The sequence below is a fragment of the Daucus carota genome, chromosome 5 (assembly GCF_001625215.2).
Source record: "Daucus carota subsp. sativus chromosome 5, DH1 v3.0, whole genome shotgun sequence".
Classification (NCBI taxonomy): Eukaryota; Viridiplantae; Streptophyta; class Magnoliopsida; order Apiales; family Apiaceae; genus Daucus; species Daucus carota.
Genome location: NC_030385.2, coordinates 19,365,202 through 19,437,290, shown reverse-complemented (window position 1 = coordinate 19,437,290; position 72,089 = coordinate 19,365,202). Strand labels below are relative to the sequence as shown.

General features: G+C 36.5%; 2 protein-coding genes and 1 long non-coding RNA gene across 3 annotated transcripts; 1 reads left to right on the top strand and 2 right to left on the bottom strand.

Moving 5' to 3' along the window:
- Positions 1–28,443: 28,443 nt before the first annotated feature.
- Positions 28,444–34,383, bottom strand: LOC108192582 (uncharacterized). Its single transcript, XM_017373407.2, has 3 exons — positions 34,027–34,383; positions 30,438–30,710; positions 28,444–30,348 (listed from the first exon to the last, which is right to left on the bottom strand). The coding sequence occupies exons 1-3, from the start codon at positions 34,381–34,383 to the stop codon at positions 28,444–28,446; spliced, it is 2,535 nt and encodes an 844-aa protein (XP_017228896.2).
- A 6,634-nt stretch (positions 34,384–41,017) lies between these two features.
- On the top strand, positions 41,018–44,020 carry LOC135152958 (uncharacterized). Its single transcript, XR_010292325.1, has 2 exons — positions 41,018–41,238; positions 42,803–44,020. It is a non-coding gene; the product is annotated as an uncharacterized LOC135152958 (long non-coding RNA).
- An 18,847-nt stretch (positions 44,021–62,867) lies between these two features.
- LOC135152789 (protein FAR1-RELATED SEQUENCE 5-like) lies at positions 62,868–64,010 on the bottom strand. Its single transcript, XM_064093893.1, has 2 exons — positions 63,299–64,010; positions 62,868–63,199 (listed from the first exon to the last, which is right to left on the bottom strand). The coding sequence occupies exons 1-2, from the start codon at positions 64,008–64,010 to the stop codon at positions 62,868–62,870; spliced, it is 1,044 nt and encodes a 347-aa protein (XP_063949963.1).
- Between the last annotated feature and the right edge of the window lie 8,079 nt (positions 64,011–72,089).

Genomic DNA, 72,089 nt, shown 5'->3' with positions numbered 1-72,089 from the left:
GTTGCTTCACTTAGTGGTTTGGTGAATATGTCTGCTAGCTGCTGTTCTGTGGGAACAAAGTGAAGTTCAATGGTTCCTTCCTCCACATGCTCCCTTATAAAATGATATCTTATACTGATGTGCTTTGTCAGAGAATGTTGAACTGGGTTTCCTGTCATAGCAATAGCACTTTGGTTATCACAATAAATAGGAATTTTAGAAAAGGATAATCCATAGTCCAACAGTTGATTCTTCATCCAAAGAATTTGAGCACAGCAGCTGCCTGCAGCTATATACTCTGACTCTGCTGTTGATGTTGAAATGGACTTCTGCTTCTTGCTGTACCAAGAAACAAGTCTTCCACCCAGAAATTGACAACTCCCACTTGTGCTTTTCCTGTCAATTTTGCAACCTGCAAAATCTGCATCAGAGTATCCAATTAGACTAAAATCTGATTCTCTAGGATACCATAATCCCAATGACGTGGTTCCCTTGAGATATCTGAATATCCTCTTCACTGCAATCAGATGAGGCTCTCTTGGATCTGCCTGAAATCTTGCACATAGACATGTGGCATACATGATGTCTGGTCTACTTGCAGTCAGATAAAGCAAAGATCCAATCATTCCTCTATAGTTTGTGATATCCACTGATGCACCAGTGTCTTTGTCTAGTTTGGTTGCTGTTGCCATAGGAGTGGTTGCGGCTGAACTGTCTTGCATACCAAATTTCTTCAAAAGATTTCTGGTATACTTGGCTTGATTTATAAAAATCCCATCTTCAGTCTGTTTAACTTGTAAACCCAGAAAATAACTGAGTTCCCCCATCATGCTCATTTGGTACCTAGACTGCATGAGCTTGGCAAATCTTTGACAGAGTTTAGCATTAGTGGAGCCAAAAATAATGTCATCAACATAGATTTGAACTAAAAGCAGATCATTACCATGATTCAAATAAAACAGGGTTTTATCTATGGTACCTCTAGTAAATCCACTTTCAAGAAGAAATTGAGCCAGAGTTTCATACCATGCCCTTGGAGCCTGCTTTAGTCCATAAAGTGCTTTGTCCAACCTGTAGACATAGTCTGGATGTTTTGGATCCACAAATCCTGGAGGTTGTTCAACATATACCTCTTCATCCAGTTTTCCATTTAGAAAAGCACTCTTGACATCCATCTGAAATACCTTGAATTTCTTGTGAGCAGCATAGGCCAGAAAGATTCTGATTGCCTCCAATCTTGCAACTGGGGCAAATGTCTCATCATAGTCAATACCTTCCTGTTGTGAGTACCCTTTTGCCACAAGCCTTGCTTTATTCCTTGTAATGACACCCTCACTGTCAGTTTTGTTTCTGAACACCCATTTTGTACCAACTATGGATCTGTCTTTAGGTCTTGGTACTAGGGTCCATACTTTGTTTCTCTCAAACTCATTTAGCTCCTCTTGCATTGCTTGAATCCAGTCAGCATCTTGAAGAGCTTCCTCCACCTTTTTAGGTTCTGTTTGTGACAGAAAGCAATGATGTAAACACTCATTTGCTGTAGCTGTCCTTGTTTGCACACCTGCTTCTGGATCTCCAATTATTAAATCAGGTGTGTGAGATTTTGTCCACTTCCTAGCATGTGGAAGTTGACTATTTTCATCATTGGATCCTCCCCCTTGATCCATGCTCTCCTGATTCTGTTGATTATTCTCTGTAGCTCCCCCTGCATTTGTGCTATCAGAGATTGAATCAGTATTCTCTGATGAGTTTGAGTTAGCATTCTCTGATGAGTCTTGGGTAGAGTCTGAAACATTCTGATGCTCCCCCTCAGCAAGTGCTTCATCATCATGAACTTGTAAATTTTCATCAGAGTTTGCTGTATTTTGTTCACAGTCAGAGTTTGACTGTTCATCAGAGTTTGTCGAATCAGAGAATATTTCTTCATTTTCAAAATGCAGTTTTTCATGATCATCCATATCTGTTAAGCCCATAATTTTCTTGTCATCAAATGACACATGTATGGATTCCATGATCACCTTGGTTCTTAGATTGTAGACTCTGAAGGCCTTTGTTATCAGAGGATAACCTACAAAAATGCCTTCATCAGCTTTTAAATCAAACTTGGTAAGCTGTTCTGGATGAGTCTTCAATACAAAGCATTTGCACCCAAATATATGAAAGTACTTCAGATTTGGCTTCTTTTTCCTCACCATTTCATATGGGGTCTTGCCATGCTTATTAATCAGTGTTGCATTTTGAGCGAAACAAGCTGTTTGAACAGCTTCTGCCCAGAAATAAGTAGGTAGTTTAGCCTCATCAAGCATAGTTCTGGCAGCTTCTATAAGAGTCCTGTTTTTCCTCTCAACTACACCATTTTGCTGTGGTGTACCAGGTGCAGAAAATTGTTGCACTACACCTCTTTCTTTGCAGAACTCTTCCATTGTTGAATTTCTGAACTCAGTTCCATTATCACTTCTAATGATCTTCACTTTATCTTCAGATCCATGATCCAGTTGTTTCACATGATCCATCAGATGCAAGGCTGTTTCATCTTTAGAGTGAAGAAAATATACCCAAGTGTATCTGGTATACTCATCAACAATGACAAGAGCATATTTCTTCCTTGCAATGGATGGTACATTAACTGGTCCAAATAGATCAACATGTAGAAGATGATATGGTTTCTTTATTGAGAATTCAGTCTTACTCTTGAAGGATGTCTTTCTCTGCTTGGCCTTTTGACATGAATCACATAATCCATCAGATGTGAGTAGTGATTCAGGGAGTCCTCTCACAAGCTTTTTCTTTATAAGCTCATTTATAGAGTTGAAATTCAGATGTGAGAGCTTCTTGTGCCACTTCCAACTTTCTTCTGCAGAGATTCTTGTAGATAAGCAAATTGCTTTTCCTTCAGAGTTTGTAGGCAGGTGGATTTCATAAATATTTCCATGTCTGTGAGCAATCACTGCCACCTTGCCTGTTGACTTGCTTACTATCTCACTGTGTTCTCCATAGAAATCAACATGATATCCTCTGTCACAGATTTGACTGATAGAGAGTAAATTGTGTTTTAGCCCTTGAACAAGAGCTACATTTGATATGATGACATTTCCAAGATTGATGTTGCCATATCCCAGAGTCCTTCCTATGTTGCCATCTCCATAAGAAACACTTGGGCCAGCTTTCTACACAAACTCTGACAGCAGGGACTTATTTCCAGTCATCTGTCCTGAACATCCACTGTCCAAGACTAGAATATTCTTCCTGTTGCCCTGCAATCACAAAGACCACTAATTGTTAGTTTTAAGGACCCAGACTTGCTTGGATCCCTTGGCCTTATTAAGTTTGTTAGCTTTTGCAGCGGAATATTTATTATTATCAGAGTTTGAGCTAACAGACTTTGCAACAGAGTTTGTACTAGAAACAGAGTTTGTACTTGCAGAGCTTTTATTAACCTTTAAAGAAGGTTTCAATTGATAATAATCATAATACAAACTATGATATTCTTTGCAAGTATAGATAGAATGCCATAAACTACCACAATGAAAACATGGATCTCGTGGTTTATATCTAATACTACTTTTTCTAACTCCAGACTTTGTAGGTAAAGAGTTAATGTCCTTGTTCTTCCTGCAAAAATCAGCAAGATGATTAGTATTCCCACAGTTATGGCATGTCTTCCTAGGTGCATTTGGAATAGGCATATAGTTATTACTCTTGTCTATTCCAACCTTGCCATTTCTATTTTTCCTAGGCTCCTTGTCTTTGCTATCAGACTTTACCTCTTTAAGCTTATGTTTAAGCTGTTTCTGAGTCATCAGTCCTATGTTAACCTGTTTGGGTTTATCAGATTTTAAATTGTTGTTAATCTCTGATTTTGGTCTATTCTGTTTAGACTTAGAGGATTCAGCAACAAATTTAACAGGTTTAATCTTAGGTTTTTGAGTTTTAACAAACTCTGTTTTTGATGACTCAGCTTCTGAGTTATCAGTGTAACCTAGTCCCTTCTTCCAGTTTCCACTACCTAAGATATCCTGAGTAGTTTTGCCTGAATTAGTCCATGTCTTAATGATCTCCCTTTCCTTAGCAAGTCCTGATTGAAGAGATGCATACCTCTTTAACAATTCATCTTTGACAATGACAGCATCATCTCTTTCTTTCTGAACTTCCAACATCTGAACTAATTCTTTTTCTAGATAATCATTCCTTTTCTTTACACTTAGAGTTTCAGATTTTAATCTTTCATTTTCTAAAGTCTGATCTCTAAAGCTGATATGCAAAGTTTTAAGAAACAATCTTAACTCAGTTATATCTTCAGTATCAAAGGCAAGAGTAGAATGAGGTACCTTTGCAGTAGATTCAGAGTTGTTGTCAGTGTTTGCCATCAGAGCATAATTGACTTCTTCTTCTGAATCAGATGTATCTGTCCAGTTTCCTTTCTTGGTGATAAAGGCTTTTTCTTTTTCCTTTTTGGCTTTCTTGCATTCAGATGCAAAGTGACCCTTTTCACCACAGTTGAAACAGGTATACTTGTCAGCTTTTCCAGCTTTCCCTTCCTTGCCCTCATTCTTCTTGAAGTTCTTCTTATCATAAACTCTGTCAGAGTTTCTGTCTTTCCTTGAAAAACTTTTGCCTTTGTTGAACTTTTTGTAGGCCAATTTCTTGAAGCTTTTCACCATCAATGCTGCTAACTGCATCATTTCACCATCACTGTCATCAGAGTCTGAGACATCAGAGTTTGAGTCATCAGAGTTTGATGACTCAATGTCAGACTTTGTGACATGAGCTTTTCCTTTGTTCTTAGCAGCTTCCTCTTGAACTTTCAGAGCAACAGACTTTGATTTGCCTCCATGACGTTTGCTTCTTTGCTCCATCTCAAGTTCATGGGTCTTCAGTCTTCCAAAAACATCATCAAGAGACATTTATATTGTATCACTAAGAGCTGCTAGGGTTCTTAACAATTTACTCGATAACTCAACTCATATAGAGTAACCCTAATCTGTGTTTATATAGACACAGTTACAAAATCAATCTCTGATTTGATATCCTATAAATCAGCTATAAATTCTATCAATCAAAGATTGCTCCAGTTTTCTGTTTAGTTTCCATAGCCAGTAAATCACTCCTCCGCTTCTATCGTTCCTTGAAGTATATCCGCTTCTGAGCTCTTTCCACGTGTAAACTCTGACGAGTCTTGACTATGTAAACTCTGGTCAGACTTTATCAAACTCTGTCAGACTTTACTAAACTCTGATCAGCTTCCAGATTAAACTCTGATGATTTCTGTTCTAAAACAAACTTTAAGAACATTAGTAATCATCAATTATATCTAACAGTGTCCCTCCTGCAGGCTTTCTCAGTTGTGTGTATGACTTGCATTTAAATGACTTGAAAAAGTCATACCGAAGTAATCAGAATGACTTTTGTGTTAAAAGTCATACCGAATGACTTAGTGGCCAAGTCTGATTAAGTCATACCGAGTTTTTCAGTATGGCTTTCTCTTAAAATGTCATTCCTTCCCCTTGTTTGGCATGGCTTTGTTGTTTTAAGTCATTCCTAAGCTAGAAAGTCATTCCTTTCAATGTCATACCTAGATCTAAGTGGTTTGCCTATAAATATGGCTTCACTTCTTCATTTCTCAAGTGTTCAAGCATTGTAAAAGCTTTCAAGTTGTTTGTAACTTGCAATTGTTATATCCACAGTTTTCTGTGCTTTGATCACTCGATTGTTTTAATCACTAAGTTAGAATACATCCTGTCGAATTTATTCTACGAACTTTAGTGGACATTAAAACGAACCTTATTAATTATATAACGACTTAAAACATTGTTATATTAATTAATTAAAATCTGATTAACAAGTTTAATTCAAATCAGATTATTCCGCCGCGATTTTTAGTGACGATTGTATTCAACCCCCCCTTCTACAATCGTTTCAGGACCTAACAATTGGTATCAGAGCGGTTGATACCATTTTTCCGTATCAGATCCTATACACACTCTGTAACGTCCAAATATTTTATTCGAATTAATTTTATTCCAAAAATTAATTTTGATTTAAAATATTTTTCTTTCAAAAATCCAAATCTCATCCAAACACTATTCACTTAAAATCCTTAAACATGAGTACACAAAAGATCAGTAGCATTAAAATCCCACCGTTCAGCAAAGAACACTTTGGCCTATGGAAGAGGCACATGTTATTATTCCTCCGCACAGCCAACAGAAAATATATCGGGATATTAAACAAGGGTGTTTCTATTCCGGTGAAAGCCATATTAGCACACGAAGAAGAAGGTGTGTTAATACCTCATCAGACCATTCCGAAAGAACTTCATGAGTACACAGATGAAGAGGGTGAACAGATGAACTTAGATGACGCTCTTCAACTAATATTGGTGGAATCTCTAGATCCAGTAATGTACAATGCTGTTGTTAATTGTACAAACGCCAAGCAAATCTGGGATACGTTAGAGATCATCAATGAAGGCTCAGATGAAGTTAGAGAAAACAAGAAAGAGATACTGATGGCTCAGTATGAACAGTTTGGTTCCAATCCCGGAGAAGGGATTTGAGAAGTGTTTATCAGACTTAACAATCTGATTAATAATCTAAATTTAAATGGGAAATACTACGACAAGAAAGAGGTCAACATGAAATTCCTCTTAACACTTCCTGAACATCTGGAACACAGAATCACTGCCATCAGGGAAAGCAGAGATCTGAATGAGATATCTCTGGAGAGACTCTACGGAGTGTTGAAAACTTATGAACTTGAACAAGTTCAAAGTAAATAGAGATATGGCTGGGGTAAAACACTGAACCATTCGAGAGCTCTAGTTGTTGAGTCACCTGTACCGGAAGAGAAGAAGGATGTTGTTGTTCCTTCTAAAACCACTCAGGAATTTGTTGTACCTGAGATGGGTCAGACTGCCTCTTCCAGTGGTGACGAAGAGTTCTATACAATGGAAGAGCTAGAACAATTAGAAGATCAATCTCTATCTCTGTTTGCCAAGAAGTTTGGAAACATGAGATTCAGGAAGAATCCCTCCTACAAGTACAAACCTACTGTGAACAGGTTTCAGAAAGGAGGTTATTCATCTTCTACAAGCAAAGGAGGATACAAGACTGAGATGGTGGATAAAAGCAAGTTCAAATGCTTCAACTGTGGTGAACCAGGACACTTTGCAACTAAATGCAAACAGCCCAAGGTTCAAGGAAAAAGAAAAGATTCCTACGACGAGCTGAAGCAGAAGTATGATGCACTTGTGAGAAAGCATCAGGGTACTTCTGGAAATCAAAACTTCAAAAGAATGTCTTATCTGGCAGAAGGGAAAAGCTGGGATGATACAGATAGTGATGAAGAGGAGCAGCTAGGGAATGTTGCTCTTATGGCTAATGCTGGATCATCTTCACCTCCTCCTGCTGGAAGCTTTCAGGTAGATCCTACATGCCCTAAACTTTTTATGCAATTAGGACTTGAAAGAGATGATGCTATTAAAAAGTTGAAAGCTGCCAATCTTAAAATTGATACACTAGTCTTAGATATTTATGCTTATAAAATGAATGAGATGAACGTATTAAAACCTAAAATAGAACAACTGATCATGGATTTAGGATTACAAAGTGCTAAAGTCAGAGTTCTAGAGAAAGGTGAGATTGCTTTAAGACTTCAGCTAGATGAAGAGAAAGTGAAATGTAAAGCCTTTAAGGATGCCTCCACTATAGTCAAAGAACTTAATGATAAACAAGAGATCAAGAGAACTGTTGGAATAGGTTTTGACTATAACAAATCCGTAGGTAAGGCTAGTAACATTACTCCTTTTAAGAAGAGTGCTGAGGAGAGAGGGATTCCTTTTGTTTTGAAAGATTCCCCTAAACCTTTGTTTAAAACCTCAGAAGCTGAACCTCTTTTAGAGACTCCTGTTGTCATTAGATATGAACTCAAACAGGAAGACCTCAAATTAAAAGAGAGTAATGAGAAGAGAGATGAGATCCTGACATCACTGAAACCAATCAAAGTTAAAGGCAATGTTAGGTTGCCTAAAGCTGGTTTAGGTGTCAACTCTGAGAGAACTAAATTCAACAAGCCTAATAATTTTGTGAATAGTAAGAACAAGAACAATAGATGTCATTCTACTGAGAACTTTAAATCTGGTAACAAGGTTAGAGTAGAATCTATTGATGTTCCTACTGCAGTGACTGATATTCCTGTTGTTCCTGTTTTTGATGCATGTCATAAATGTTGTGGTGTTGATAATTGCATGACTTGTGCTTTCAATATGATGTCTGCTTATTTTAGAAATTTGCATGCTAAAAATGAAAACACATCTCCTAGACAACACACAAACAATAAGCATGCTAGATCAAAGACTGCTAGTCCTCCTCGTGTGAGGAAGGAGACTTATGTTCCAAAGCCTAAAACCAAGGTTTATAAGGCTGTTGTTAAGGAAGTAAGTTCAGTCAAATCAGAACCAAGTATCAGTCCAAGAGGCTCTGTTGTATTACCTGATAGAAATCAATTCTTTAAGTTTGCTGGACCCAATCAAGTGTGGGTCCCAAAGAAGGTTTAATCAGTATGTCTTTTGCAGGGTGCCAGTGGAATTGTTCGTGTTACCTGGGTGCTTGACAGTGGAGCGTCAATGCACATGACTGGCAATAAATCCCTGCTGGAAGACATAAGAGAAGGAGCTGGCCCTACAGTCAGTTTTGCTGATAATAGCAAAGGTCGTACTGTGGGATATGGCAAGTACAAAATTGGAAGGATTATCATAGAAGATATTGCAATAGTTGAAGGACTTCAACATAATCTCCTAAGTGTCAGTCAATTCTGTGACAAAGGATATTATGTTCATTTTGAAAAGGAGATATGTATCATTAAACATATCAAGGATAAGCGTCCTTCACTATGTGGCATAAGGAAAGGCAATATATTCGTAGCTGATTTGTCTTCAGGACCAGGAAACGAAGTTCACTGTTTCTACGCCAAAGCGTCTGCTGAAGATAGTTGGTTATGGCATAAGAAGCTCTCATACCTTAACTTCAAAACCATGAACTCTCTAGTCAAGAGAGATCTAGTGAGAGGATTGCCTTCCCTGGAATTCTCAACTGATGATCTCTGTGAAGCTTGTCAGAAAGGAAAAGCGAAGAGAGCATCTCACAAAGGCAAAACCATCAATACCATTACAGATCCACTTCATTTGTTGCATATGGATTTGTTTGGCCCCGTGAATGTTGCATCTATTGATGGAGGAAGATATGCCTTAGTCATTGTGGATGACTTCTCGAAATTTACTTTGGTTTACTTCCTGGCTTCTAAGGATGAAACCTCGTTGACAGTGATTGATCATATAAAGTTAGTTGAATTGGATAAAGGTGTGCCAGTCAAAGCTGTAAGGTCAGACAATGGCACAGAATTCAAGAATCAAACTCTAATCAACTTTTACTCTGAAAAGGGAATTAGAAGGCAGTATTCAGCACCAAGGACTCCTCAGCAGAATGGAGTCGTCGAAAGAAAGAATCGTACACTGATCGAAGCTGCAAGGACTATGATTGCTGAAGCAAAGCTTCCTCTGTACTTTTGTGCTGAAGCTGTGTCTACTGCCTGCTATACCCAGAATAGAACTTTGATCAACAAGGATCATATGAAAACTCCATTTCATCTGTATAACAACAAGAAACCTTATGTCAAACATCTTCATGTATTTGGAGCCAAGTGTTATGTTCTCAAGGATGGTGAAGAGAACTTGAACAAGTTTGAGCCAAAGGCATCTGAAGCAATTTTTGTTGGTTATACAAATAATGCTTATAGAGTTTTTGTAATTGATACTCTGTCAGTGAAAGTTAGTGTCAATGTAACATTTGATGACACTAAACTACCAAGTTTACAATCTGCTGATCCATCTGAATCCCTGAAGTTTGACAACTATCCAGATTCTGATTCAGATGATGATGTGCCACCTGAGGTTGCAACAGGTGATGACAACAATGATAATGATCCAGGCAATGGTGGAGGAAATGGCAATAATGCTGGAGATTCCACTGATGCTAGTGGTGGATCATCAAGTCATCCTGGCAACAACTCAGGGGGAGCTGGTGGATCAACTAGTCATACACATCAGCCTAATGATAATACTGCTGAATCATCAAGGACACAACTTCCAAGGGAAAGGATTTGGAGCAGAGATCATCCCTTTGATCTGATTATTGGTGATCCTGATGTTGGTGTAAGGACTAAAAGTGCTACGACAAATGAATGTCTATTCTCTGGGTTTCTTTCACAATTAGAACCAAAGAAAATAGATGAAGCACTTGCTGATCCAAAAGGAAGATGGAATATTCATTTGCCAATCCAAGTATGTCAGAGATCTTCTTCGAAAGTTCAATCTAGAAGACTCTTCACCGGCAAAGACACCCATGGCCACTGCCACAAAGCTTGACCAGGATAAATCTGGTAAGAAAGTTGATATCACAAGCTATCGAGGTATGATTGGCTCTTTACTTTATCTTACTGCAAGTAGACCAGATATCATGTTTGCAACATGTTTATGTGCTAGGTTTCAGGCTGATCCTAAAGAATCACATCTTATAGCTGTCAAAAGAATCTTTAGATATCTTAAGGGTACACCTGGTTTAGGTATTTGGTACCCTAAGAATACTGGTTTTGACTTAACCGGCTATACAGATTCTGATTATGCAGGTTGCAGGATTGACAGAAAGAGTACGTCTGGAAGTTGTCAATTTCTAGGACGTCGGTTGGTTTCCTGGTACAGCAAGAAGCAACACTCAGTGTCCACTTCTACTGCTGAAGCTGAGTACATAGCTGCTGGAAGTTGTTGTGCTCAGATTCTCTGGATCAGAAATCAATTAAATGATTATGGTATTTCTGTCGACAAAATTCCAATATTTTGTGACAACACCAGTGCCATAGCCATTTCAAACAATCCAGTGCAACACTCCAGGACCAAGCACATTGATATCAGGTATCATTTCATTCGAGAACATGTCATGAATGGTACTGTGGTGTTACATTTCGTACCCACAGCTGATCAGATTGCAGACATCTTCACTAAACCACTTGATGAATCCACTTTCTCTAAGTTGGTTTGTGAGCTAGGGATGTTAAATATGCCATGATTCTCTGTGTATATATTTTATATGTATTTTATATATTTTTGTGTATTTTCTGTGTAATTATATCTATTTTATTAGATTTTATATAATTGTTTGTAAATTATCTGATAATTTTATGTGTAATTATGCATGTTCATATCTGTTTCTATGATTTTCTAAGTGCTGCATACTCCCCTGTAATATTCTCCATGCATTTAGATAATTATATGTATTTATTTTGTATTTTTCAAAATTAATTAAGCATAAATATTTGTTTTTAAGTTAATTCATTTTAATGAATTAAAGTTAAATTCATAAATATTTATATTTAATTAAAGTTGAATTTTACAAAATATATGTGCAATATATTATATATTATGTGTATTAGATTTTTGATTATATGTGCAAAAGGTTTTAATTGTTTTTAATAATCAAAAAAAAAACCTAATATTCTATTTGTTATTTTATTATTAACTGTTTTTAGCTCGGTATGACATTTTTAGAAAATGTCATACCGGCTGTAGCGTGTTCTGTAAGCCTTGCAAACTCGGCATGACTTTACCTGAGAAAGTCATACCGCTTTTCACCTTCCCCTCGTTCAGAACACGGTATGACATTATTGGTTAATGTCATACCGACGCAAGGTTTGTCTCAGTGAGAATCTCGGTATGACATTCCCTTTCTAAGTCATACCGAATTCACTTAGTCCGTATGACTTATGTTTGAAAAGCCATACCTTTTTCAACTCTTCTCCCTCACGCATACATTCATACACTGCCATTGTTGAGCTCGGATTTTTTCAAGTTTTTGTGATAACCTTGCTGGTTACGATTGATTCAAGCCTAAAAAGCTTGCTGGTTACTTATTTTAATCCCAAAATAAGTCGAATTGCTGCCCGATTTCACCGAGTTTTCGAACCCCCTCTCGACTGAGTTTGAACGATTCCGACCGAGTTAGCACGAGTTTGTACCGGGTCTGTGCTCCTGTGACTTTGCATCGTTTGTTTACATCAGTTTGAGGTGGTTTTGATTCAATTGATTTCAAACCCTTGTTCTTGGACTTCGAAAGTTAGGGTTTGTGGAACCAATTTGGGGATTTTTGAAGTTAGTAGAGATTAAGGCATTGTTTGGAAGTTTGTAATGCCATTTAAATTAAATTAAATTTTAATTCGAATCTAACCCTTTAATTCGAATTATTAATTAATTTAATTAATTGATATTTAATTATTAATTGAAATTTGTGAGAAATTTGAGAATTAATATTTTATTTGAAAAATTCTCACTTAATTCAATTTTTAATTTTAAAAATGGCCGGTCGCTTTGTTATCGAGGAGACGAATTTGAATGGATTCTTTGACATGGAAGCAAGTTTGGCTCGCTTTAGACTGTGGGTCCGTTTTCTGAATAGCCAGTCGCTCGTCAGCACTGCTATTACAGCTCATGCAGAACTCCAGATACAACCACTTCAGGACTTCTACTCGACAGCCCTGAATACTACTCTGTTGGATAATTATCGGGTTTCTGGAGATATACATAGAGGACGTACCATTCATATCAACTCTGACGATGTGAATAGGATACTGGGATTCCCGAGGGAGAATTTTGCTGAACTCCCTACTGAAGCTGAGATCACCCAATTCTTTCAGACTATATTATATCAGGGTGAAATAAATTTGCCTGGGACGTTGAAAAGCAATCTGAAGCCCGAGTGGGACCTTTTCTTCGACACTTTGGCTAAAGTGTTTGCCCCTACCACTCGCAAGAACTTCAACGTTATAACTTCCTTGCTTCAGAAGATTGGATTCTGCATTGCTTTTAATCGTCCGATCAACTTTGGTAAGCTTATACTCCAATCCATTCTTACCAAGTTGGGACCACTGAGAAACAGATCTGTTGAGCAGAATGCCAAAGTCTCTTGCTTTTATCCAAGGTTTATTATGCTGTTTCTGAATGACAAATTGACTGACGCTGAGAAGGAACACTACTCTAATTCTCCTGTGGCACCAGTTCCTCGTGCCTGTTCCAAGTTGATGACTCAGTTGGACAACAAGAATAAATTTGCCAATGTTCCACTAATCACCACTCCTCACATGCTCCAAATGTTCAATACTCCACTGCAACCTTATCAACTTCAAGTGGCTCCTCCACCTCAACCTCAGCATCAACAACAACAGCAACAACAACCTCAAGAACCTCAACCCCTGCAGATTCAACAACCTACACAACACCATCAACAACAACTTCTACAACAACAACAACAGCAGCATTCACCTCAACAATCCCAAGAAGCACAATCTTCACACCATTCATCCAACCAATCATCATATCACTCCCCTATCCATCAACAACAACAATCTGACCCTTCATTTGAAGATCAAAATTTGGATTATGATCTCTTCGAGCATCAACCATCTTCATCTGAACCTCTCCCACACCAAACACAATCCCAAATCATCCCACAAACACAATCTACCTCACAACCCCTTCCCTCTGACTCTCCTATCAACCCGGAGCTGCAGTCCTTTCGTCAGGACCTACAGGTAGCTCAGGTACTTTCTAACTTATCATCTAATTTTAATGTTGATACGTCAGATTATGGTTGTGATCTTGTTTGTGACCTTGATTTTGTTTTCCAGCCTACCAGCAATGAACCTGACAACACACAGGTTCATAACCTAGCTGACGATTCAATTCAACAAACTCTCGTTTCTCCAAACAAATCAACCAACACTTCAATGCAACCTGTTCGTAAAGTTGCGAGGAAACGGAGTTCGAGTAGTTTAATGAGTCAACCCACAGCTCTGTCTCCCTCAAAGAAGCAAAGGGTGGAAGCCTTGGAGACAACTGTAGCCTCATCTGTGCCTTCCCAACAAGGCTCAGATTTTGAAATGGCAGATAAACAGTCTCTGGACCCATTCTCTCTACAGGATGTGGCCATTGAAATTGACCGTCCGGCCGCGGTAACTTGTACAGAGTCAAGCACTGCGCTAGCACTCACGCTAGTGCCAGCCCAAACAGATACACAGGTTCCTATGTTTACTGAGTGCACAGATTTTCAAAATCAATGTATTATATATGAAAACTTTGCTGATCACCCTTTCTTTTCTGATCAGGCGGAACTTGGCAGCGTGCAAGTTAATCTGCCCTCACAGGCGTCCGGAGGACAATTTGTTCCTCCACTACCTTTGAACCCATCTCAGGGGACATTGGTAGTATATACAGGTACAGCGGGAAGAGTGACTGAACAGAGTGATGTAAGGCAAACACCGAGCGATACACATGCACGTGAGGCTAGTGAAACAGCTTTGAGTGTACGTGAGGTGAGTGCACACACTAACCCTGCTCTGTTTGAGGAACAAATGGCAAAGCTAAGAGCTGAGCTTGCCAGAATGATTGTTGAGAACGAGAAGCTGAAGGGTGCACAGTTAGTGACCCTGGAACAGAAAGCTGAGGAGAGGCCATCCAGTTCTTACAGGGATGAGCTTAAAGAGGAAATCCATGAGTTAGCTGTTGAAATGAGGTCTAATCATGAGCTTTACATGTCCAAATTTGAGACCATCGACAGTAAACTAGATCAACTCCTCAGGAACTCCAACAAGTCTGATGATCAACCCTCTGGAGAGGATCCCTCAACTAAGGGGGAGAATAGAGACAAAGGTGACAGGGATGATAGAGGCAATAGCTCAAATCAAAGCAACAAGGATAATACCACTTCTGGATCTGCCCCTGACAAAGAAACTCACAAGTCAAAAGGCAAAGAACCATTACATCAGTCCGACAATGTTTTCAATTCTGATAGTTATGATGACTATCCACAGGATATGGATGATGATGACATCTTCGATGCTACCTATCGTCAAGCAGAAGAAGAAGAAGGTAAATTTGATGAGGGTTATTTGTTTCAGGATGAAGAACCTGTTGACCTAGAACATGAGGAGAATGTCCGGAAGTTCAAAGCTGAAAATGAAGCTAGGAAGCGTAAGCTTCGTGATTTCCAAAAACTTCTAGAGGACAAATTGATCACAGAAGAACAAATCAAGATCGAGAAACAGAAAATCTATGATGCTGCAATCAAGCAGAAGAATCTTGATATAAGGAGGAAAGAAGGAAAAAGCTGGGACATTGCAAGAAGAATCTTTAATGGACCTCAAAGGGAGCCTTTCGACGACAAAAAGTTCTTATCTCTGATCTATGATCTTAGAGAGGTAAACCCTGACGAGGATGTCTTTATGCATGCCTTTGCTTTGGAATTAAATTATGTGACTGTGGGGGTCAACAATTTGCTAGAGCAATGGGAGCTAATTGTCTATACACAGAGGAATGGTTCTTTCAGACTATCTGTCGAATCTCTGAAATCATTCTCTGTATCTGAGCTCTGGGTGCTTCGAAACAAGGTTAGGCGAAGCTCCAACCTGAATGAACTCCTTCGTGACAAACTGCTGGAACAAGCTATATTCAACAGTCCTCAGGTTGTCAGGAATCCTTACTGTGTTAAGTTCGTTCACAAGGAGATCTTCAGCACTGTCTATCTCAACGAAGAAGCCTTGCCAAAGTATCCAGCTAAACAACTTGCTCTTGCCTCCACTCTTTTAAGAACCAAGGGCTTTGCTTCTAAAGCTAAGTCTGATGCTGATGATGTGATTCTTGCTTACTGCACTCGAAAGAATGTTGCTCAGTACTTTCGAAGGATGAAAAATGTTACAAAATCTCAGCCATCAGACTTCTGCGAAGACCCTGTGGATTTGGAAGTACTACATCAACTGGCTCTGGCAAAGGAACGAAAGAAGCGTGGTGAATCCACTACATCTGAAGTGCCAACCAGGGAAGAACCGTCAACTCCTATCCTTCACACTTCTGATATCGAAGAAGGAGAAGTTGATCTTTAGATTCATTAGGGATTTGTAATATATGTTCAGTAAGAACATCCTTTTGTAATCTAATGTAATCTTTTGAATTCTGGTGAATGTTTAATGAAATACCAGAAACTTTTTGCTATTTACAATTCATGTTTAATCCTTTGTCTTATCAGTTAGTTGAGTTATCCTCTCGATAATTTGCATGTTATGTTAACAAACAAATAGGGGGAGATTGAAAGGCATATGTTTAGCCTATTTGTAATTAAAGAGGTACCAACTCAACTCTGATAAGAAAGCAAGGTAAATAGCAAGTACTATTGAAGGAATCCGTACGAAGAACGTCAAGTGATTTATTGAAATTATATGTCTGAAGAATTTCAGGATGATGCTGCACACCACTGGAAGAAGTTCATTAATATGTTCAAGCCTCAGTGTACAAATAATCTTTTGTAGCACGTCCAGAAGTCCAGAAGGTATAAAGTTTTAATACTTTATTTATTCAGAAGATTCCATACTATTGTTACTAATGAAGAAGAACTACGAAGACAAAGAATCGACGAACAAGCCACATCTCAAATGTTTATTTGACAAAGAATATTTAATTCAGCTAGATACAGATGAACCAGACAGTACATTTGTGTGTCAGCTACTCTAATTAAGTATTCTGCATCAACTACAAGTGGCCGTTCAATCAAGACAAAGATCTACAAAGTTTAATCAAGCCGGAAGTCTCTGCTGATGAAGATATACATTTATATAAGTATTTATTTAATTATCTCACTTATCAAAATAATTATATTGGTTGTATAATTTATTAATTAAATTGATTCACCTTCGAATTAATTTAGTTTATGAATGTATATAATTAATATAATTAAGTGGGTGATTATCTAATATTTATATACATTATTTAAACTGATTATTGCATCAAATAGCTCGGTATGACTTTATTTAGTAAAGTCATACCGTGCCCTGCCTTATGACTTACCCTGGGATGTGTTAAAATGTCATACTATGGCTGTTTGTGTGAGTAAATCATTCGGTATGACTTTCTCTTGATAAGTCATACCGTTTGCTCTCAACAGACTTCATCTGGTATGACATTAGAATGTCATACCGTGTCCCTCCTGCAGGCTTTCTCAGTTGTGTGTATGACTTGAAAAAGTCATACCGAAGTAATCAGAATGACTTTTGTGTTAAAAGTCATACCGAATGACTTAGTGGCCAAGTCTGATTAAGTCATACCGAGTTTTTCAGTATGGCTTTCTCTTAAAATGTCATTCCTTCCCCTTGTTTGGCATGGCTTTGTTGTTTTAAGTCATTCCTAAGCTAGAAAGTCATTCCTTTCAATGTCATACCTAGATCTAAGTGGTTTGCCTATAAATATGGCTTCACTTCTTCATTTCTCAAGTGTTCAAGCATTGTAAAAGCTTTCAAGTTGTTTGTAACTTGCAATTGTTATATCCACAGTTTTCTGTGCTTTGATCACTCGATTGTTTTAATCACTAAGTTAGAATACATCCTGTCGAATTTATTCTACGAACTTTAGTGGACATTAAAACGAACCTTATTAATTATATAACAACTTAAAACATTGTTATATTAATTAATTAAAATCTGATTAACAAGTTTAATTCAAATCAGATTATTCCGCCGCGATTTTTAGTGACGATTGTATTCAACCCCCCCTTCTACAATCGTTTCAGGACCTAACAAAAGGACGTATACAGCTCGTATGTTTCCATATTACATCAGCGTATAATTTTTTTTCCCCAGCGTGCCCCTGTATTGGTTTCAAGTATACTGAGGGAAATCAACGGCTGGTGTTGCGTCTCTCTCGTCTCTTGATAAGTTGCGTCTCCACGGAACTTGACCATATATATATATGTATATATATATATATATATATATATATAGGCTCATGATCAAATAGAAACCAATTTTAAAATAAAAACTAGAAACCAATACAAGTTAGTGATATTCTCAGTACAATTTAGTGATTATCTCTTTAGGATTTAGTGATCTGTGCTGCAGAATTTAGTGAAAACTCAATCTCCAGATATTAACCAGCGTAGAATCTCCAGATCTGTTCATGTTTTCGATTCAGATGGTGGTGATAGTGGTGGAGATGGTGGAGGTGAAGGTGGAGATGGAGGAAAGATGATTGTAGCGGAGGTTTGGGCGGCTTGAAGTAGGGGGTTGGAGCGTTGCCGGAATAGTGGCGGCTCCGCCTTTGAAGTTGAGTCGAGGTGGAGAAAGAAGTATGAACGAATCTGAAGGAGGTTGAAGCGGCGATTAAGATGGGCCTGGTGAAGATGGAGGTGTGGAGGTTGTGTTGTTAAAGAAATAATGGAGGTGGAGGTGGAGATGGAGATGGAGGTGGTGGTTATGGAGGGGGTGGGCGGCATAGAGGTGGTAGTGGTTATGAAGGAGGCGACGACGGAGGTGGTGGTAGTGGAGGTGGGGTTGGTGAAGATGGAGGTGGGTTTGATGAAGATGGAGGTGGAGATGGGGTTGTTTAAAAATTTAGTGGTATTTGCTTTAGGATTTAGTGATATTTCAGTTTGGTTTTTAGTTTCTAGGATAAGGAGGTTTCTATTGGAGTAAAACTCTCTCTCTCTCTCTATATATATATATATATATATATATATATCATATTTTTAATCTGATACATTTGTAAGTAAATAGTCATCATTTTATAAAATTTTAGTATCATATTTAAGTTTAAATCTTCATAAAATATGATTTATTCAATGTCATAATGCTAATTATCTTCATACATATTTAATAAATTATATATACCTTTATATAATTGTAAGTTTTAATTTAAAATTATTATATTTTATAATATTATGTTTAGTTAGACTAAATGATAATTATTTGAATACTTGAAATAATAATGATATTTAGTGTTAGTGAATCATATTCGGCTCACATTCGATGGATCATAAACTACTTGATTAGTCCATATTTTTGCATATTTAAGTGCATATCTTTTGTTTATTTTCGTAGTATTAATCGCTTATTTATTTTATTTCAGGAAATTGTAGATAAATAAAGAAAGAAGAGAAAGTGCAAAAAAAGGGGAAGAAAAAGAAAAGAAAAGAAGAAAATCAAAGAGAGTTGGCAAGTAAGGGGACACATGGAGGGCTATGATCTACCCAACACACATCACACATGGATGGATTAGATTTAGCCACCCTACCCCTAAACCCTACAATTCTAGTTATAAATACCCCCACCCCTTTACTTGTAATGACAATCTTTTTCACCTAGTCTTTTCCTAGTTGGTAGGTAGTATAGTGCTAGATCTTCTTTTGTTCTCTCAATTTCATACCATATTTGAAAACACTTTTTATTTTAGTGCAAATCTTCTTTTAGCTTGATCTTGTACTGTCTCTATTTTCTTTTTCTTTTTCCAAGTAGCATGATTCTTCTTAGTACCACCATATATGCTCAAGGGCTTTTGGGAAAAGAAAATGACATTTAAGTTGTGATTAGTATAGATCTCTTACTCTTTAATTTTAATTTTTAAGAAGTAGGTAAAAGCTCTAGCACAAAAAATAATTTGTGTGGGGGTTAGATTACCATATATTTATAAGTTAATTCGGCGGTTTATATTATAAAACAATCAGCAGTGTTTTTGATTTATTTTCTTTCTTTCGATTAGATAGTTATGCTAAACTTTTTTTTTTTTTTTTTATTAAAACAACTACTTTTTCCCTTGCTTTGTTTCCTTCTTAAACATAACCCCAGCCAACCCTTTTTCCTATTTTACTGAATCATATCGCCGAGCTCTGCTTTCTCACCGAGTCACGCACGTCTCCACCGAGTTTTGTACGAGTTAGCTCTGAATCGCTTCGAGTCTGAGTCATCATCTCTATTTAGCTGAATCGTTTGCTTGTATTTGTTTGTTTCCGAGTTTCATCTGAGTTGAGTTCTTTGTTTTTAATGCTGAGTTTTAGTGTGGTTTGCTTTGTCGAGTTCTGCAGATGGTCTTAGTTGAGTCTTTTGTTTTGGGTTGTATTTAATCGAGTGTTTAGATGAGTTGTGAGTTTTGTTCTGTGAATCGACGAGCTGAGTTTGTTGTTTTTGCTGTTTGATTATATGATTTTAGTGAGTCAAGTCCGAGTGTTTACTGAGTCGCTGCGTTTTATGCGTTTGCTTGTTGAGTTTCTTTTAGTCTGGGTTCTGATTTTCATGGTTTTTGTTCGAAGCTGAGTTCTGTTTTGAGTTGTAGAATAGCTGAGTCTTTAGTTTTATTTTGAGTATTCGAGCAAACGCCCGAGTCATTGCTGCGTTTTATCTGATTGCTAGGTTGTTGAATCATAGAGTCGCCTTTGTTCATGATAACTCCTTTTCTCGTCGGGGGTTCCAATGCACTGTTCCGGGAAGCTCAGGTCGCGACCTAACCTGCAAAACAACGCCGCACGGGGGAGTGTCCCGTGAAGCGCCTCCGGCGTGATAATCAGTGATTGGAATGCTTGACAAGTAGGGTAATCAGAGAGCCGAAACTCTAAATGTGCGAGGTGTGATATGTGTTTTGTATGCTTTGAAGAGTGAATATTTGTGATAGTAGAGAGAGTGTATATTTTGCACGTTGTGAAAAAATGGTTGATGCTAGTCAGCCTCCCCCTTTTACCTGTGAGAATGCATGTATTTATAGTACATCCATATGAGCACTATTGAGCAAGGAGTACAGTTACTATAGTTAAAGTCATGGCCTCATGTAGTGCACCTCCATGCTTCCTGTCAAGCTACAGTTAAGTCAATTAAAAGTACAATAGTTAAAGTGTTGTTGTCCTTGTGGCATGGGTGTATCACATGGGTGTGCCGTGTGGTGTTAGTCTTTGCATTTATTGCTCCCTAGCTTTGTATATATTTATTTATCATATTTTGTCAACACTATAGATATTAAATGATAATTATGCATGGTACTATCATTGCCCCCCTACTCATTCCATTTGCTTTAGCGTATGGGAGGAGTAAGTAAGAAAAAAGAAAATTGAGTTGGGACAAGTTTGAAGAAAAGTAGATTGTTTCGGGGCTTCCAAGTGTTGGGCGCAGACAACACGAAAATATAAAATTTTGTGAAAAAATTGTGCTTGGTTGCCCCCCAGTGTTGGTTGCGGACAACACTTGAGAGAAAAAAAAATTTGTGAAAATTGTGCTTGGTTGCCCCCCGGACAACACTTGAGAGATAAAAAAAAATTGTGAAAATTGTGCTTAGTTGCTCCCCGGACAACACTTGAGAGATAAAAAAAATTTTGTGAAAATTGTGCTTGGTTGTCCCCCGGACAACACTTGAGAGATAAAAAATTTTGTGAAAATTGTGCTTGGTTGCCCCCCGGACAACACTTGAGAGATAAAAAATTTTGTGAAAAAATATTGTGCTTGTATGAATTTTGCCTAAATATGTGAAAGATTATTGCACGGATGTACAAGACTAAAACATACGATTAACAAGAGCAAGTGATGTATGGAGCAGAAAATAAATTTAAGTGAAAGGATGACAAATATTTCAATACATGCAAGATAAATTATAAAAACAAGAACGCGTAAATAGTTTATATATATATAAGTCAAAATAGATAAGCTTGTATTGCATGGATCACACGTGTGCATGCTATGTAATGTAATCAGCGCATGCAGTCATTTGATAGCGGTGTCTGAGACTTGGCGGGTCACAAGAATAAAATAGCAGGTAAGGTCTCTTTGAGCTAGTGAGGTAGCAGATTTTATAAGAACATATGCAATACACATAAAAGTGATGGGCTTGAAAGCTAATTAATTAAGGTGAAAGTTAATAAAAGTGATATGCCTTGTAGTGATTAAAAATATGTTACCTAGACACACATATATGTATGCATTGAGTGGCGGCCAACTGTCTTGCTATTCTGAATGGCCGGGATGAAGTTGGTGTTATTGCAACTAGAAAATATGTATAAGCTTCTTTTTTGACGGTCTGCCACCCATAATCTTTTATATATATGTACGACTCTCTTGCGTTTGTCACTGATGGGTGGAATGCATGCAAAAGGGGTGAACGTAACAGCTGATACGAGGTGGCGGCACACATTGATGGCGGTATAAGATACAACATAGGTGAAGGTAGCGGACACATACTAATCTTGTCGTACGCATATACATATACTATTACTGGTTGCGAGTTAGCGGGCTGTACTTTGGTTATTAATGCGGGATAGTAAAAAAGGTCATGGCGGACGGGCCATTTAGCCGAGGAAACTAGTGGTTGATGGAAATAAGAGAAAAGCTTCCAAATATCGCAGAATTAAAGTATAAGTGCAGCAACATAGTCAAATATACGAGCGAGTGTGAAGGTAACATATAAAAATCATATGATGATTTTAGACTGCCAGATTGTTTGAATATTTAGGCTACCTGTTTGTGAGAGATAGTTATTGTCAAAAAGGTTGCGGGAAAAGAGAGAGATATCCAGTGTTATAGAATTATGCTGAGAGTAGAAAGTTGGTGACCATTTTGTGACTTGTGTGGTAGGTTGCGGAGGTCGCGGACTGTTAGTTAGAGGTGAGGTGGGATGTTGTTTTTGGATATGTGAAAATAATATTACAGGGCATGAGTAAAGACGACAGGACGCGACAATCGTGGTGCTGGGTTTGTCCAAGATGAGTTGATGGGTAAAACAACAAATATAGATATCTACACCATTGTCTTGCTCACAGCGGACATATGGAAATAATAATAATAAAAGCCTCAATGAGTAAACAACCGGGAGAAGCATGTTCGCATAGGTTTGCTGGGAGAAAGCATATGGAATTAGTAGAGTTATTGACGGCGGAATGATGTAGCGGGAGAAGTATGTTGATGTGTGGTAGTGGATTTTGCATTTCTATGCTATATCTAGCTAGCTTGGTGTGTGACTGCAAAAGGCTGACGGGCCCGGGCACGAGTGTGCATGTGTGTTCTTACTAGGATTTGAATCCATATAGTGAATGTTGAGTTTACATACGTAGGGATATAGCCATAGGTATATGTGTAAACTACTCCGTGTAAGATCATTCCAAGGTGCTAGATGATAATGTTGAAGTGAGCTGGTCTAGTGGTCTTATATAAGCTACTCTAGTATGTACTGCTCAATGTTCATGAATAAAGGTGGCGGGCCGAAGGGAGGTGAGATGATGCTAGTGAAAGGTGTTGCGGGAGAGAGTTGCAAGCGGCAATCGGTGATGGGTTTGGTAGCGGTACAGGAGACATAACATGCATGTAGCCAGAGATTAAGTTAGGAGATCAACGCGTGTTGCGGGAGAGAGTTGCAAGCGGCAATCGGTGATGGGTTTGGTAGCGGTACAGGAGACATAACATGCATGTAGCCAGAGATTAAGTTAGGAGATCAACGCCCGTATCCTCTATGTCCGCCTCGGAGTGTTAATAGGGTAAAAGAAAGGAAAGAAAATATTGTGTAAAATAATATTCATGTTTGACATGATGGAGTTTGAAACGTTTGCTAACCCGGATCAAGTTTTACTATACATAATAAAGAAATGAATAAATTTTGTGTCCTCTAGGTGCCGCGATGGATGCATTTTGGGTGCGGTAATACTGTCTAATATTTTATTCTTGTTGGTTAACAATAATACTGATGAAACACGGAGCATAGCTAGTAGCGGCAAGACTTAACAAAGATTATGGGGGGGAAATAAAAATAAAAAATAATGAAATAATGATGTGCAAATTTTAAGAAAATGTGCATTTGAAATTTTGCTTTATGCTCTGGGACAGTTTTTTTTATTTTTTTATAACTAAATGCGTAAATTGTAATGTGCAAGTGTTTGTAGCATGAAATATATTAAAAGGTGAACTCTTGGCCAACAAGCACCCCTATGAGTTATGACAGCGGGCAGAAACTTGTATTTTGCTTTAGCAAGGTTTTTACAAGAGTGTAAGCGGGAATAAATTTCTGATGCATGCTATGTGGTACTGTGTAGGCTTTCTAAGTTGCAGCTTTGCTTTCTTTTGACAAATAAATCCAGTGATAAGGTATTTTTGTAATATGTGTTACACCAACTAATATAAGAGATATCAAGTGATTGTTGAAAAAGCTAAAATAAATAAAATTGAAAGCTTGCATCTCGAAAATATCTGATTATAAAAATCATAATTTATAGAGATTATTTGCCTGTGCCAAAAGTGAGAATAATTATACTTTGATGTAGGTGTCAAGATATTGCTAAGCTGAAAATAAATATAAATGCATGGGCTGCAGGTTGACAATAATGTGGGTAAGGTGGTGCTCAATAATGGGTAGAGCAGAGAAGACTGTAAGGTAGCGGACAATATATTGGTGAATCATGCAGATTGCGGAAAAGGAATAGGGAGAGTGAACTCATTTGGCAGGTTAAATAAAGAGGTTAGTGTCTATTTTATTGTTTCTGTCCGGACAAGAGAAAAAAGTAATAAAATAAAATAAAGTAAGCTGAGAAGTTGAGAATGGTGAGAGTCTTTTGTTTTTCGAGCCATGTGAAGAAATATTGTATCATTTTTTGTCCGAGAAATGGACCCAGCCACATGTGAAAATATTGTGCTAGCTTTTGTAGCCGCAACTGTGTCAAATTTGATGTATCCATGATGGCGTGCATTGCATTAATCCAGTTTGAGTTTTTGAGACATCTAGAAATTTGTACATGGTGCCGTAGGATCAATATTCAAGACTGATAAGTAAATATATAAGAGATGATTTGCTTGCTTAGAAATAAAAGGCAAAAGTATTAGAGGAAGGTGGAAGCGGTGTTGAGACATGTAGCTAGCGGATCAATATTATGACTTTATACCTCCTTTTCTACTAGGCAGACTAGTAAATAAGAGTTTTATTTAATGACAATATATGAAGCAATGCTTTATGAGAGTGAATGATCAAGTGAGTTAATCATGTAAAGATGATATGACCACTTAAATTAAGACAAAATGAGCATGTATAATATGACATTTATGATCATAAATGGTGAGTTGTAATCAGAGAAAAACCTGTACTTGCGGGTTCCGCTTCCGGATATAGCATATTTGTCTTTAGTGTCCAAGTAATATTTTTGATGAGCTTGTACCGCCATTCTGCTGCTTATTTGATAGGATTAAAATTGCTTAGATAATTAATATAAGTGAGCTGATTTAAATAGCCCGCCTTTTATGCACAAAAACCCGGATCAAAATTGCAAGGACTTGAAGAATAATCCGATGTGCTTGCGTCACTTCACATAGCTGCAATTTTTTTTTTATGCATGATGCTTTGTTGCTTGATTGCATGATTGCATGATGCTTTGTTGCTTGAATTTGAGAGAGTATGCATGTTGCTTTGTTGCTTTTTTTTTGTAATATGTGCATGATGCTTTGTGCTTGCTTTTGTGAGATGTGTGTTGCTTTGTGCTTGCTTTTGTGAGATGTGTGTTGCTTTGTGCTTGCTTTTGTGAGATGTGTGTTGCTTTGTTGCTTGATCGCGGGACATAGTTGTGTGTTGCCTTGTTGCTTGGTTGCGGGACCTAGCTAGTTGTGTGTTGCCATGTTGCTTGACTCCGGAGACATGTATATGTTGCTTTTTTGTCCGCTTTGAGAGATATTAGCATGTTGTTTATTTGCTTGGTTTGGTTTGATGGTCCGCTTGAAGAGTTGCATGTTGCTCCACGTACAAAAGTGGTGTGATGTTTTGTTTGAAAAATGACATGGTGCTCCACCCGAAAAAATAGCATAGTGTCTAACTAGCTAGTAAAAATAAAATAGCGTGCAGCTCCGCTTCCACTTGGAGTAGATTGTAATTTTTTTTTGTGACCCTGCAGAGGTGATGAAGGTTTTTCTTAATGAAAAAGGCCCCTTCCTGGCGCGCCAAATGATAACTCCTTTTCTCGTCGGGGGTTCCAATGCACTGTTCCGGGAAGCTCAGGTCGCGACCTAACCTGCAAAACAACGCCGCACGGGGGAGTGTCCCGTGAAGCGCCTCCGGCGTGATAATCAGTGATTGGAATGCTTGACAAGTAGGGTAATCAGAGAGCCGAAACTCTAAATGTGCGAGGTGTGATATGTGTTTTGTATGCTTTGAAGAGTGAATATTTGTGATAGTAGAGAGAGTGTATATTTTGCACGTTGTGAAAAAATGGTTGATGCTAGTCAGCCTCCCCCTTTTACCTGTGAGAATGCATGTATTTATAGTACATCCATATGAGCACTATTGAGCAAGGAGTACAGTTACTATAGTTAAAGTCATGGCCTCATGTAGTGCACCTCCATGCTTCCTGTCAAGCTACAGTTAAGTCAATTAAAAGTACAATAGTTAAAGTGTTGTTGTCCTTGTGGCATGGGTGTATCACATGGGTGTGCCGTGTGGTGTTAGTCTTTGCATTTATTGCTCCCTAGCTTTGTATATATTTATTTATCATATTTTGTCAACACTATAGATATTAAATGATAATTATGCATGGTACTATCAGTTCGTTTCCCGAGCTTTGCTACTGTTCTGTTCTTCGTTCTTGAGTTGAGTTTTGTGTATTCCTGCGTTTTAGTTTTTGTTGAGTTTCTGTTGTTTGTCCGAGTCTAAGTCGAGTCTTGCTGGGTATTTTCTTGATTCCAAGTTGCTGAGTCCTGCAGTGTGTAGCTATCGAGTTTAGTTCCAGATTGTGGTTTCGTTTTTGTGCTTATGAGTCAGGTACCGAGTTACCTTGTTTAAGTTTACTGTACAAGTTGTTTTGTGATCAAATGTGGGTGCCCGTTTGAGTTTACTGAATGATTGCTTGCTGTGTATTTAGTTAGTTTTTGATCCTTCCGATTTGATTTAAGGTATTTTGCTTAGTAATCGTTTGCTTTGGTTTTCAAAGGTGTAATGGCAAGAATTTCTGCAGATTAATAAAATTTTCGATTTTTTTTCTCGAGATTAACAAGATAAATGAATTAGATTATAGTTCATTAGCTTAATTAATTATTATTTATTTATTTCAAATTAAAGTAAAAAACCATCTTCACAAAAATTGTTCTAATTTGCCTAGGTTAATTATTAAAGGATTGCGAAAATAATTTTAATATATGTGGACGAATCATAAATATTAAAACGGTGATCGTGCGCTTGCGATTTAATGGTATTATTTCTAGCACATCACTACTTGATCAAAAAATAAAAAATATGATACCGAATCATAATCGGTTCAGATCCTGATCTCAAATATCTAGGATCGGTTTATATCCAAATAAAATGATCCCAGATCCAAATCTGGACAAGCAAAAAATTATATGATCCGATACTTGAGCATAGGGGTACCCGATGTCACCCCGGATCATTTTACAGCCTTACCTCCACCACATTTTTACACGTAATTTGAGCCATAAAAAACATACTTCTACATATTATTTTTAAATTTCTTTTTTCAAAATAAAAATATAGATGTTAAATTTTAATTTAGGAAATGAAAATTTAAAAACTAATATGTAGAGATTTGTTTTTTTAAACCTCAAATTACGTGTAAAAAGTTAAAGCAACTCTTGTTATGGGACAGAGGGAGTACAAGTAATATCCTCTCCGACGACGATATTAAAATGGTTAGCTAAAATAATATTTTCTCCGTCCCAAAATACATGTTTTTTTTATTTTTAATTAGTCAAACAGACTATATTTTGACTGAAATTTAAATATATAATATATTATTGAGAAAAATTAAAAGGATTATGCCATTTGAAAGTAAATTATTTCTATTTTAAAATGTAACTTTCTATATAATATATGAATATTTTTAAATATTTAGTCAAAATTCAGTCAATTTGACTTCTCAAAAATCAAAAAGGATATGTAATTTGGGACGGAGATAGTATAAGGTAATGATAATGAAAAATTTGTTGAACCTACAAGATACTATACTCAATACTATTAGTTATAAGTTATATTTCAAGAATAGTATTATATTATTATTTCTAGTATTTTAACATATTAGTATATTATTATAATTTTAGTATTTAATTTGACGGGAGCTACTTTATCAATATTTAATTATATATAACCACTTTCAAATCGGTAAATATTGAGAATCGATTTATAATTATCTAAAAATTAAGCCAATAGCTCTTATCGTTGGAGTTGGTAGTTTTCTATCTCATTATCTGAAATCTTCAGCACCTCAGCAAATATAACTAACAAGCGCTGAGAGCACCTCCAGTGTGGTCCTGCTTGATACATTGTTCTGCGCGAAATGTAACTAGGCTGGTGATCAGGGCCGTTCTATAGTATATGAGGGCCCAGGGGCGAAACCAAAAAAAAAAGGCTCCTATTGAAATAATATAAAACAAAAATTTTATTCAACATCAATAAGAAAAACCAAATAACTACCAGGTATTATTAAGAATTTAAATACTTACAAATTAAGTAAAACAACTCCGACGAGCGTTCCTGGATGCGAAATCTGAAATGACCATATCGACATCAATATTCTCTAGAATATCTTTTTCAATGCACAAAATTGCAAGGCCATTCAATCTTTCTTGTGACATTAATGATCGCAAATAATTTTTCTACAACTTTAGCTTGGAAAAACTTCTTTCAGCTGATGCTACACTCATAGGTATTGATAGTAAGATTCGATAAGCAATTGCAACATTCGGAAAACAGTCCAGGGATTTGACAAACTCAAGAATCTCAATTGGAGACATTAAATCATCAGGCACATAAACTTGCAACGTTTCTAATTCTTGTACAAGAGCCCCCAATTCAAAATCCGACAAGCCATTATGGGAGAAAGTAGATACCAAATTACTGCAGTGCTTCTTCAATTCATCATGATCTAAAGACTTTAAGGTTGGTGAATCAAACAGAAATCCAAAAACGCCTTCAAATATCTTTAACTGCTCAGAGCGACTGTTTAAAGAAGTAACTGCAACATCAACCAATCGCAAGAAAAAATCAATTCTAAAAGACTCTTCAGCTGATTTTAATTCTTCATTGTGATCATTTTCATCAAATTTCTTTTTTCTTAATACACGGCGTTTTATAGGAAAACAAGGCTCAACATCCATTTCAACTGCAAGATCTTTAGCGACATTCATGCTAGAAACAAACCCTTCTTCTCTATACTTGTCGAAAAATAACATCACACTTTCCAATTGTTTCATTGTAGCACCAAGGCACATAGATTTAGATTGCAATTTCTTACTCACCATGTTAATGGAAAACAAAATGTCATACCAAATAACCATGCCAAGTAAGAATTCAAAATTTTCAAGTAAACCAATCAAACTCTCTGCTTCACTAACGGACTTGGGATCATTAGAGTTGTCCCTTAATTCTAATAGAGCCAACCTGATTTGAGGAGCTTGAAATCTAATAGCTTTTACACTCTTTATACGACTTTCCCAACGAGTATTGCATAAAGATTTCACAGTCAAGCTTGGAACATTATCAAGTAAAACCTTCCATCTTTTAGGAGAACTTGAAAACAATGTATATACACGTTGCACAACTCCAAAAAATGAAATAGCTCTAACACAAGAATTAGCAGCATCACAGAGAGTAAGATTGAGACTATGACAAGCACATGGCATATATAAGGCTCTTGGATTTATGTCAAGAATTCGTTTCTGAACACCCTGATGTTTTCCTTTCATATTGGAACCATTGTCATAACCCTGACCTCTTAAATCATTAATATTAAGATCAAAAGACTTTAAAGCATTTAACAATTCGTCAAATAAGCCTGATCCGGATGTGTCATCCACCTTTAAGAACTCTAAGAAGAACTCTTCTATTTTTATCTTTTTACTTGACATGCTCACACATCGTACAATTAAAGTCATTTGTTCTTGATGACTCACATCAGGTGTACAATCAAGAATAATGGAGAAATATTTAGCCTCTTTAATGATAGACAGAATATAAGTTTTAACACTACTAGCCAAAAGAGAAATCAACTCATTCTGTATTTTATGACCAAGATAATGATGATGTATCTCATGATTTTGAATGCGTCTAACATGATCTTGCATGACCAAATCAAATTCTGAAATCATCTCAACCAATCCCAAAAAATTACCATTACTTTCCTGAAAAAGCTTCTCATTCGATCCTCTAAAAGCCAAGTTATTTTTAGCCAGACATTTCACAACGGAAACTATTCTGATTAACACTTGTTTCCACCGTTCTTTTTCCTTTGATATTTCTTGTTGAAGATCTTTGTCAATGGTTTGATTTGTAGCCAATCTCATTTTTAGTTCACTCCACTTATTCATATTAGACATATGCTCAACACTATTTTCATGTTGTTTAAGTTTCTCACTTAAATGTTTCCAATCTCTTAATCCTTCATTTGCCAAAGAACTTTTCATATGATGAGCACTGAGCAACTTACAACAAAAGCAGTACAATTTATCCACTGGTTTACAGTAAATCAACCATTTTCTGTCAACAACCTCTTCATTAACTTCCTGGAATAATAAGCATAAGAGAAATGTCTAGAAACATTATCCAGTGGAAATACAAGATTTAATTCTCTTATGGGTCCTTTTTCAACTACAATATCCCTTTCCTTGTTGTTTAAACTATCCCAATTTCTAGGATCATATATATCCTTTAAACGAGGAATTGACTCTTCTCCTACTGTATTTTCATTGTTAGACAAATCAGGTTCCTTTTCATTCTCGCTCAAGATGTTAACATCCTCTTTTTCTAGACCTAAATCCACCAAATTTTCATCATTACCCGCTGCCGAACCCTCCAAATTTATGTTTGCTTGTTCTTTTCCTGAAGTGTCTGTTCTCTTAATAACAAAATTCTCAATAGCTCCTCTCTGTGACTTTATCAAATCATCAGCTCATTTTCTTTTTTTTTCTTTTTTCACTTCCAGATGGGTGTTTTTTGTTCAACATATTATTCTACAATAATAAATTGCAACTACTTGAGATAAGAATAATAGCACCTTTAAAGGAAGTAAGAAAGTATCTGAAACTTGCAATATCCAAAATTCCAATTCTTCAGACTTCAATTATTGAACCTGTTACAAATATAGAAAAATAGAAAAATTATTAATGAAGTTAGGAAGAGACAAAAAACAAATTAAGAAACAAAATTTTTACAAAAACATGGAAGCATCGATTCTAAGAACCCTAATTATATGTATTAATTTTTGTGTATAAAATAATAGATTGTAGTGAATCAGTGATATGAAACATATTATATATAATATAATATTAATATATGTGCAAAGTTTGAAAAAAAAAGTATATTTTATACCTTAGTTGGAACTTGGAAGCCACGATCAATGAAGGGTTTGGAGGCCTGGAGCATGCAGATACAGTAGTGGAACTCGTATAAAGTAGTAAAAGACAAAACTAAAAACAGAGTATTAAGCAGAGGAGAGTCCTGAGACGTGGCCGCAATTTTTTTTTTTTTTGCACTGTGTAAACTGGACCGGACTATGTATACTAACAGTACTATAAGGGTTTTAAAATTTTTGGGCCCCCAAAATTTTTGGGCCCAGGGCGGGTGACCTGGATGCTCTCCCTCTGGGCCGGGCCTGCTGGTGATATAGTGGTTTTGTACATTGCATGGAATGAAAGAAAAGTGTCCGGTTCCGGTCCCGGGGTGGTGGGCTCGTGCAACTTACTTTTCTTATTTAAGTATTACTTTAACAGACAACATACTTGATATGGATACTTTTCATCTTGTTTATTTTCCTATCAATTGGCAATGGTCATATTTATAACGTTACGTAGTTTTGTATATCGTTATCTAAAATCTTCAACACGTCAGCAAATATGACTAACAGGCGATTAGAGCACCTCCAGTGCGATCCCGTCTGATACATTGGTCCTGGCAAAATTGAACTGGGCAGGTGTTAGAGTGGTTTTGTGCATTGCATGTAATGAAAGAAAAGTGTCCGATCCGGGGTGGTGGGCTCGTCCCACTTACTCACTTTTCTAATTTAAATATTACTTTAACAGACAACACACTTGATACAGATACTTTTCATCTTGTTTATTTTCCTATCAATTGGCAACGGTCCGAGCCGGCTTCGGGGGAGTCTCTTCAGTTATTTGCCTAGGGCCTCCATCAATAAAGGGGCCTCCAATATATATACATACATGTAGTATTAATATTTATAATTATTAGTTATTAATTATATCCAATAAATTCATTAAAATAATATCTATTCTTCTTCGTATACACCAGTTTAGGAATATGGACAGTACTTTAACTTTAGGCCCATGTAATAGAATAAAGAGAGATAAAAACCCAATAAATTATAATGTTTTTCAATATTTTAAATCACTCCAAAAAGGTAAAAAACCTAATACGCTCGATTCAGCAAATATAGAACCAACAAGAGCAGCAAAGGTAATATACATTGATCTCTTCAATTCTTTTATACTTTGATATTTTTAATTCAAATTTAATTTACTATACTAGATACTACATATTTTTTTTATTCTTTGTAGTATATTTTTGATTCTTTGATATTTATGCTTTGTTTCTTAGTTAAAAATTATTTTTACTATTGCAAATTTTTCATGTGATTTTAGTTCATCAAATTTTAGATTTTGGTTAAAAAAAACTAGGGCCTCCGAAATCCTGGAGACGGCCCTGGCAACGGTCATATTTATAACGTTAATATTTACAGGGAATTGATAAATAAGCTCCATATTTTACTATTTAAGCTCCAATTGTAAATTTTATACCACATTTACCCATATTTTTTATACATGTTTCATCCATATTATAGGTGATAATGCGATTTGGATAAAGGAAAAAGTAGAATTGGAGCTCAAATAGTAAACTTTGGAGCTTATTTATCAATTCCCTATTTATAACGTTAATTTTAATAACGGTTATATTTATTTACTATATTTAAATTTGATTTTTTTAGTGTGCTTTTTTTACTTCAGGTTTTTTTACTAATATGATGCCTTTTAATTACAAGTCATTTTTTATTTTAAAAATATATTCAAAACTTTTAATCACTTTCATTTGATCATTACAATTTTCACTACTAACTTAAATTTAAAAATAAATTATATAATCATTTAATTTTATATATAGTCTGCGTCAGGTTCGAGATAAAACCACATTATACTTAGAACTTGGACCCTATAAATTACCATTAGATTTAAATAGGATGTGTGGTTAAGATTATCACTGGTATTAATCACATGTTATATATTAATGTGACATTTATATGTATGCATATTTAATAAATGAGAGTTAATAATCACATTTATTACTTTCCATGATTAATACAAATCTCAATTAAATTTTATGTATATAAATCAGTATAACAAAATTAAATATATCAAATATTTTGTTTTCATACATGAAAATACATAACAAATTTGCGTGATTTAATGATATACGTGCAAATGTATAACAAATTTACGTGATACTGTTGCAACACTTGTACTAATTTAAAAGATGGTGTTATGATGCAATATTTTTCTAAAAAAAATAGAAATACTACTATAGTACGTCAAATATCATACTTATATTATTTAATAATTATACCGATACTATTGCAATACATATTTTTTTAAAAAAAAATAAATATAAAAGTACTGCTATAGTACATCAAATACTAATATAAAAGATGGTGTTATAATGCAATATTTTTCTAAAAAAATAGAAAATACTGCTATAGTATGTCAAATATCATCCTTATATTATTTAATAATTATATCAATACTATTGCAACACATATTTTTTTAAAAAATAAATAAAAGTACTACTATAGTACATCAAATATCAAACTTATATTATTTAATAATTATACCGATACTACTACGGTATATTGAAAATATAATATGAATACATCAGCCATTTAATTATAGAAGGTAAATTTAAATTTTGGCACATATAATTATTGAAGTTAATGCATGCATAATTACCTACAATCATATATAAAAGACAAAAGTACATAGCCAATTTTAAATGCATTATTTGATCTTGGCCATTAGTTTAATCGGAATATAATGACTTTATATGAGTTCTAATTTCTAACTTTAAAACTGGTTCTAATTTGATCCTCACCCTATATAGTCATACTCTGCTACAAACCAACTTATTCTACAAACTGAAAATCAAGCTGAAATATCACTAAATCCTAAAGCAAATACCACTAATTTCTCTAACAACCGCATCTCCACCTCCGCCTCTGCCTCCACCTCCTTCAGCCCGCTTCCGCCGTCACCTCCGTTATCACCACCACCACCTCCACCTTTTTCTAACAACCTCATCTTCACCAACCCCACCACCTTCACTGCCTCCACCTCCACCTTCACCTCCTTCAGCTCCGCTTCGTCGTCACTTTCATCATCACCACCTCCACCTCCACCTCCATGCCGCTCGCCCCCTCCATAATTACCACCTCCATGTCCACCTTCATTATTTCTATCACCGGCAAATCCACCTCCAACGCCCCCTCCACCTCCACCTCCGTCACCTCCAGCCTCACCTCCGTCGCTTGAAACCATAGCCCCATCCCGTTGTCACTGTCACCGCTAGGTTCCGTTCAGTACTCGCTGTTTCACCAATTTCTGAAGTTATAATCACTAATTTATACAGTAGAAATCACTAATTTGCAAAGAGGAATTCACTAAAATATATAACAGGAAATCCCAAATTCTGCAGCAAATTTGTTCATGAACGGGTCTGATTGTAGCGGTAGTAGTGTGGTGGTTGGGATCAGGATGGGTGGTCAGATAAAGTATGATGGTGGGTTTTAAGGAGGAAAGAGATGAAAGTGGGGTTGTTGAAAGAGATGAAGATGAAGTTAGTAGATAGTGTAAAACAAGAGGTTTTTAGTTTGTATTTGATCACTAGCCTATAGAGTCTTATTCTACTAGCTACAAACCCCCTTTATTCTACAAACTAAAAACCATGCTGAAATATCACTAAATCCTAAAATAAATATCACTAATTTCTATTAAAACCCCATCTCCAACTCCATATTCACCAACTAAACCTCCGCCGCCGCCTCCGTCATCACTATCTCCACCTCCATGCCGCCCGCCCCTTCCATAACCACCACCTCCATGTCCACCTCCATTATTTATATCACCATAAAATCCGACCCAACTCCACAGCCCCTTCACCTCCGCCTCCACCTCCACCTCCGGCCTCACCTCGATCATCCTCACTTGCGTTATGATCTGCCCAGCTTTACTGCAAATTCTAATTTGTATCTTTGCCAAAACTGCCGAACAAAGTCAAAAACTCCGTCCATGTACACCACCTCCTTCCCCACCTTCACCTCCATTATCTCCACCACCGTCACCACCAGCGCTGAATCGGCAACGAAAATAGATCTGGAGATTCTAAGCAGTTTTTGGAACATATCTAGAGATTTTGAGCAATTTCTGGAAGTTTTCACTAATTTCTGTAACACATCAGGAAATGCTAAAGAGAATATCAATAAATTGGACTGGTTTTTATTTTGTATTTAAGAGATTGTTTGTATTTGATTACTAGTCTCTCTCTCTCTCTCTATATATATATATATATATATATATATATATATATATATATATATATATATATATATATATATATATATGTATGTATGTATGTATATGGGCTTGTTCCACAACCAAAGGTGGATAACTATTAAAATATATCCAACTTATTTATAACCGTCCATTTAGCAATGGACGGCTGGGATTAAAACAAGCTACGCGATTTAAAACAGCGTATACGCTATATCATATAGCGTAAGACTAGTGAGCCAAACCATCCCCGTTTTTACTTCTGGTTTTACGCTATATCATATAGCGGAGCCGGTTTTTTTTAGCGGAACCGGGTTTCGTTTCATTGTATCGCGTATTGTGGATAGTAAAAAAAATTAACGAAAATCACATCTGAAAACCCTAACCACATCCGAAAACCACGATTCTATGGCGATTCAAGGTGATTCAAAGCTAATTCTACCGATTCAAGGCAGTTTCTACCGATTCTGAGGTATGTATATGTCCGATTTGTATGTATATGTGCGTATTTGTGTATGTATAGGTTTATGTTTTCTTGTATGTAAGATTTGATTTTGTTTTATGAATGTTTATATACATTAATGTTCGCTGTTGGGTTTTTCGGTCGAAGTATGTAGAAATTGGTGAAGTTGAATTTTTTAGTTTAATTATGAGTTTGATTTTGGGTTTGATAGTGTAGATTTTGGAAAAGTTGGATTTTTAGTTTGATTTGGAGTTTAATATTGTAGAATTTGGTGAAGTTGAATTTTTTTTGTTGGATTTTTGGTTGGATTTTGAGTATGATAGTGTAGATTTTGGAAAAGTTGGAATTTGATTTTGATTTGGAGTTTAATATTGTAGAATTTGGCGAAGTTGAATTTTTTTGTTGGATTTTTTGTTGGATTTTGAGTATGATAGTGGTGATTTTGGAAAAGTTGGATTTTGATTTGGAGTTTTATATTGTAGAATTTGGTGAAGTTGAATTTTTTTTGTTGGATTTTTGGTTGGATTTTGAGTATGATATTGTAGATTTTGGAAAAGTTGGAATTTCATTTTAAATTGGAGTTTAATATTGTAGAATTTGGTGAAGTTGAATTTTTTTGTTGGATTTTATTTGGATTTTGAGTTAGATAGTGTAGATTTTAATAAAGTTGGATATTTTAGTTTGATTTGGAATTTAATTTGGAGTTTGGTTTGTTGACGTTGAGAATAATAAAATGATCTAATTTTATTTGTAGATATGGCGAATGATCATTGTGGCCCAGTCGATGATTCTGTGCTCTATGACCAAGCTAATCACATAAGCACAACAATCTGGAACGGGGGGTTAAGAGGAAAGCTGACAATCCGTCAGAGTACATCTAATCTCGGCCAATGGAGATTACATGATTATCAAGTCCACCTATTGCAGCAATGGAGATTTGGGATGTTTGTAAACCCTGTTAGGGTTTATACTGAAATATTCGTTTGAAGTATATAACAATTATTTGAGAATCTTGAATGCATGTTTTCACATTGTCTGTATATTATATATTGTAGACAATCTAGTATCAAATGGTATAGCAGAAAGTTAGATTGTCGAATTCCTTATATAATATAATAAAGGTTCACAGTCGAAGTGGTGTTAGACAAACCACTAGAACGATTGAAGTATTTTTTAGAAATAGTTTATCTTGACTATTGAATAATACTTATATACTTTGTGTATATTGAACGGGATCAAAATAGTAGAATAATTGTTTATTCTATTCTGACAATAAAGAACTAAGATTCTATGATGTTATTATTGCTTAGGTTCTTGAAAAGCACATGTTTAACCTATTTGTATTTAAAAGTATTAACTCAACTCTGATAAGAAAGCAAATAAATAGCAAGTACTCTTATCCGGAATCCGTACAAAGAACGTCAAATGATTTATTGAAGATTTTATGTCAGAAGAATTCAGGATGCTGCTGCAAACCACTATAAGAAGTTCATTAATATGATCAAGCCTCAGTGTACAAATAATCTTTTGTAGCACGTCCAGAAGATCAGAAGGTATAAAGTTTAAATACTTTATTTATTCAGAAGATTCCATATTGTGTCAACAAATGAAGAAGAACTTAAAGAAGACGAAGAATCGACGAACAAGCCACCGCCTAATTGTTTAATTGACAAGGAATATTTGATTCAGCTAGTTACAGATGAACCAGACAGTACATTTGTGTATCAGCTCATCAGATTAAATATTCTAAGTCAAAAAAAGGTGGTCGTTCAATCAAGTCGAAGATCTTAATTGTTCAAAGAAGACTGAAGACTCTGCTGAAGAAGAAAAAGGATAATTGATTATCTAATTATTTATTTCACTTCTCAAAATAATTATATTGGATGTGTAATTTATTTATTAAATTAATTCTATCTCGAATTAATTTAATTTATAAATTTATGCATTTAAAATAATTAAGTGAATATTAATTGGTTAATTAATTAAAGGGAAATTGGATTGTCTACTTGAAAAACACAAGGAAAGACAATCTATTTGATTGTCTACTTGAAAAACAACAAGGAAAGACAATCTAGCTGATTGTCTAAGTGTTAAACCACAAGGAAAGACAATCCAAGGCTTTGTCTTGTTGAAATCAACAAGGAAAGACAATCTAATTAATTGTCTTGTTGATTTAAGCAAGGTAAAACAATCCAAATGATTGTCTTACCGCACTTTCCCTCCTCTACCACACGGCAAGACAATCTTTTGGATTGTCTTACTGCCTGTAGCAATTGTCTTGCCTTGTAGCTTGCAAGACAATCTTTGTGATTGTCTTGTCGATTGAAGTGCAGCAAGACAATCTCCCAGATTGTCTTACCGCACTTCTAGATTGTCTTACCGACCCCTAGATTGTCTTGCCCATGGATTTGATTGTCTTTCTAGTTGTAGATAATCTATTTTATTGTCTTACAAGGCCTAAAACAACAAGACAAAGTGCCAAATTGTCTTAGCAAGCTACGGATTGTCTTTGCCACCATTGTCTTACTAGTTCAAGGGTTTTGCCTATAAATATGGCTTCCCCCTCATTCATTTTCAAGTGTTGAAAGTATTGTAAAACTTTCAAGTTGTGCTAAAATTGCTATTCGTTAAATTCACAGTTTACTGTGCTTTGATCATTTGGTTGTTTTGTTCCGCTAAGTTAGAATACTTTTTGTCAAATTTATTCTACGAACTAGTGGACATTAAAACGAACCATATTAATTATATAACGACTTTCACGTTGTTATATTAATTAATTAAAATCTGATTAACATATTTATATTCAATCAGGTTATTCCGCCGCGATTATTTTGTGACGATTGTATTCAACCCCCCTTTCTACAATCGTTCCAGGACCTAACAGTTCTTAATTAGTGATTGACACTTGTATTTAATGCACATGCCTTGATTCATACGTTAAGTAATTTATTTTAAATTACGAATTTATGTATTGGGCAATGACATTATATACAGAGTGGGATATTGACTATAAAAGGAAACCATGTCCGAAAAATATATTCGGGTGATGATGTACTCTTGAAAGCTCATAAAGATAGTTATGCTTTAGTCCTGCAGGCAGATTTGTTCTTGCATAATTATAAGGTTGAGTGGATGATCAAGGATAAAAAATATTGATTAAATTAATTGTCAGAAATTAATTTAATTAATGGACATGCGATATCTTAAACATGGGGAATTTATAAGCAAATAATATGGAAGCCGAATTAAAGAATTAATTTACGGAATTAGGAAAGGTAGTGCAAATATTAATTCTTTAGTGGATTGAATTAATATTTAATGACATTGGGCTTGGCCCGGTGTGACGACTCGGATTTTAGATATTATTTTATTATTTTTATTCATGATTATTCGAGAAAAATGAGGAATAAAATTCTATATTTTATTCCAGTTTGATAATTTTAAAAAAAAAAGTTTGTTTAAATTATTTTTCCGGCTCATTAGGGTATCGAAATTTTGTTGTCTGTTTTGAATTGAATACCATGTTAAATATATGAATTACTTGTTCTATGATTTAACTTTAGTATCTGGATGTTATTTATGCTTGTGTGTATATCTGTTACAAACTGTTGTGTTGTTTTATAAATGTTTATGATTTTCTTTAAAATGGATTATAGGAAAATGAATTTCTTAAAATACAAAAATGACTTGTAAAATTCTTTTAATTACTTGAAAATGGTAATGAATATTTTTAGGAGTTTTAAAAATATTAAAAATATTATTTTTGTAGAAGTTTCATGTTTAAATATTTCTTGAACACAATTAACTTCTAAGTTACGTATAAATTTCAGTAATGCTTCATAAATCCCGAAACTTTTATTTTATTAGTTTTATAATATTTCGGGATTTATAAAAATATTTTGGTGATGTTTCCAAGATATTATAATAGCGAGATATTTCGATAATATAATTAAAAGCGGGTCCGAGTCAATTGGTTATTCAGATTATTAAAAGCACGTCGAAGTACAAGACTTAGGGGTCATTTGTTAAATCTGAATCAAATTTCTGGATGAGTAAAAAATCTGAAGGAGTAAAATTTCTGGATGAATAATTCTTTTTATCATTTGTTAAATCCGAATCAAATTTCTGGATGAGTAAAAAATTTGAATAAATTTCTATGAAAATAAAATATCTGGAAATAATATAACTAAAATATTTTGCTAATATTCAAATAAAGACTACAAGCTATATTTACATAAAAAATATCATAAATGATAAATTTCAAATTTTCGAAGAAGTAAAATCCTATATAAATAAATAATATAACTAATATTTTACAAGTATTCAAACGAAGACTATAAACTATATTTACATAAAAATATTGTAAATGATAAGTTTTAAAATACATAAAAACCAACGTGAACTTATTGCAAAAGGAACTGGTACAGGTGTGCAGTACTTTCTTAACCATTGGGATACATTTTATTGGCCATGTCGTCCAGCAGATATTAGGTATCGTCCAGAGACTTACAAAACTCAAACAAATGATATGAACCATGAATGGTTCATGGTTCAGCTATTTTAGGCTCGTTCAGGGGTTAACAAATGACCCCTTAGCCACGTACCCTTTTACAGCACCGCCTCTTTTTGCCGACCTTCATTTTATCATAAATCAAAATCTCAGCCCTCTAAAACCAAACCAAACCAAACATACTCAGTATATCTCGCTTAGAGCAGGGTCTGAGGAGGGTAACATGTACGCAGCCTTACCCCTACCCTTAAAGTAGAGAGGCTGTTTCCGTGAAGACCCCCGGCTTAGTGAACAACAAATAAAATAGTGTGTGCTATAATAAGAATATAATACCTCAGCCCATGGCCTTCTTCACATGGGACTTACCAAACATTTTTGATTGGCGCGAATGCATCTGGTAATGACTGAGCTGAACCCTCCCTTAAAACATACACCACAACCCTCATAATCTCTGTGAGCCACGAGACCCAGTCTCAACTACTCTAATATGCCATCTCCAATCATTCTTATCTAATGTCATATCACCCGTGAGATTTAAGGCTCCCATGTCCAAACTTAATTGATCAGCCCATGTCCGACGAGGCCTACCCCTCTTTCTCTTACCCCGAACCGATATAATCTCAGCCCTCTCATTCCTCTAATCTCTCTCTCTCTCTCTCTCTCGCATATTTCTCCTTCCTCCCTCAAACCAACAGTCGCCTCCCCTATTTGCTGTTTGTCGACATCGATGCCCTCCGTTTTTCTCACCAACACCGCTGCTATTCTCGGTTCTGCGACTGAAGTCGCGACCACCACTTTCCAATCAACTACCGATGCTCCGTTTCCGGCAACCCAGGCTTTGTTCTCCACCTCTTGACCATGTTCTTGTTCGGTATAACCTTTATCCATATTGTATCCATCAGTTGGGATGATTTTAGTATGAATTGTTGTATACATGTGTTTGTATAGTTTAATTGAATTTGGTGTTGAATCATCTATGAAATTTGGATTACGATGATGCGATTAAGGGCTGATTTGATTTCAAAAATGTAGATTATTTATGGTTAATTGGGTAATTGAAAGAAGATTGGTGTTGGTGGTTTTATCATTCAAAGTGTGTGGTACTATATGTATGTTATTGTGTGTATAATCGAGAATGGGTGTTACTAGTTGGCTTAATTGATTTCGAGCTTGGATTTAAAGTTAAGTAGTTAAATTGAAAGTGGTGGTGTATATGTTTATATATGCAGAGTAAGTGGTACTTTGTTTTGATATAATTATGTGTATTTATGTGGTTCAAGTTATTTTGATATCTAAGCTATCGATCTTATAATGATACACACATACGTGCTTAATTGATATTTGAATTGGTTGTGGTCTGGTGATTGTACTTGGTACGTTTAATTAGTACTATAATTAGATGAGTTGGGTACTAAATCTTCGGTTTGAGTTATGTACTTGTGTTTGGTCGGGTATTTCAAGAGTTTAAATAGTGGATTAAAGATTTAGAATTATTCATACTCGAGTTGAAAGTTTTGGGTGTCACTGGTCTGTTTTGCAGCATAATTCTGGATTAATTGAGTTGAATTATATGCTTGATCTTTGTGTGGTTATGTGCTCCTCAGAGTCTAGTTTATTTGCGCGAAAGAATCGAATCGATTCGATTAGTGAGCTAGGAGATATGACCGTTTTAGTATGGTATGCGCTGAAAATTGTGGGCAGGTTTGTCCTGTTCCAGGCCCTATTTTACTACTTTAAACTTGGAGTTTATTTCTGAAAATTTTACTGTAGGTTGGAATAAAGCTTAGGAGTGTCTCATAAAAATTTTGTATTAAAATGATAAATTTTCAATTTACTAAAAATCATAGAGTGATTGTTGTTTGAACTATTTGCTCTGCTTTTCTTTCTTTGTTTTGAGTGATTGCATATAATTGATTATTACATTGATTGACTTGGTTAACCTTGTATATCTAATTAAATGTGTTTTGCATATAACAAATTAGCAATACTGCTAAAAGATTTTCTTATGTGTTTACTGCAAGTCAAGGCAGATTTTCTTATGAGTTTATTGCAAGTCAAGACATCTTTATATATTAGTAATTCATGTATTAGCAAAAGTATTGGCTGGTTGTTGGTATTGCAAACAGGTGGATAGTCCGATAAACAGAGGAGATGCTGCCGAATTTTTTGTTAGAAATTAAGGGTGTTTATTTATTAATAAATATTTGATGGTTAATAGTATTATATTCTATGTGAACTGGAATATGAATCGATTTTTATTGACTATGTGGTTATGTGCCGACTTATCCAATGTGTATATATTGTTATGTGTCTGTATATACTCATGTTTACAATATACGGATATGCGAAGTGTAGATGTCCGCGGTTCCTATAATATCTGGAATTAGCTAATTCTTCTAATTTGACGACTGAGATATTATCCTACTATCGTGTAGAATAGATCAAGACGTGTATATCGAGAAGGTTCAGAATTATTCCGATGGTGTTTCAAGTTGAAGCAAGAATAATCTGAAAAGACAAACGGAGAAAGAGTATTGTCAGAAGCTACTTAGAAAGATATGATTGTGCGGTATAGTGCTATTAGAATAGTGGCTAGACATCGGAGTTAAGGCAAGTATTTCCATCCTCCTCTTGGAGTTAAGAGCAAGCGATTTTTATCTTCCTCTTGACCCTGACCTCTCTTTTATGACATGATTCATTTTTATCGTGACATCATTCTTGTGAATCATGTTTAGTAATTGAATACCTTCAGTTGAATTGATAATACATTTGACTCTCTACTTAAACTTCGATTTTCATAAAAAATTTACAAACTACTGAAAGTAGTAATTATTTTGATTTGCTACAAAATAAATTTGTTTAACAAAAAAAGCCACTTGAATTCTTGAATTTCCGAATCATGTTAAAAGCTGTAGCTTTTAAATTTAATATATCGGGTAGTTTTGCGTAAGAGGCTCAGACATCGGCCCAGCATGAAAGGTGGCTCCTTCAGCCCGGATTACCAGAATTCGTAATATTTGTCGACCTTGCTGAATAAGCTTGGTTTATGGACTATAGCATGACTGATCATCTGTTATAGCCAGGTGTCTTATTTAAACCCAATTAAATATTGATTAGTTTCAAAGGAGACTATCTTATGTTCAAAAGATAATGAAATTTATTTTTATCTCTACAGCTTTAAATTCATATATTGATGTAGAAATGCTTTATCATTGTATATCATTTCACTCTTTTATAGTGAATTGTTGATTTACAACATCATGTTTAATCAAAAGTTTAATTTTATTTCAAACATTCTGATTCACTTAAATATGTATATCTTGTGGCTTTCGCCTATTATATTCTTGTTGAGCATTATTGCTCAATCTTGCTATTCCTTCTAACCCTTTTCAGCTAGGGACAAAGATGATTCACTTAAGACTAGGCAAGGATTGCAAGTGGTTGAGTTTCAGGCAGGTGGTCAGGTAGAGTATCCATGGCGATATTATTACGACTAGATGCAGCTGGAGTTCTGCAATTCAATTCAGTTGGAAATTAGATTTGTTTATTTAGTTATCAGCTACTCTTCTTATCGAGGTTTAGCTGATAATGTAGTTTAATTTGTAATTAAGATTTTATAGTTTTAGTTTTTGATTTCAATGCTGTAACCTGTATGCGATCCTGTTTTCAGGGAGTGAAATTGATTTTGAATTTAAATCATTTTTTTTTAAAAAAGAAAGCAATATCCAGGTTTTGAAATACTTGTTTTTTACTTTCTTTCAAAGATACAGGTTTTAAATTGTTTTTCTTTTAGTTGCTCCAAAATACAGGTTTTGAATTATTTTTATTTACACGTGGCACCAAATCCAGACCCCCGGATTTGAGGTATGTCACAGTATTTACACGTGGCACCAAATCCAGACCCCCGGATTTGAGGGATGTCACAGTCGGAATGTCATTGGAAGGCCTGACCTAATGGTCCATGATCCCTACTGTAGCTTATATATATTCTCGTTCTCCTAAAGCTATGATACACACAAAAAACGAATTCACATCCTAGGGTTTGAAAGAGGCAGCCGTTTTTCTCAAGGAGCCAGTTAGGGTTTTGGAATTTCGGAGCTTTAAGGAGAGGTACATCTTAGAAGATCGAAGGCCACACTTCATCTAAGGAGAATCAGGGAATACAGTAAAAGACGTGGATTTGGATCGCTTGCGCCGTACAGATTAAGGTTAATATTCTGTTCGAACTTCTTTAATTAGTATCATAAAACGCAGGGCCAAGGTCCGATTGTTCCAACAAACCCAAAGTCGGTTATGCAGAACGATATTTGCTTGATCACAGCTTTAGTGGAGCGTTGGAGGCCCGAGACCAACACCTTTCACTTCACTTTCGGAAAGATGACTGTGACCCTTGAAGATGTATACATGCTGATGGGTCTACCAGTGGTTGGAGAGCCAATTAAAGTCGATGATGAAATTCCGGCTAAGAATACATGGCTTCGAAGATGGCACGATCCAGCACTTACAGAGGATGAAAGGAAATCGGCCTTGGACCGTGGTGGTGTGAAGTTGAATTTTTTGAGAGCAAAATATGGTACTTGCCCTTCGAGTACAGATTGAAATATGATGGTGATATACACTCGGGCATATGTTCTCTACGTCTGTGGGGAAATACTGTTTCCTACCAAGTCCAACAATGTCGTTCACCCTCGGTTGATCCTATTTCTAGAGGATCCGAACAAAATTTATGGATATGCTTGGGGGGCTGCAGTTCTTGCATATATGTATAAGAATTTGCAAGAGGCAAGTAGAAAGGATGTCAGGTCCATATCCGGTTGTACAATAGTTTTGATGCTATGGTCTCGTGAGAGGTTGCGCCCGGGACAATTTTTGATAGCGCCAAATACGAGGATGATATGGCTAGGGCATTGGCATGGGCGGTTGCTCCGGTCTCTGCAGGAAGGTCAAAGTACTACAACATTTATCACAACATCGATGCATACAGAGGTATGTTCGATAATTTCTATTTGGATTGGGTGCGTTGGAGGCCATATGCACGTTTCTATCGGAGGCTTGATGAGCATTTCGAAAGAGCTCTAATTGCCGGCATTGCCCGTGTACCACTCCATTACTTTGAGGATGTAGAGTACCAGCTCCCAGAAAGGGTCCCAAGGCAATTTGATATGCCGTTGTGTATACCTCCAGATCCCCCTGCAAACATGAGAACTTTGAGGTATGACAATGACAATCCTTTCATACAAGTGCAACCATTCTACCGGCAGCAGTATGTAGATATGTGGAATAACTTCGTCCAAAATGGAGTTGGTATTATGGAGCCAGCGGAGAATGAGATTTCGGAGGACGCCTATATGGATTGGTACTACAATATCACAAAGCTGAAGATTGTGCCGCCATCGAGGGCCACGAAAGATCCGGCCGTGTACCAACAAGCCCGTGACAAATGCGACGTGTCCAAGGCGATGGATTTGGTATGTTTAAATATCATATTTCCATTTTACTTCCATTTTAAGTTTATTGCATTGTGTATATGTTGATAAATTGTGGCCTTTTATTATTTTTTGCATAGATCATCACGACTGCTCGAGGTATGAGCGAGCTCTGTCTGCATGAGATGCCCCCGGTTTTCTATGATTCCATATTACCGACATTTGTGAGGGGTTATGACGAGCTCATGCTAGAGACGTTCGGTCCGACCTATGAGAGACCCGACTTCAAGAATGTGCCGCCCAAAAGGAAGGCAAGAAGGACCATGGAGTCATCGAGTCAACCGTTTGGGAGTGATTACTTTAAAGAGTACGAAGCCTATGAACAACGTACAAGTGCTCCTTTTGAGACTACACAGTATGATGTCGGGCCCAATGCACCTCAGTATGATGTCAGGCCCAGTGCACAGTATGATGTCGGGCCCAGTCCACCTCGTTTTGTTTATCGGCCGATAATAGATTTTGGTGAGGATTTTAATGTACCAATTTCTCATCAGGATCCTATTGCTCCAATCGAGGACTTCCCTGTGGAGGTAACGATCCGCTTTTAGTTTAATTTTGTGTCACTTGTAGCTCATTTTCTCATCTTGTCTAATTGTAGCTCATTTTCTCATCTTGTCTTTTTAAGGATTTTATCACGATGCCGGTACCTCGATATGAAAAGGGTCATCTTCTCAAACCCCTCAACCAAAGCAAGGTGGACTGGTTGAAAGTACATTAGTGGAGTGGAGAGCCAATTGATAAGGCTGATATGCCGACACACTACAACCAACGTTCTCTAAAATCAATGAAACCGGGCAACCTAGTCGAGGACTCAATCGTTGATGAGTACTGTAAGTTGCTCATGGAGAAGGATAAGATGTATTACAGTCAATCAGAGAAGGCGGCAAAATTTTATTATATGAGTCCATGGTTTGGTCCATTAATGTGCTCATATCATATCAAAAAGAAGAATCTTTTAAAGTGGACGGCCAAAGAATGGGCACAGTTTGATAGTGATTGCGTGTCATATGATACAATGGACAAAGGAGCATCTAAGTGTTGCGATTTGACTACATTATAGTACCATTTACCACGGGGGGACATTGGATACTATTCTTATGGTCCGTAAAGGACTTTCGGATTACCTTGTTCGATTCTCTATATGATGATGCCGCATGCATGTCTTTACGAGAATTATGTAGAAAGGAGTATCTTGTTGTGGTAAATTTCTAATCCTCTCTATTATTTTTTGATTCTCTTTCAAGTACTTCGTATTAATTGATATAGTTTAATTTCTTTGTATATTATAGGAACAATTGATACCTATCATGTTTCATCGCTTGGCCCCCGAGAGATTCCCGGAAGATGTGATTATATATCCACAAGTAGAGCATGTTGTGGAATGGCCCAAGCAGAAAAATTGTATTGATTGTGGCGTGTTCCTAATGAAATACGTGGATTGCATTTTGACTTGTAATTCTCAAGACTGACTTGGGGCGGAATGGAATGAAGAAGTTATGAAGAATTTCCGTCATCGCATCACATGTGAGCTTCATAAAGGCATAGCCCGTCATCCAACGGAAACATCACTTCAAGCTAGATTAGCCGGATTCTAATTTTAAACTAGATTTGTTAGATGGATTGTAATTTGTTAGATGGATTTGTTATAGTTTGTTGATGGATTGTAAGATTTTGTTAATTTTGGTTGAAATTATTCGGATTGTTTATTTTGTGGATGGATTGTTAGATTTTGGGTGAAATTATTCGGATTGTTGATGGATTGTTAGATTTCGTTGATTTTGGTTGAAATTATTCGGATTGTTGATGGATTGTTAGATTTTTTTGATTTTGGTTGAAATTATTCGGATTGTTGATGGATTGGTTGAAATTATTAGGATTGTTTATATTTTGTTACAAGTTTTGTAAAACAGAGCACCTTTGAGGTTTGTTAGATGTGCTCTGTTTTTAGATGTCAAAACTGAAAACAGAGCACCTTTGAGGCGCTCTGGATTTACGATATATAATATAGCGTAAGACCAGAGCAAAACAGAGCATCTTTGAGGCGCTCTGGATTTACGCTATATAATATAGCGTAGAAAACAGAGCACTTAGGCGCTCTGGTTTTACGCTACATTATATAGCGTAAAACCAGAGCGCCTTACAAGTGCTCTGGTTTTACGTTGTATTATACAGCGTACAAGCACACAACTTCACTTCACAGTTCATCCCCAGATCAACCTCTGAAATTTATATACCCAAATCCGTCCAAATCAAACTCAAATCAAATCTAACTACATGACAAAATCTAATGACAGCAAAAGGACAAAATCTAACTACATGACAAAATCTACTAATAAAAAAACAAAATCTAACTGAAATCAAACACAGATTTATCGAAATTTAACAAACTTTTTTATTGAAATAGATTACATAGCTTTTTATTACAATTACTTCTCCTCGTCGTCGGAAGAATCGAACACACTCTGAATTAAAGCCCGAAACTCCATCAGGGCTTCTTTGCGAGTTGTTCCTTCTTCTTCGAGAAGGGCTTCAAGCTCAGCCTCTTCTTCTTCAACACGCTTCTTTTCAGCCACTTCTTCTTCTTCTTCTTCTTCTTCTTCTTCTTCTTCTTCTTTCTCTATTTCCTTCAAGCACATATGTTAGGTCCTGAAACGATTGTAGAAGGGGGGGTTGAATACAATCGTCACTAAAAATCGCGGCGGAATAATCTGATTTGAATTAAACTTGTTAATCAGATTTTAATTAATTAATATAACAATGTTTTAAGTCGTTATATAATTAATAAGGTTCGTTTTAATGTCCACTAAAGTTCGTAGAATAAATTCGACAGGATGTATTCTAGATTAGAGATTAAAACAACCGAGTGATCAAAGCACAGAAAACTGTGGATATAACAATTGCAAGTTACAAACAAATTGAAAGCTTTTACAATGCTTGAACACTTGGAAATGAAGAAGTGAAGCCATATATATAGGCAAATCACTTGGATCTAGGTATGACAAAGAAAGGAATGACTTTCTAGCTTAGAAATGACATTACAAAGCAAAGCCATGCCAAACACTAAGAAGGAATGACATTAAAACACAAAGTTATGCTAAACCAAGGGAAGGAATGACTTTTTAATGGAAAGCCATACTGAAAAACTCGGTATGACTTAATCAAACTTGGCCATCAAGGTCATTCGGTATGACATGAACAACTAAAGCCATACGGTTCACTTCGGTATGACTTTTCTAAGTCATAACCATGCAAGACATACACACAAATCAGAAAGCCTGATAAAGGGACACGGTATGACATTTTAATGTCATACCAGATGAAGTCTGTTGAAAGCAAACGGTATGACTTATCAAGAGAAAGTCATACCGAATGATATAATCACTCAAACAGCCTTAATATGACTTTTTCAAGTCATTTCTGAGAATGTCATTTAGCAGGGCACGGTATGACATTATTATATAATGTCATACCGAGCTATTTGATGCATAAAAACAGTTTTAATAATTAAATAAATAAATTATCCAACCAATTTAATTATTTTGATTAGTGAGATAATTAAATAAATACTTATAAAATTGCATATCTTCATCAGTAGAGACTTCAGGCTAGATTAAACTTTGTAGATCTTTGTCTTGATCGAACGGCCACTTGTAGTTGATGCAGAACACTTAATCTGAGTAGCTGATACACAAATGTACTGTCTGGTTCATCTGTATCTAGCTGAATTAAATATTCTTTATCAAATAAACATTTGAAACGAGGCTTGTTCGTCGAGTCTATGTCTTCGTAGATCTTCTTCATAAGTAACAATAGTATGGAATCTTCTGAATAAATAAAATATTAAAACTTTATACCTTCTGGACTTCTGGACGTGCTACAAAAGATTATTTGTACACTGCGGCTTGAACATATTAATGAACTTCTTCCAATGGTGTGTAGCAGCATCCTGAAATTCTTTAGACATATAATTTTAATAAATCACTTGACGTTCTTCGTACGGATTCCTTCATCAGTACTTGCTATTTACCTTGCTTTCTTATCAGAGTTGAGTTGGTACCTCTTTAATTACAAATAGGCTAAACATATGCCTTTCAATCTCCCCCTATTTGTTTGTTAACATAACATGCAAATTATCGAGAGGATAACTCAACTAACTGATAAGACAAAGGATTAAACATAAATTGTAAATTGCAAAAAGTTTCTGGTATTTCATTAAACATTCACCAGAATTCAAAAGATTACAATAGATTACAAAAGGATGTTCTTATTGAACATATATTACAAATCCCTAATGAATCTAAAGATCAACTTCTCCTTCTTCGATATCAGAAGTGTGAAGGATAGGAGTTGACGGTTCTTCCCTGGTTGGCACTTCAGATGTAGTGGATTCACCACGCTTCTTTCATTCCTTTGCCAGAGCCAGTTGATGTAGCACATCCAAATCCACAGGGTCTTCGCGGAAGTCTGATGGCTGAGATTTTGTAACATTTTTCATCCTTCCAAAGTACTGAGCAACATTCTTTCGAGTGCAGTAAGCAAGAATCACATCATCAGCATCAGACTTAGCTTTAGAAGCGAAGCCCTTGGTTCTTAAAAGAGTGGAGGCAAGAGCAAGTTGTTTAGCTGGATACTTTGGCAAGGCTTCTTCGTTGAGATAGACAGTGCTGAAGATCTCCTTGTGAACGAACTTAACACAGTACGGATTCCTGACAACCTGAGGACTGTTGAATACAACACATTCCAGCAGTTTGTCACGAAGGAGTTCGTTCAGGTTGGAGCTGCGCTTTACCTTGTTCCGAAGCACCCAGAGCTCATATACAGAGAATGATTTCAGAGATTCGATAGATAGTCTGAAAGAACCATTCCTCTGGGTATAGACAATTAGCTCCCATTCTTCTAACAGATTGTTGACTACCACAGTCAAATAATTCAATTCCAAAGCAAAGGCATGCATAAAGACATCCTCGTCAGGGTTTACCTCTCGAAGATCATAGATCAGAGATAAGAACTTCTTGTCGTTGAAAGGTTCCCTTTGAGGTCCATTGAATATCCTCTTTGCAATGTCCCAGCTTTTTCCGACTTTCCTTTTAATATCAAGATTCTTCTGCTTGCACGCAGCATCATAGATTTTCTGTTTCTCGATCTTGATTTGCTCTTCTGTGATCAACTTGTCCTCTAGAAGTTTTTGGAAATCTCGAAGCTTACGCTTCCTAGCTTCATTTTCAGCTTTGAACTTCCGGACATTCTCCTCATGCTCTAGGTCAACAGGTTCTTCATCCTGAAACAAATAACCCTCATCAAATTTACCTTCTTCTGCTTGACGATAGGTAGCATCGAAGATGTCATCATCATCATCCATATCATTTGGATAGTCATCATAACTATCAGAGTTGAAGACATTATCGGATTGATGTAACGGTTCTTTGCCTTTAGATTTATCAGATTCTTTGTCAGGGGCAGATCCAGAAGTGGTATTTGCCTTGTTGCTTTGATTCGAGCTATTGCCTCTATCATCCCTGTCACTTTTGTCTTCTCTATTCTCCCCCTTAGTTGAGGGATCCTCTCCGGAGGGTTGATCATCAGACTTGTTGGAGTTCCTGAGGAGTTGATCTAGTTTGCTGTCGATGGTCTCAAATTTAGACATGTAAAGCTCATGATTGGATCTCATCTCAACAGCCAACTCATGGATCTCCTCTTTAAGCTCATCCCTGTAAGAACTGGATGGCCTTCCATCAGCTTTCTCTGCTAGGGTCACCAACTGTTCACCCTTCAACTTCTCATTCTCAGCTATCATTCTGGCAAGCTCAGCTCTAAGCTTTGCCATTTGTTCCTCAAACAGAGCAGGGTCAGTGTGTGCACTCACCTCACGTACACTCAAAGCTGTTTCACTAGCCTCACGTGCATGTGTATCGCTCGGTGTTTGCCTTACATCACTCTGTTCATTCACTCTTCCTGCTGTACCTGTATATACTACCAATGTCCCCTGAGATGGGTTCAAAGGTAGTGGAGGAACAAACTGTCCTCCGGACGCCTGTGAGGGCAGATTAACTTGCACGCTGCCAAGTTCCGCCTGATCAGAAAAGAAAGTGTGATCAACAAAGTTTTTATATATAATACATTGATTTTGAAAATCTGTGCACTCAGTAAACATAGTAACCTGTGTATCTGTTTGGGCTTGCACTAGCGTGAGTGCTAGCGCAGTGCTTGACTCTGTACAAGTTACCGCGGCCGGACGGTCAATTTCAATGGCCTCATCCTGTAGATAGAATGGGTCCAGAGATTGTTTTTCTGCCATTTCAAAATCTGAGCCTTGTTGGGAAGGCAAAGATGAGGCTACAGTCGTCTCCATGGCTTCCACCCATTGCTTCTTGGAGGGAAACAGAGCTGTGGGTGTCATTAAACTACTCGTACTCCGTTTCCTTGCAACTTTACGAACAGGTTGCATTGAAGTGTTGGTTGATGTGTTTGGAGAAACGAGAGTTTGTTGAAGTGAATCATCAGCTAGGTTATGAACCTGTGTGTTGTCAGGTTCATTGCTGGTAGGCTGGAAAACAAAATCAAGGTCACAAACAAGATCACAACCAAAATCTGACGTATCAACATTAAAATTAGATGAGAAGTTAGAAAGTACCTGAGCTACCTGTAGGTCTTGACGGAATGACTGCAGCTCCTGGTTGATAGGAGAGTCAGAGTGAAGGGGTTGTGAGGTAGATTGTGTTTGTGGTATGATTTGGGATTGTGTTTGGTATGGGAGAGGTTCAGATGAAGATGGTTGGTTCTCGAAGAGATCATAGTCCAAATTTTGATCTTCAAATGAATGGATAGGTTGTTGTTGTTGATGGATAGAGGAGTGATATGATGATTGGTTGGATGAATGGTGTGAAGATTGTGCTTCTTGAGACTGTTGAGGTGAATGCTGCTGATGTTGTTGGTGTAGAAGTTGTTGTTGATGGTGTTGTGCAGGTTGTTGAATCTGCAGGGGTTGAGGTTCTTGTGGTTGCTGTTGCTGTTGCTGTTGTTGTTGTTGTTGTTGCTGAGGTTGAGGTGGAGGAGCCACTTGAAGTTGATACGGCTGTAGTGGAGTGTTGAACATCTGTAGCATGTGAGGAGTGGTGATTAGTGGGACAGCTGCAAATTTGTTCTTATTGTCCAACTGAGTCATCAACTTGGAACAGGCACGAGGAACTGGTGCCACAGGAGAGTTGGAGTAATGTTCCTTCTCAGCGTCAGTCAACTTATAATTCAGAAACAACATAATAAACCTTGGATAAAAGCAAGAGACTTTGGCATTCTGCTCAACAGATCTGTTACTCAGTGGTCCCAACTTGGTAAGAATGGATTGAAGTATAAGCTTACCAAAGTTGATCGGACGATTAAAAGCAATGCAGAATCCAATCTTCTGAAGCAAGGAAGTAATAACATTGAAGTTCTTGCGAGTGGTAGGAGCAAACACTCTAGCCAAAGTGTCGAAGAAAAGGTCCCACTCGGGCTTCAGATTGCCTTTCAACATCCTAGGCAAGTTTATTTCACCCTGATATAATATCTTTTGAAAGAATTGGGTGATCTCATCTTCAGTAGGGAGTTCAGCAAAATTCTCCCTCGGGAACCCCAGTATCCTATTCACATCGTCAGAGTTGATATGAATGGTACGTCCTCCATGTATATCTCCAGAAACCCGATAATTATCCAATAAAGTAGTGTGCAGGGCTGTCGAGTAGAAGTCCTGAATTGGTTGTATCTGGAGTTCTGAATGAGCTGTAATAGCAGTGCTGACGAGCGACTGACTATTCAGAAAACGGACCCACGGTCTAAAACGAGCCAGACTTGCTTCCAGGTCGAAGAATCCATTCAGATTAGTCTCCTCAATAACAAAGGGACCGGCCATTTTTAAAATTAAAAATTGAATTAAGTGAGAATTTTTCAAATAAAATAATAATTTTCAAATTTCTCACAAATTTCAATTAATAATTAAATATCAATTAATTAATTAATAATTCGATTTAAATGTGTAAAATCGAATTAAAATTTAATTAATCCTTAAAATGGCTTTACAAGGTTCCAAACACTGCCTTAAACTCCAATTAATCCAAACAATCCCCAAATTGGCTTTAAAAACCCTAACTGGCGAAATCAAGAACTAGGGTTTGAAATCAAACGAACTAAAAACACCACAATTCGATCTGTACTGATAGTCCACAGCCCAATGATCACAGAACCGGTAGAAACACGCTTAAACTCGGTCAAAATCGTCTTGACTCGGTCGAGTCGGTTGAACTCGGTGAAAAGGGTTTCGGTTTTTCAAAAATTCGGCAGCAATTCGTGATGATTCCTTGATTAAACAAAGTAACCAGCAAGCTTTTGGCTTGAAATAAACGAAATCAGCAAGTTTTATCGCAAAAACTTGAAAAAGAATCGAGCAAGAACAATGGCAGTAGCGTTTGAGTGAGGGAGATGAAGTGAGAAAACGGTATGGCATTCAAATGATAAGTCATATGGGATTAGAGTAATCGGTATGACTTTCTAAGGAAAAGTCATACCGAGATTGCCAATACGACTTTCCAGGGTTGTGCGGTATGACATTTCTCAGCAATGTCATTCCGAGAAAGCTAGGCGAGATGATGGTATTCGGTATGACTTTCTTTTGGAAAGTCATACCGCATCATGAAGAGTATGAAGGAAGCTAGGCGGTATGACAAAAAAAAACAAAGTCATACCGAAATTTCAAAACAGATTTAATAAAACAAAATATACATATTATGATTTTTGATTATTTAAAAACAATTAAACCTTTTGCACATTTAATCAAAAATCTAATACACATAATATATTATATATTACACATATATTTTGTAAAATTTAACTTCAATTAAATATAAATACTTATGAATTTAACTTTAATTCATTAAAATGAATTAACTTAAAATCAAATATTTATGATTAATTAATTTTGAAAAATACAAAATAAATACATATAATTATCTAAATGCATAGAGAATGTTACAGGGGAGTATGCAGCACTTAGAAAATTATAGAGACAGATATGAACATGCATAATTACTCATAAAATTATCAAATAATTTACAAACAATTATATAAAATCTAATAAAATAGATATAATTACACAGAAAATTCACAAAAATATATAATAATATATAAAATACATATAAAATATATACAAAGAGAATCATGGCATATTTAACATCCCTAGTTCACAAACCAACTTAGAGAAAGTGGATTCATCAAGTGGTTTCATGAAGATGTCTGCAATCTGATCAGCTGTGGGTACGAAATGTAACACCACAGTACCATTCATGACATGTTCTCGAATGAAATGATACCTGATATCTATGTGCTTGGTTCTGGAGTGTTGCACTGGATTGTTGGAAATAGCTATGGCACTGGTGTTGTCACAAAATATTGGAATTTTGTCGACAGAGATACCATAATCATATAATTGATTCCTGATCCAGAGAATCTGAGCACAGCAACTGCCAGCAGCTATGTACTCAACTTCAGCAGTAGAAGTGGACACTGAGTGTTGCTTCTTGCTGTACCAGGAAACCAACCGACGTCCTAGAAATTGACAGCTTCCAGACGTACTCTTTCTATCAATCCTGCAACCTGCATAATCAGAATCTGTATAGCCGGTTAAGTCAAAACCAGTATTCTTAGGGTACCAAATACCTAAACCAGGTGTACCCTTAAGATATCTAAAGATTCTTTTGACGGCTATAAGATGTGATTCTTTAGGATCAGCTTGAAACCTAGCACACAAACATGTTGCAAACATAATATCTGGTCTACTAGCAGTGAGATAGAGTAATGAGCCAATCATACCTCGATAGCTTGAGATATCAACTTTCTTACCAGTTTTATCCTGGTCAAGCTTAGTGGCAGTGGCCATGGGTGTCTTTGCCGGTGAACAGTCTTCTAGATTGTACTTTCTTAGAAGATCTCTGACATACTTTGATTGGAAAATAAAGATTCCATCTTCCTTTTGGCTTACTTGAAGACCAAGAGAGTAGGATAGCTCACCCATCATACTCATTTCATAATTACTCTGCATTAACTTAGCAAATCTTTTGCACAAGTTATCGTTAGTAGAACCAAATATAATATCATCAACATATATTTGAACAAATATCATATTATTATCATGCAATTTGTAAAAGAGAGTTTTGTCTATGACACCTCTAGTAAATTTATTATCAATTAAAAATTCAGAGAGGGTGTCATACCATGTCCTTGGTGACTGCTTGAGCCCATAGATAGCTTTGAATAGGAAGTACACAAAATCAGCAAATTCTGGATTTTCAAAGCCAGGGGGCTGTTCCAGATATACTTCTTCTTCCAGCTTTCCATTCAGAAATGCACTTTTCACATCCATCTGATAAACTTTGAAGTTGGAGTGTGCAGCAAATGCAAGGAATATTCTGATGGCTTCAAGACGAGCAACTGGAGCATAGGTTTCATCATAATCAATTCCTTCTTCCCGAGAATAACCTTTTGCAACCAGTCTGGATTTGTTTCTCACAACAATGCCATCACCATCTAACTTGTTACGGAAGACCCATCAAGCTCCAATTGTAGACTTCCCTTTTGGTCTTGGAACCAGGGCCCAGACTTCTTGTCTCTCAAATTGATTGAGTTCTTCTTGCATGGCAAGAACCCAATCAGGATCAGCAAGTGCTTCATCTATTTTCTTTGGTTCTAGTTGAGATAGAAATCCAGAAAATAAACATTCGTTAGACGTAGCACTTCTAGTCCTTACACCAATATTAGGATCACCAATAATCAGATCAAAGGGATGATCTCTGCTCCAAATCCTTTCTCTTGGAAGTTGTGTCCTTGATGATTCAGCAGTATTATCATTAGGCTGATGTGTATGACTAGTTGATCCACCAGCCCCCCCTGAGCTGTTGCCAGGATGACTTGATGATCCACCACTAGCATCAGTGGAATCTCCAGCATTATTGCCATTTCCTCCACCATTTCCTGGATCATTATCATTGTTGTCATCACCTGTTGCAACCTCAGGTGGAACATCATCATCTGAATCAGAATCTGGATAGTTGTCAAACTTCAGAGATTCAGATGGATCAGCAGATTGTAAACTTGGGAGTTTAGTGTCATCAAATGTAACATTGACACTAACTTTCACTGACAGAGTATCAATTACAAAAACTCTATAAGCATTATTAATATAACCAACAAAAATTCCTTCAGATGCTTTTGGCTCAAACTTGTTCAAGTTCTCTTCTCCATCCTTGAGAACATAACACTTGGCTCCAAAGACATGAAGATGTTTGACATAAGGTTTCTTGTTGTCATACAGATGAAATGGAGTTTTCATATGATCCTTATTGATCAAAGTTCTATTCTGGGTATAGCAGGCAGTAGACACAGCTTTAATTAGTGTACGATTCTTTCTTTCGACGACTCCATTCTGCTGAGGAGTCCTTGGTGCTGAATACTGCCTTCTAATTCCCTTTTCAGAGTAAAAGTTGATTAGAGTTTGATTCTTGAATTCCGTGCCATTGTCTGATCTTACAGCTTTCACTGGCACACCTTTATCCAATTCAACTAACTTTATATGATCAATCACTGTCATCGGGGTTTCATCCTTAGAAGCTAGGAAGTAAACCCAAGTAAATTTCGAGAAGTCATCCACAATGACTAAGGCATATCTTCCTCCATCAATTGATGCAACATTCACGGGGCCAAACAAATCCATATGCAGTAAGTGAAGTGGATTCGTAATGGTATTGATGGTCTTGCCTTTGTGAGATTTTCCTTTCTGACAAGCTTCACAGAGATCATCAGTTGAGAATTCCAGGGAAGGCAAACCTCTCACAAGATCTCTCTTGACTAGAGAGTTCATGGTTTTGAAGTTGAGGTGTGAGAGCTTCTTATGCCATAACCAACTATCTTCAGCAGACGCTTTGGCGTAGAAACAGTGAACTTCGTTTCCTGGTCCTGAAGACAAATCAGCAACGAATATATTGCCTTTCCTTATGCCACATAGTGAAGGACGCTTATCCTTGATATGTTTAATGATACATATCTCCTTTTCAAAATGAACATAATATCCTTTGTCACAAAATTGACTGACACTCAGGGGATTATGTTGAAGTCCTTCAACTATTGCAATATCTTCTCTTCCAATTTTGTACTTGCCATATCCCACAGTACGACCTTTGCTATTCTCAGCAAAACTGACTGTTGGGCCAGCTCCTTCTCTTATGTCTTCCAGCAGGGATCTATTGCCAGTCATGTGCATTGACGCTCCACTGTCAAGCACCCAGGTAACTCGTACAATTCCACTGGCACCCTGCAAAAGACAACTTGATTAAACCTTCTTTGGGACCCACACTTGATTGGGTCCAGCAAACTTAAAGAATTGATTTCTATCAGGTAATACAACAGAGCCTCTTGGACTGATACTTGGTTCTGATTTGACTGAACTTACTTCCTTAACAACAGCCTTATAAACCTTGGTTTTAGGCTTTGGAACATAAGTCTCCTTCCTAACACGAGGAGGACTAGCAGTCTTTGATCTAGCATGCTTATTGTTTGTGTGTTGTCTAGGAGATGTGTTTTCATTTTTAGCATGCAAATTTCTAAAATAAGCAGACATCATATTGAAAGCACAAGTCATGCAATTATCAACACCACAACATTTATGACATGCATCAAAAACGAGAACAACAGGAATATCAGTCACAGAAGTAGGAACATCAATAGATTCTACTCTAACCTTGTTAACAGATTTAAAGTTCTCAGTAGAATGACATCTATTGTTCTTGTTCTTACTATTCACAAAATTATTAGGCTTGTTGAATTTAGTTCTCTCAGAGTTGACACCTAAACCAGCTTTAGGCAACCTAACATTGCCTTTCACTTTGATTGGTTTCAGTGATGTCAGGATCTCATCTCTCTTATCATTACTCTCTTTCAATTTAAGGTCTTCCTGTTTAAGTTCATATTTAATGACAACAGGAGTTTCTAACAGAGGTTCAGCTTCTGAGGATTTGAACAGGGGTTGAGGGGAATCTTTCAAAACAAAAGGAATTCCTCTATCCTCAGCACTCTTCTTAAAAGGAGTAATGTTACTAGCCTTACCTACAGATTTGTTATAGTCAAAACCTATTCCAACAGTTCTCTTGATCTCTTGTTTATCATTAAGTTCTTTGACTATAGTGGAGGCATCCTTAAAGGCTTTACATTTCAATTTCTCTTCGTCCAGCTGAAGTCCTAAAGCAATCTCACCTTTCTCTTGAACACTGACTTTAGCAACTTGTAATCCTAAATCCATTGTCAGTTGTTCAATTTTAGGTTTTAATACGTTCATCTCATTCATTTTATAAGCATGAATATCTAAGACTAGTGTATCAATTTTAAGATTGGCAGCTTTCAACTTCTTAATAACATAATCTACCTGAAAGTTTCCAGCAGGAGGTGGTGAAGATGATCCAGCATTAGCCATAAGAGCAACATTCCCTAGCTGCTCCTCTTCATCACTATCTGTATCATCCCAGCTTTTCCCTTCTGCCAGATAAGACTTGCTTTTGAAACTTTGATTTCCAGAAGTACCCTGATGCTTTCTCACTAGTGCATCATACTTCTGCTTCAGCTCGTCGTAGGAATCTTTTCTCTTTCCTTGAACTTTGGGTTGTTTGCATTCAGTTGCAAAGTGTCCTGGTTCACCACAGTTAAAGCATTTGAACTTTTTTCGATCCACCATCCCAGTCTTGTATCCTCCTTTGCTCGTAGAAGATGAATAACCTCCTTTTTGAAACCTGTTGACAGTAGGTTTGTACTTGTAGGAGGGGTTCTTTCTGAATCTCATGTTTCCAAACTTCTTGGCAAACAGTGATAGAGATTGATCTTCTAATTGTTCTAACTCTTCCATTGTATAGAACTCTTCGTCACCACTGGAAGAAGCAGTCTGACCCATCTCAGGTACAACAAATTCCTGAGTGGTTTTAGAAGGAACAACAACATCCTTCTTCTCTTCCGGTACAGATGACTCAACAACTAGAGCTCTCGAATGGTTCAGTGTTTTACCCCAGCCATATCTCTGTTTACTTTGAACTTGTTCAAGTTCATAAGTTTTCAACACTCCGTAGAGTCTCTCCAGAGATATCTCATTCAGATCTCTGCTTTCTCTGATGGCAGTGATTCTGTGTTCCAGATGTTCAGGAAGTGTTAAGAGAAATTTCATGTTGACCTCTTTCTTGTCGTAGTATTTCCCATTTAAATTTAGATTATTAATCAGATTATTAAGTCTGATAAACACTTCTGAAATCCCTTCTCCAGGATTGGAACCAAACTGTTCATACTGAGCCATCAGTATCTCTTTCTTGTTTTCTCTGACTTCATCTGAGCCTTCATTGATAATCTCTAACGTATCCCAGATTTGCTTGGCGTTCGTACAATTAACAACAACATTGTACATTTATGGATCTAGAGATTCTACCAAAATTAGTTGAAGAGCGTCATCTAAGTTCATCTGTTCACCCTCTTCATCTGTGTACTCATGAAGTTCTTTCGGAATAGTCTGATGAGGTATTAACACACCATCTTCTTCGTGTGCTAATATGACTTTCATCGGAATAGAAACACCCTTGTTTAATATCCCGATATATTTTCTGTTGGCGGTGCGGAGGAATAATAACATGTGCCTCTTCCATAGGCTAAAGTGTTCCTTGCTGAACGGTGGGATTTTGATGCTACTAATCTTTTGTGTACTTATGTTTAAGGATTTGAAGTGAATAGTGTTTGGATGAGATTTGGATTTTTGAAAGAAAAATATTTTGAATCAGAATTAATTTTTGGAATAAAATTAATTCGAATAAAAATATTTGGACGTTAAAGAGTGTGTATAGGATCTCATACGGAAAAATGGTATCAACCGCTCTGATGCCAATTGTTAGGTCCTGAAACGATTGTAGAAGGGGGGGGGTTGAATACAATCGTCACTAAAAATCGCGGCGGAATAATCTGATTTGAAATAAACTTGTTAATCAGATTTTAATTAATTAATATAACAATGTTTTAAGTCGTTATATAATTAATAAGGTTCGTTTTAATGTCCACTAAAGTTCGTAGAATAAATTCGACAGGATGTATTCTAGATTAGTGATTAAAACAACCGAGTGATCAAAGCACAAAAAACTGTGGATATAACAATTGCAAGTTACAAACAACTTGAAAGCTTTTACAATGCTTGAACACTTGGAAATGAAGAAGTGAAGCCATATATATAGGCAAATCACTTGGATCTAGGTATGACAAAGAAAGGAATGACTTTCTAGCTTAGAAATGACATTACAAAGCAAAGCCATGCCAAACACTAAGAAGGAATGACATTAAAACACAAAGTCATGCTAAACCAAGGGAAGGAATGACTTTTTAATGGAAAGCCGTACTGAAAAACTCAGTATGACTTAATCAAACATGGCTATCAAGGTCATTCGGTATGACATGAACAACAAAAGCCATACGGTTCACTTCGGTATGACTTTTCTAAGTCATAACCATGCAAGACATACACACAAATCAGAAAGCCTGATAAAGGGACACGGTATGACATTTTAATGTCATACCAGATGAAGTCTGTTGAAAGCAAACGGTATGACTTATCAAGAGAAAGTCATACCGAATGATATAATCACTCAAACAGCCTTAATATGTCTTTTTCAAGTCAATTCTGAGAATGTCATTTAGCAGGGCACGGTATGACATTATTATATAATGTCATACCGAGCTATTTGATGCATAAAAACAGTTTTAATAATTAAATAAATATTAGATAATTACCCATTTAATTATATTAATTATATAAATTCATAAATTAAATTAATTCGAAGGTGAATCAATTTAATAAATAAATTATACAACCAATTTAATTATTTTGATTAGTGAGATAATTAAATAAATACTTATAAAATTGTATATCTTCATCAGCAGAGACTTCAGGCTAGATTAAACTTTGTAGATCTTTGTCTTGATCGAACGACCACTTGTAGTTGATGCAGAACACTTAATCTGAGTACCTGACACACAAATGTACTGTCTGGTTCATCTGTATCTAGATGAATTAAATATTCTTTATCAAATAAACATTTGAAACGAGGCTTGTTCGTCGAGTCTATGTCTTCGTAGATCTTCTTCATAAGTAACAATAGTATGGAATCTTCTGAATAAATAAAGTATTAAAACTTTATACCTTCTGGACTTCTGGACGTGCTACAAAAGATTATTTGTACACTGAGGCTTGAACATATTAATGAACTTCTTCCAGTGGTGTGCAGCAGCGTCCTGAAATTCTTCAGACATATAATTTCAATAAATCACTTGACGTTCTTCGTACGGATTCCTTCATCAGTACTTGCTATTTCCCTTGCTTTCTTATCAGAGTTGAGTTGGTACCTCTTTAATTACAAATAGGCTAAACATATGCCTTTCAACATATCCATCTCGGCAAAAAGCATCTTTACTTCCTCTTCGTGCTCGTTAGTAGCGTGCTCATTGGTAGCTTCTTCTTCACCGAAACAGAATTTAGTAGCCATGGAGATTGAGATTTAGATTGAGAGATGGAATTGGAGATTGGAGATGGAAATGGAGATTGGAGATGGAGATGGTCAGAGCAGTCGATTTCCCAGACGAAGCGTCGACTCTCGATGATTGACCACGCTATATTATATAGCGTAAGAGACTACGTTATATTATGTAGCGTAGGTAAATAATTAAAAACAGAGCAATTTGCACTGTTTTTACGCTATATATAGCGTAAAGCGTAAAAACAGAGCATTTTATTCTGTTACAATGAAAAGGAGAGCAAAAAAACCAAATGCAAACAAAATTAAAATCATACAAAAAAACCAAATGCAAACAAAATAAACAAGCAATAATATCAACTAAAATCATACAAAATTAAAATCATACAAAATTGCACCACAAAAATTACATTTTCGACCTTTTTTCGCTTTGTCGTGCTCTATGCCACTTTTCACCCATTTTTTTTATGTCCTTTGGTTTGAGATAATATAGGATTTCTCAAATCATTAAAATTTTCGTCATCATCATCATCCCCGACCTCATGTGCATCATCTTCTTCCTCACACGCACGTTTTTTCCCACTCTCATTCGAAAAACTTTCAATAAAATTCGATTCTTTTTCAATCACACTCATGAGATAATTGTATCTCGCTATTGGACAACTTCCGCGAGCTGCTAAATCTTGGAATGCTTTGCATAAAGTATTGTATCGGGCGTGTTGTGACTGAAGAAAATTACCAATCTTAGGACGTTTGTGTTGTAAGGCTCCCACTCTTTCATTGCCTTCAATTGTCCATTTCAAAGTGATGCACTACTTAGGAATCTCTGACCATTGCATCTTATACAAGTATCGAATAATATGACAACAAAATATTCCCGAACTTTCAAATTTTCGACAAACAAAAGTTATGGTGCCATTCTCGGTGACGATCAAAACATAGTATTTTCTATACTCCTCTTGGACCGTTGTTTTGTATGCCTCGTAATGCTTGTAAATTGCATTGCTCTCTTTCCATATCACGACATAAGCTCCACTTTCTTTGAGTTCGTGTTGAAAATGTCTAAACATTTCTTTCGTGTAAGTAGATGCCGCATGACTCTCCCCAGATGATGATGTTATTTTGGACCTTTCCTTGTTCTTTGTTTGATAATCAGCCTCTCTTTTACGTAAATATTGTTTCTCCAACGCTTTACTTGAATTCTCTATAAACTCTTTCAAACCGGTACTAGCATTGACAAATTCATCGAAGAAAGAATTCATTGACTCACTTTTGGAGCTAGTGGTCATCCCGGTTGTGAAGTGAAGTTTAGTGTAGACACTGACCCACTTGTGTCGAACGGAGAACATATCTTGTAACCAAGAATGGTTCATCAAATCGTATTTTTCAACTAATTCCTCCCACCAATCTTTGAATTGTGCAACCGTTAGTGACTTGTAGATGCAAGAGTTGAAATCTTCTTTGAAGTATTCATGATTTGCATATAAATGCGACAATTTTTCACCAAATTTTGTGTTAGGCAAAACTTCGGCAATGGCGTTTCCGATAGCAATGTCTTGATCGGTGATTATAGTTTGTGGAGCCACGTTCCCCATAGCCTCCAACCAACTCTTAAACACCCATAAGTAAGATTCTTTGGTCTCATCCCTTATCAGGGCAAATCCGAACAAAATCGACTAATAATGGTGATTTACCCTTGTAAATGGCACGAACGACATGCAAAACCTATTAGTACGATACGTGGAGTCAAAAACAACAACATCTCCGAAATTTTTGTAGGCATTGACTGATCTCGGGTCAACCCACAGCATGGCCCGCACACGATTTTCCTCGTCCACGTCAACTTTATAGAAAAATTCACCTTGACTATTACGTTTCAATTCTCGAAGTAATGCCAAACCCTCTAAAGCATCACTCGAATCAGACACATAATGTCGAATATCACGCAATACATTCTTTTAGGCCGAATAAAATCACTATATTATTGTATATATAGTGAACACAATCAAGACAAAACACACGAATAAGAGAATAAATTAACTAAACTCTTATTCACACAAAACACAGTAGCTTACAAATACTCTCTTAGTGATTTATATCTTATCACTAAGAGCTGCTGGGTTACAAGAATAATATACTCGATTTCCAACTCTTCTAGAGTAAACCCTAAGCTGTGTTTATATACACAGTTACATGATATCTACTGATTGACTTAATAATAATCTGCTTCCTAAAATAATCTAATCAGTAGCTATCATCTGCTGTTCTGATCTGCACAATCTTCCTTGATCTTTATCTTCCTTGTTTGTCCAGATCTTCTCTTAGAAATCAGGCGCCTGCAATCTCTGGTCATCGCTAAACTCTGATCTAGCTGGCAGTCGTCAAACTCTGATTCCTGGCTAAACTCTGATCTTCATTTCTGCACACTAAAGAAGTTAGATACCTGTGACATCATCAAATATGTAACAATCTCCCCCAACTTGTACATTAGACAGAATGAACAAGTTACAATATATATACTGATGATGTCAAAAATGACTAAGGACAAATGCATGAATAATTAATTCACAGAACTAATTACAACTTACAGAACCAACAGTTACTACTTATCCAATCAGCCTATATCCATAGCTTTCCTTGACAAATTGAGTGATCAGATCTTCTTCAATTTGCTTCAGAGTCTGTATCATCTGGGCTTTAACTGTACTGAGTTCTTCAGTGTCTTCCCCAGTCTGGTATATAGCTGATCTCAAGGCATTTGCCCTGCTTCTCCTCATTGCTTCTCCTAGTTGGATCACCCTTGGTCTATCTACATCATTGTTGTACCGCAAGATTCTGGTTCCAGCTAATGTCTCCATGACTGAGCTGTTTTTCTGCATTTCAATCTCAGAACCATCATCTTGAGATATCTTGGGAAAGTACTCTTCATCTGGACTTATTCCATAGAATCTTCTCTTTTCAACAATAGTCCTTTTCATCAGATCAGACCATCTCTGGGTTACTTCATTCTTTACCTTAAGCATATAGTAAATATGCTCAAGTTCCCTTAGAGATTTCAGCAATAAATCAGCTTCTGAAATTCTGTATACTCTGCAAGTGTTGAGAAAGATTGCCATCTTCTCTTTGTCACCTGTACCATCATGAGTATCCATCAGAATTTGTGCTGATTCTATCTTATCAAGATCCTTCTGGGTGACAACTTCTCCAACTTTATTAGTCAGAGGATATGGATCTCTGAAGGTAGTTGCTGAGCTTGTTTCTAATTTCTCTTTCTAGTGACCCAATCCAGTTGTGTCATAGGCTTCCTTGCCTCTGGTTCCTTGAAGTCTAAGTCTGGTTAACATTGAACTTTCTTGATACAGACTAGTTTCAAGACTTCTAAACAAGCTTTTCTTCTTGTTCTGATCTTGTGATTTATCAGAACTTGATTTCAGCCATGAAGCTTTTCTCTCCACAGATTCTGACTAATCAGACTTTGCCTTTTCATTTTGAACCTTAACTTGAGCAATGTCAGAGGTTAAGTTCAGATCAGATGATAATTGAGCAATCATTCCTGATGCATTCTTCTTTCTGGTTAGCCCAATTTCTTCTTCTTCATCATCATTTCCAGACACATCAGTCACAACTTTGATGTCTTTGCTCATTTGAATCAGTCTCTCAGAAGGAACATCTGATGCAATTTTGATGATTGAAGTCTTCTTTGATACAGGAACACCATCAATTGGTTGTTTTCCCTTGTCCTTGGAATCTATTTCAGACTTTGCTTGAGCTCTGGTTCTGGGTCTGTTGATATCAGAGTAATTTATCTCCCCAATCACTATCCCTTTTTCTTTTGGTCTTGATTGTTTCTGTGAGGGATCAGTGATTTGCTTCTGCTTATCAGACTTTGATTTGCTGATCTTCATCTTCTCAGCTGCTAACCTTTCTTCTTCAAGTCTGATAGCTTCAATATCTAACCCTGGATTCTCCCTTTCAAAGATTTTTCTGGCAACAGCTTCATCTATTGCTTGAAGAAATGGGGACTTGTAGAACAGGGTAGTTTCTTTTCCTCTGAACTTCAGAGTTTGACAAAATTTCTGAGAATCTGGATCTCTAGCTTCAATCAATTTATCTGATTCAGAAATCAGATTTTCTCCTTGCTGTTCAACTGCTGGCATCACAAAGTCAATCACAGTCAGTTCCTTTGAAATTGACTTTGAATTTCTGACTGCTTCAGACAGACTTTGACTTTGGACTAGAGAAACAACAATCATTTCCAGAGATTGCTTTGTTTCCCTGAGTCTATCAGAGTTTCCAACCTCATTACTCTTTTGATTATTGCCAGATTTCTCTTTATCTTTAATCTGCAATATAATCTGCTCTCCATAGTTTTCATCTCCAACTCCCTTTCCATCTTTATCATCATCTAGCTTTTTCTTTTGTAGTGGCTGGTCAGATGAACATTTGTCCTTTGAAATTTTCTCCCCCTTTTCGACATCAGCAGAGGTAAGAAACTGAACCAGCTGAGCTACAGAGGAGCTCAATTCTGCCAGAGTAGACTGCATGGATTTCTGAGTGACTTCTATATTAGTAATTCTGGCTTCCAGAGAAGGAGTAGCATCCCTACACATACTCTGATTGGTATTGAACTTGACAAATCTGAACTTTAGTAGTTAGGGTTAAAAATGGGGCGGGTTCGGGGCGGGGACTTCATTTCCCAGCCCCGCCCCACATAATTTTTTCCTGCCCCATCCCCGCCCCATTCCCCGCGGGGATTTATTTTTAATCCCCATCCCCGCCCCACCGGGGACTTAATATAATTTCGCCCCGCCCTGCCCCGCTTCTATAATATTACACCTTTAAATAATTATTTTAAAATTAATTAATTTTTTCTTCAGAATTTAATAAAAATATAGGAGACATGTATATTAAAAGCAAAAAACTAATTATAATAGAAATCAAAGAGACATGTTATACATTGTAAAATTATAGTTTTGTGTATTAAAAATAATAATATTAAATATAATAAATATTTTATATTAAATATAATATATATATATTATTAAATATAATAAAAATATTATATTAAATATAATTATTTATTTATATTAAATATATGTGGGGCGGGGCGGGGAATCCCCGCGGGGATTCAACAAATACCATACTTGCCCCATATTTTGGCGGGGCAGAAAATCATTCCCCGTCACTGCCCCATTCCCCATATTAGCGGGGCGGATCTGCCCCATTCGGGGCGGGTTAGGGCGGGTTCCCCATTTTCCCCACCCCATTTTTAACCCTATTAGTAGTGGAAGGCTCAGAGTTTGTAGGAGGTTCTGTAGACTGAGGAGAGGCAAGCTTTGGAGCTGGGACTAGAATTGGAATAGAGGTTACTTCCTCAGCCTCATCATCATCAACAGCTGATACACTTAAAGTTTGAGAAGGCAAGGCTTCTGTAGCTGTGTCAGAGTGTGCAGCACAAGATATCTCCTGAACAGGAGCTGCAATATGGTCTTGAATCAGAGAATCTTGATTCATATGTGAAGGAGATCTTGCTGGACTTAGAACATGAGTGGCTGCCTGAAAATTATCTGACAAGTGAATGTCAGCTGCAGTTGTGGTTTCATCAAGAGGGACTGCAGAGAGAGGTTCCACCAATACAGGATTAGCAATATGTGGTTGATCAGAGAAGGGAACCAAGGCTTGGAGATTTTCTACTGTTTGACATTGAGGTTCAAGAGTCAAATCAGTTATGGTAGTTTCCTTGACTTTCTTTCTAGGTTGTTTAACCGATGGTGGAGATGGAGGAGGTGAAGTGTCTTCATCATCTGAATCAGAGATATGTTGAAGAAACTTCCTCTTCCTTTTGGGTTGAGGAGATGGTGAAGGTTGAGGTGAGGTCTTAGAAGATCTAAGAATCCTCTTAGGAGAGGGAAGGGCAGATTTTCCAACTGGCACTTGTTGGGAAGGACCTGAGCTTGGTGCATCCTTTGTCTGAGCAGTGGAGGTTTGAGGTTGATTCTCATCAGAGAATAAAGGGTTATATTTATCTGGCAGTGCCAGCTTCAATTTGTCCTGCACTGTTATAGGAATGGAAAATACAGGAAGGGCCAACTTTTTGCTATCCTTTTTAATAAAATTAGTAAAAGCACGTTTGGTGAGTTTAAAAGGAAGCTTAGTGTCAGTCTCAGGTAATGGTTCATCAGGGAAACAATAAGAGAATATTAATTGACAGAATCTTGCATGGTATATGACATTCCTATTCTCTGTTCTTCTCTCACCATTCAGTCTCAACAGTGGTGTAGCAATATCAAATTTGAGATTATGGACAAGAGAGTACCCGATTTGCTGACTTAGCAGAGGAATAACATCAAAATTACTGACTTTGTTGCCAAAAGCCCTTGTAATGCAGTCATAGAAAAAGCTCCATTCCTTGCAGAGATTGGGGCGTTTGAGATCCCCCATATGATCAGTGTTGCCTGAGTACCCAAAGAAAGTCATCATATCCCTCAGAGTTTGAGTTGAAACTGAGGAGTCAAACTTGTTGGAATCAGGAAGATGAAGAGCCTTCCTGATTGTGGCTGGAGAGACGAAGTACTCCTGACCATTTTACTAACAAGTAAGTGAAGGTGAACCATGATCACCCCCATCATTATAGTTGGCCGTTCGCCAGAATGTGAGTACTTGTTCCGGTGAGAAAGACTCAGGTTGAGTCAGGGCATACATCAGGTCACTGTGTGCCAGAAAATCTTGAATCAGGTGAAAACCTGTTGGAGCTTCATCATTGTTGAGAATAGCAGCATAGTTGTTGGTTACAAACTTTGCTCCATCAAAATCAGGTGGTAGTCATTTTGCTGAAAAATTGTGAAAATCGTGAGGTGTGGGTAAGGTGTTTGATAAAATGTGCAAGATAAAATAGTGAAGAGAGAGAGATTAACAGCAGTGAAAGAGGCGTGTAAAAAGTGAAAAAGAAAATCTTTTTAACTCTGTATATATATGTACGCACGCGAACTGATGAAAATAAAATGGGTAGTGGGACACGTGGCAATCTCTTAACGGTAAAAAACAGTGGTAGTGGAGTAGTTATTATTACTGTTGCGTGTAAAATTGTGTAAAACAACTATTACCGATAAAACACAATAATCACCCGTGTTTTACTCCACTAAAGAATGCAAACAGATTTTGTACCGTTAGAGAATTTATCTGATTCTTAGCAAGACAAATATCCATTTAAAAATAAATTCCGAAGTCAATCAGAGATTGACTAAATCCAGAATTTAAGTAAATATCAGAATATACGACAAAGTCAGAAGATGTACACAAGATTTATCTGATAAGAAATGACATATCAAGAGTCTTGATATAAGACAAATATTTGTCCTCAGAGTTTACAAATATATTTTTGAATTCAATCAAAAATCACTCGAAGGCTAAAAAATTTGTAAATCACAGACGTGGAGTATAAAGTGTGTGTAATCACGAATCTAAGTTTGTCACAAAGATTGACAAAATTCTCAAGATTTTTAGAAAGAACCAGTTTGTCAGAAAATTATTTAAAGTCTACTATGGTATGGATCAAAGTTTACATAAGCTTCTCTTTATTGAATCACAGATAATCTTTAGAATGGAAACTTGTCAGGGTAAGTGAGTTATAACAATCATCAGATCAATTTCTTCTTGCACAGAGTATTTCTCCAGTAATCAGAGAATGTGAAAGGTCCCCAAGAAAAATATTGCTTTTCTGATGCATTTTGCTTAATACTAGCAATGCACTTGGGCACAAAATATCTAAGATCTCAAAGGAGTACCTGAGTAGATTTTTGCTGTTTTCTTTGAATTTCTTTTCTTTCCGGAATAGAGAAGGCATTTGTTCGACTAATCCAGACTTAAGATTTAATGACTCCGTGCTCATAAAGGGAATAAAGAAAATTCTACACTGATTGCATATCTAAGATCTAAGAAGTAAGGCAGTCTAAGTGTCAGAGTAAGATCATGAGAGTGTTAAAGAGATTTCCACATCCGTAACTGTACAAATATCAGACTATAGAGTTACTTATGACTCAATTCAGAAATTTGCAACTATTTCTTCACGGGAATGTCACTCAATCAGAGAAAAATCATGTAGTCAGAGTTTGTCAAATCAGAGTATAATGATCAGAGTTTGAGTGAGAGATCAGCATAAGCAGTTATAAATCATGCTGGAAACAAATGATTGGTACATATATGTTTTTAGATAGCTAAGCAGAGTTTAGAGAGGACCGGAGATCATCCCTAGTTCAGTTACAAGTCTTGTAAATGTTGCTTCAGCCAAGGGTTTGGTGAAGATATCTGCCAACTGCTGATCTGTAGGAACAAAATGCAGTTCTACTGTCCCTTCCATTACATGTTCTCTGATGAAGTGATATTTGACGCTGATGTGCTTGGTCATTGAGTTCTGTACTGGATTTCCTGTCATGGCAATAGCACTTTGGTTATCACAATAAATAGGAATTTGAGTTATAATTAACCCATAATCCAGTAGCTGATTTTTCATCCATAAAATCCGAGAACAGCTTCCTGCATCAATATACTCTGCTTCTGCAGTGGATGTGGAGATGGATTTTTGTTTCTTACTGAACCAAGAAACTAATCTGCCTCCAAGAAATTGGCAGCTTCTGTTACATATTTGATGATGTCAAAGGTATCTAAATTGTTTAGTGTGCAGAAGCAAATATCAGAGTTTAGATGGAAATCAGAGTTTAACGACTGCCAGCTGGATCAGAGTTTATCGATGATCAGAGTTTGCAGGCGGCTGATTTTCAGGAGCAGATCTGGATAAATAAGGAAGATAAAGATCAAGGGAGATTGTGAGAATCAGGACAGCAGAAGGATAGCTACTGATTAGATTATTTTAGGAAGCAGATAATTATGAATAAATCAGTAGATATCATGTAACTGTGTATATAAACACAGATTAGGGTTTACTCTAAAAGAGTTAGAACATCGAGAATATTATTCTTGTAACCCAGCAGCTCTTAGTGATAAGTTATAAATCACTAAGAGAGTTTTTGTAACCTACTGAGCTTTGTGAATAAGAGTTTACTTTGTTGATTCTCTTATTTGAGCATTCGGTTATTGATTGTGTTCACTATATTAATTTATATAGTGATTAATTTCGTCCTAACAAGTGGTATCAGAGCCAGCTCTGTTGATATACCTACAGTGAGATCTTAATCACACAATCATGTCTGAAAAATCACAAACTTCAAACAGTAGATATGAGTCACTTAGGGTTCCGGTCCTCAGGGCATCTAAATATCCTATCTGGAAGGTTAGGATGGTTATGTTTCTGGAATCCACAGATCCAGAGTACCTGGACAGGATTTATGATGGCCCACACATGCCAACAAAGCTCTCTGTTGCAGTTGGAGATGAACCCCAGAAGATGATCCCCAAAGAAAAGAAAGACTATACTCCTGAGGACATCTCAACATCTCATCAATCAGTAAGGATGCAAAAGTAAAACACTTGTTGCATAGTGCTCTAGACAATGCTATGTCAAACAGGGTGATTGGATGCAAAACTGCAAAAGAAATATGGGATGCTTTGAAAATCAGATGTCAAGGAACCAAAGCCATCAAGAAGAACAGAAGGACCATACTTACTCAAGAGTATGAACACTTTGATTCAAAAACTGGTGAATCATTGACTGATCTTTA

What these genes read in the sequence shown, in the direction of transcription:
- LOC108192582 (XM_017373407.2), bottom strand. Translation starts at nt 34,383, where the DNA reads ATGGTTTCAAGCGACGGAGGTGAGGCTGGAGGTGACGGAGGTGGAGGT. An exon ending in GGTTGTTAGAGAAATTAGTG is followed by an intron (nt 30,711 to 34,026) that starts GTATTTGCTTTA and finishes ATAAAGTCACAG; the next exon opens with AGAGGAGCTATTGAGAATTT. An exon ending in ACAACAAGGAAAGGGATATT is followed by an intron (nt 30,349 to 30,437) that starts GTAGTTGAAAAA and finishes TTATTATTCCAG; the next exon opens with GAAGTTAATGAAGAGGTTGT.
- LOC135152789 (XM_064093893.1), bottom strand. Translation starts at nt 64,010, where the DNA reads ATGGGGAACGTGGCTCCACAAACTATAATCACCGATCAAGACATTGCT. An exon ending in TGTTTGTCGAAAATTTGAAA is followed by an intron (nt 63,200 to 63,298) that starts GTTCGGGAATAT and finishes GGACAATTGAAG; the next exon opens with GCAATGAAAGAGTGGGAGCC.